The sequence below is a fragment of the Hibiscus syriacus genome, unplaced genomic scaffold (assembly GCF_006381635.1).
Source record: "Hibiscus syriacus cultivar Baekdansim isolate YM2019G1 unplaced genomic scaffold, ASM638163v2 tig00111069_pilon, whole genome shotgun sequence".
NCBI classification, from domain to species: domain Eukaryota; kingdom Viridiplantae; phylum Streptophyta; class Magnoliopsida; order Malvales; family Malvaceae; genus Hibiscus; species Hibiscus syriacus.
The window spans coordinates 52,081-117,719 of NW_024062970.1; the positions used below are offsets into that span (position 1 = coordinate 52,081).

Consider the following 65,639-nt stretch of genomic DNA (forward strand, 5'->3'; position numbering starts at 1 on the left):
TCCAGGGGTGGACCTCCATGGTGCCCGGGGTATCCCAAGCAACCCCTTCACAAGTGTCATCCTTAATCCAAGTGTCACCCCTCAAAAGTGCCCTGTAGCTCTTGTAACCTCTGACGAAGGCTCCTGGGTCCGTCTCTGGATTCAGAGTTATTATCAAATAGCATGTCACATTCAGAGCTAATTCATACAGAACCTCTGAATCATTCAATATTTAAATCATTCAACGCTTAATCATTCTGATATAAACAAACGTCCCCTAAGATTACAATAAATTGCTTGATCTACAATCATTAATAAACGGACATTAAAATTCTAACCGCAATTTTGAGATAGAAGAAAAAGGATCCGAGAATAGAAAGAACAAAACATCGACTTCAGCAAACAAACGATTGCAAGAAAAACAAATGGGGAATCTTTCTAATAAGTTCTCATCTTCTTCTCTAGAATTTTGCGGATTTGGGTTAGGGAGAGAGAAAACAGAATGATAATTCTTCTAAAAACAATTAACAATAAAGAATAGTGAAGGAAATGAGGAGAAAGGGAAAGCTAACAGATCATAAGATAGAAATAGATGAGCAAATGAAGGAAATAAATCAAATATTTTTGTATTGAGCTTAATTAATAATTTGGCTAAATTATAGTCATAATGCTCTTAGAAAAATTAGTGAAATTTGGTTGATTCATTTTCATTCAAGAATTTAATGTACTCTGTGTGATAAAATTTATGAGATTCCCGAGAAGTTTAGGGGCTGGATTGAGGCTTGTCTGACCACTTCCAGATTTTTTATTGTTATTAATTGCACTTTGGTTGGTTTTTTCAAAGGGGGTAGGGGATAAGGAAAGGGGAACCCTTGTCTCCTTACCTTTTTGTCTTGGCCATGAACGTTCTTTGTAAGCTTCTGGATTTAGATGATGCAAGGAACCTGTTTCAATTTCATCCCAAATATAAGAAAATTAGCTTAACTCATCTGAGTTTTGCTGATGATCTCCTTATCTCCTGTAAGGGTTCATTGGATTCGATTATGGGGTTAAGTGCATTTTGGAGAAGTTTTGTGTGGTCTAATTTGAAGCTTAATGCTGCTAAGAGTGAACTCTTTGCTTCTGGGGTCAATGTTAATTCTCTTGCTGCAATTCAGAGTCTCTCAAGGTTCAAGTTATATCATCTGTCTGTTCGTTACCTTGGGGTACATTTGGTAACTAGGAACTCTCTGAAAAGGATTGTTACCCTCTTATTGAACAAGTTAATGCCAAGCTGGGGCATTGAAGTAATCGCAATCTTAGTTATGCTGGTCGTTTACAACTAATTTGAGTTGTGTTTTTTGATGTTGTGAACTTTTGGTGTAGGCAGCTCATTCTAGCTCAGTCCATCATTAAGCACATTGAGCAGCTTTGTGCTAGGTACCTTTGGAAGGGTTCAGACTCTCCTGCAACAGGTGTTAAGGTTAGTTGGGAGAGGATTTGCTCCTCCAAATCTGAAGGGGAGACTTAGTTTGGAGGATCTTAAAACCTGGAACAAGGCATGTCTTTTCTCTTGTGAAGGACATTTTCGCTGGCTAAGGTTCTCTAAGTCACTTGGTTTCACGCTTATATGTTGAAAGGAGTTCGGTTCTGGCAGATTGTTCCCAAGCCCCATTTTAGTTGGTGCACAAAGAGGATGCTGAAAACTAGGGAAGAGTCTTTCATGGTGCTTGGAGTGATTGCTGATTGTAGTGTGGTTACCACCTCCTAGATCTGGTCTGAGGTCCGTATTAAGAATGTTGTTGTGTCTTGGCATAGACTAGTGTGGTGTCCTCTCCAAGTCCCGAAGCATGCTTCTATTGCGCAACTTACAATCCTGGGGAGGCTCTATACAAAGAATCACCTTTTTCGTTGGGATGTTGTTGTTGATTCACATTGTGTTTTCTAAGGTCATACTGAAACTCGAGACCATTTGTTCTTTGCTTGTTCTTTTCGGGTGAGGTTTGGAAAGGGGTGTTGCGGCTGTGCAATGTTTCTCGACATGTTATGGGACCAGTAGTTGGCTTGGGCGGTTTCCTGCCTGAAGGGTAAGTCATTGACTGCTGGTATCTTTAGGGTGGCTTGGAGTGCTCATATTTACTTGGTATGGTCTGAGCATAACTGCAGGATTTTCAATGGGTGAGTCCACCCGGTTGAGGTCATTGTTGATTCAATTAAGGAGGTTGTTTCTATTCAATTCAGTAGGAAGAATATAGATGGACTTGATAATTTAAACTCTCTGCTGTGTGAGGCTAGGGGTATTCTTCCTGAGGCTCTGTGAGCTTTGTGTTGTTTCTTATGATCTGTAGCAGCTTAGGTTTGCTCTCTTTGGGTAATAAATTCAAAATTATTCAAAAAAAAAAAATTACGAGATTTGGATCTATATTCAATAGCATGCACAGACTTAAGATTTTATGTTATGAGAGTAGAGTTTTTTTTAATAGAAGTCGTTAATATTATTAAAAATTAAAAATATTTAAAATTATAATAAAAGTTTATAACTATCATCATAAACTCAATATATAATTTAGAAATTTTCATATAACATTGAAACTAACCACTTTATATCATAAAATGACTATACATGGAAAGGTTAAAAATTCAACCGAAAGACTCGAATAAAAATAGATTCAAGCAAATCTGATTACATCGACAAACGAACCACAAAATAGAATTAAGCTATTGAAAGACTACCGAGAACCGTAAATCAGAGTTGAGCGTCATGAGTAGTTACCCACGAACGCAAAATCACGCATCCAAATTTAATCTGAATGTCTATAACAAGGAAGATCAACAAAATTTCAAATAAGCACAATCATGATCGGTCATGACATCGTCAAATCGAACAATGAGAAAACATAAATAAAAGAACAGTTAAACGATTGGAAAAAAATGAAAAACGTATCACAAAAGTTTCATAAAAGAAAAATTATTCTTATTTAAAAACTAAAAAGAAATAGAAAAGAGAATAATCAGTCGAAAACCAACATCAAAATCGATCTCGTTATAAATTTATATTATAAATTTAGAATATGTGAAATTATATTAATGGAGAATAGAAAAAAGATACTTAAATTATAGGGTAAAATACCCAATTTCTCACTAAATTTTTCTTTTTTTACTATTTCGCTCATTTTACTTTTAATTTTTTTTCAATTTACACACCGAATATTCACACTCCTTGTATTCTTGGTACTCGAACTTGGAATCTCAAAGAATATCAACAATTCATTTACCATCGATATCATTAGATTCATGCAAATATAATCTTTTAAATACATACAAGAGAACATCTATATATGTATACATTAATGTTGTTATCCCACCTAACTCGTACAGATACACGTCTTTAATTTTGCAAAAATTAATCTTTTTAGCTAATAAAGTTGAGGGTAAATAATGCTTTTAGTATCTAAATATTAGTTTTGATCCTTTTTAGCACCTAAACTTTTAATTTGTTAAAAATCAGACCTAAAGTTTAGTTTTTGTTTTATTTTAGTACCCATTTAATGTTAAGTTTTGAAAAAATTGAAAGTTTAGGTACTAAAATGGACCAAAACTGATAGTTTAGGTACTAAAACCGTTAAGTTTTTAACGACGGATACTAAAATGAAATGAAAACTAGATGTTAGGTATAATTTTGAAACAATCGAAAGTTTAAATACTAAAACAGATTAAAATTGATAGTTTAGGTATTAAAAATGTAATTTATTCTAATGATGGAAAGGATCAAAATAAAATGGTATTGATAATTTGAGGACTAATATATAATATTTTAAGATTTACGGATCAATTTAGAATAAGATCATAATTTGATTTGAAGTTCAATGACTAATTTAAAATAGAAAAATAGTTTAGGGGATCTATTTTGGAATTAACTCTCATATTAATTAAACTTTCTTTTGGCTTCCTTTGCACAAACGGAAATATCTGCGAGCTCTGCATTTTCATTTAGCAATCGGTTCTTCCTCGACGTAAGTTATCGATTTCTTCTCTCCATTTTGAAGAATATCCTTTAATCCGTGCTGTTTATGAATTATTTTTTTCATGATATTTCGGTGGCTTTTAGCAATTAGCGTTTGAATTTAATGCAATATCATAGGGAGCCATGGGAAAACTGCTGGAATTAGGTAATGCTGTTTCTTTTCACGGTGATTTCTGTGGTGATTTAGAAGAGATTAATGGGTGAAATTTTGGATAATTTTGCTTGCTTAGGGTTAGAATTCCTCTGTCTCTGACTGATTGATTTGAGAGTTATTAGATGCATGCTAGCAAGTTTCATTACGGGAAATTAGGATTTCTCTTTAATTTCTATATATATATATTGTTTCATTCCTAATTCCACATCCTATGAGCTTTGTTGTTTTTGATGTTTCCCCCCCTTCTATTTTGAATTTTGGTGTTTTGATCTCCTAGTAATTAGGTTTGGCGATATCCATTAAGTGGTTATCACCATCTTCGTCTCTTTCTCCTTTCATGTGGAATTAATAGCTTCGAGTTAAAACGCTTTGACTTTCAGAGTACATAGTGTTCGTTTTTAATAACTTGAAAGATCTAGGAAAGACGAAAAAATATGGTTATTTGAAGTAAAGTTTGTGTAGGTATTCCAAGGAAGATTTCATCTACACCAAAATTGCTTTGGGGACTATTATAATTATTACAATTATGTTAGTCAAGCACATGCTTATCTAAACAGGAATAACAAAGGTTTGATTTTCCAATGGAACAATTATTTGTATAGGGTTTGAATAAGGTAGGTAAATTGTAATTTGGGGTGCTAAAGAGAGAGAAAAATTGTTTCCTGGATTTGTTTTCCTCGATAAATTTGTCTTTCCCTCAAAAGTTTCATGTAACAGCTGAAGAGAAATATGGGAGAAGGAGAAATCTTAGAACAAACAAGATCTTTGGCAGCTCCTTTTGTCTTCTTCATTGTCTTCGTATTTCAATTTGCCACCAAACGTCTCCAAGATTTAAAGAGGGTACCAAATTCTGCTTGATGTCATATATGGTTGTTTAACTTGAATGTTCTAAATTATCCTGTTATTTTTTCACAATGTTGATTAGATTTGTGTTTTCATGGTTAGGGAGCATCGAAAACTGACAAGGAAATGCAGCTTCGTGGGGAGATTAAGCAGCTTCTGAAAGAGGCTGCCTCCTATTCACAGTAAGTAATTTAAATAGCGGTTAATTCCATTTAATCAACTTAGCAATCACATTTACAGGATAAAGAACATCTATTTTGCTTCATAGGCCATCTACCTTTGCACAAGCAGCCAAGCTTAGGAGGATGGCTGCTGCCAAGGAGAAGGAACTTGCAAATTGTGAGGCCACTTTTGTTTTTAGCCTTATGTTAATCACTTAATACTTTTTCCATTACATAATTATATGAATTTAATTTTCTCAACAATCAAATATATTTGATTCAAGTTACTCTGACTCGGGTGTAGTATCAGACAAGTATGCATCCAACATGGGTATGGTCAATTTTTTTTTTAAGTTTTTCCTTGTATTTGGATAGCCATTGGAGTTGGTGTCCCATATCTATTTGTTGGATACAAAAGTTGAACATGGATACTTTTAGGAAAATGGAGAGTCCGAGCAAACATATTTTTAATAGTGTCTAATTTGATGTAACACCTGGCTTGTAAACAATGTTAAGGGGAATCTGCTATATAAATACTGTTATGTTTAACAAGCGAGGAGAGTAAGGATTAATTTAATCCTGCGAGATGAATGGGATCAATTTAATTTTTGGTATGGAGTATACTAATTTTAAGTAGAGGAAAATTGTTGGCTTCAATTGAACTTTTATTAGATATTCTTTCTTGTTTTCATCTATATTTCTTTTCTATTTCAAGAAAGAAAGCTTCATCTACAAACAGTCACTATAATCTAGTTGTTTCCTTTTAACCCTTGAGTTGTTTAATCATATCACCTGTACTTACAGAAGCAACATTTGATTTTCAGATCAGGCACATCTTACCCAGGAGGTGAAACAGTCGTATGATTTGTATTTGAAAGTTTTGTTCATCGCAAAGGTCTATCTCTATGTAACGAAGCTATCTAGAAGTTTGTATATTTTTGTTGGTTTGATTGGTACCCTAAGAGATTTATGGTCTGCTCGTGCAGGTCTTTGTTCATATTGTGTTAGTCTTTTGGTTTTGGAGCTCTCCTGTTGCTTCTGTATCTCAGCATCTTGTGCAACCCTTTGGTAATGCACGATAATGATTTTTGTGAAATATTGTCTTAGGCCGTTAGCTTCTTTGACTGTTAATTACAATTTGCTTAAACATGCTTGCGTCGGTATACATGTTTCATAATGACAACTCCGAAAAATAGTTAAAAGCTTGTCCCTTGGATGTCGAATGAATAAAAATAAATTGGAGCAGAAAGCGTTTGCATGAAAGCAAATGGTGGGGAAATATTAATGAAACAAAATAGTGAAAAATGGGTTGTTTTCCTATTGAATTACAAACAACTTATTTTGCAGGGAGATTGTTGTCCTGGAAGATTTGGGGTTCTTCAAGCAACTATGTCCAGGTAAGAATTCTTTTCAATATTTAGCAACTCTAACCTATTCCATAATTTCAATTTCTTCCTTCTATGATAGCAATAGGATTCAAATTCCGTCTCTGGTTTTCTGTTTGCCTATTCCAATTGTTTATAACAAGGCATATCTAAAAACTAGAAATCCATATTGAGGTGTGTGGTGCTATGAGCTCAAGTACTTTGCCTGGGTAGGACTTGCCCGTTTCTTGCCCGAATTGAAACTATGTTGTTATAGGGATGTGACCCTCCAAGAACCACCAAATATATATGAAAAATGTTCGATAAACTGAACATACACATGCCTATATCTAACAATTATCTAAGTTCAAGTTACACAGGAAGTTGATTGGTTTTGTTGTTAATCTCCTAAATTACAGGTTGGGATCATACCCTGGTTGGTATTGTGTTCTAGGGTTTGCAAGTTTGCTTGTCGAATTGCTTGAGTAGCACAAAGGATTTGATTAGCACTTAACAGCATGCTTTCGATCGATGCTTTCCATGTTCATATTCATGGACATCTGCTTAATTTTGAGAAATTCATGTGTTTTATTTATCGATAAATAAAACTAAGCAATTTTGTTTTGTTTGTCTTTGTTCATCTCCTTTCTTCTACCATTTGCTTAATATTGTTTGCTTAATTTCTATCTTATAATATCAATTACATATAATTTTGATGTCTTTTCTTGAACCCCAAGTATGATACATTTGTTATATTTCTAAGCATGAAACTGGTACTTTTCTGCAATTATTCTTTATTATTGTTTATATTTAATTAAAGGTGATCTTTTCTTTGATCCATCTTCCATCGCTTCAACGCTCACCGAAAATATAGAACAAACCGGCCCATGATCGGAAAACCTTAATTCCTTCCTTTCATACGAAAGCTGACTCATGCAGCTTTCGCTTCCGCGCCATAGTATTCTATCACACCTGAAAACTCAAAACCATTAGAATCTGCTATGAGAAAATCCAATCGAAATGCTTGATCAAATCGGAACGTATATTTTCATTAAACTGACCGGCCCAATCAGTTTGATCGATTACCTAGTTAATCTAATAAATTGTGAATACATACCAGGCTGGAGTTCTCCTTTTGCTTTTGGTTTCAATTGTTTCTCCGGCATAAATGTCCGAGTTAAGAGAGTATTTGTAAGTTGGTGCAAAGTATATTTTTCCTTCTTTCCATCCGTTGAATACTCGACCCGCCTCCATTTCGTTCTTCAGCTGTGTATCCAAATGCAAAAATATTTCTCGTATTAGCATACACATCAATGACTTATATCTGCCCGAGTATCGATGTCTATGTTACTGTATTCTGATGACAATGCCGGGTACATGTACACTAACACCGGAGTCCAAGTAACCGGTAGGCGGTAACATAAGAAGTGACTCTACTAATCCTGGATTCAATTAGAAACAGATGATAAAACCTGTTTTACTTGGACTCGGATTGAGCATTGGATACGAATATGTATCTAGTTATTTAGAGGAAAGTACCCCTATAGTCTGTCTGAATGCATCTGATACGATACTTCAGAGAAAATAAAGAATCCATATATTGACATTTTCCACCATTTTCGGGTTTTATTTCTATGGTATAAGGGATTACCTGATCATTGTCATACAGTGCATCCCAGGCTTCCTCTTTTAGTAGCTTTCGGGTATCAGAGTAGCTTAAAGCTATCCTGTAGTTCAAATCCCCTAGCCATATGACCCGACTGCGGAATTTTATCGACGAAAAAAATGTTAAAAGGCCAAATTTTCTGAAAACCTAGTCTTTTAATAAGAGAACGTATATGTTGAAAACTGCAACCAGATTGGGATTTGACAAAATTAAAAAACATTGGTTCATAGCTTCGTAGATGCTTACTCGTGATCCACAATTTTTTCTGGCACCCTACTGTTCATCGTTTTGCAGATCCTCGGGAACTGCGTGTTCCGGAGTATCTCTGTGACATCTGAATTTCTCCGGCGTTCATCACCTTCTTTCTCTCCAGACGCCAAATGACTGCACAAGAAACAAAAGCTTGTCTTGTGGAAAAGCATACTCACCGAAATACAACCCTGCATTCGAAAATGTTCATTTGACATATGTATATATCCGATGCAAGTAAACAATGCACCTCTAGCTGTTTCGGTTCTCGACTTACTTTGTTTCCAAGGCATCCGAGGATTCCGCAACCTACACAGGAAATCCGCATGTGGCTTACATATTGTACAAGCTCTTTCCTCATCCAAACCGTGAGAAAAATTCCAACCATTTGCTTGCTTGCTACAAGGCTATACTTCATGGAGTTTGCACCAGGTGTAGGCATTAAGTTGCTAGAGCCGTCTTCATCATCTTCAGACGAAATATCATTTTCATTCGTTTGAGATTGTGGACACCGGAAACAGAATTCTTTGCTGTTCTTCCTTTCCAAGTCCGTAGGGCAGTTGCAACTCTTCAGCCTTCGCTTACTCTCAGTCCTCAAAGCCTTGCTGGCCTTTCTAAGCGAAGTTTTCGGAAAAACCAGAGAACCCCCTGGAGAAGAGATGGATTTCGATCCTCTCAAAGGTACATAGTTCACCTTGTTAAATGACTGGTTTATTAAGGCGAGCCATTTCACTGCGGGCTCGTTATCCTCGCTAACTAGCACATTTCCAGCATTCAACGGAACACTTTCCTGAAAACTAACAACCCGAAAGAACTATTCAGAAGAAAAGAATCTCATTTCCATGATAAAAGCATATCCAACAAAAAAAAATCTTGCAAGAAAAGCCTTCAAAATCGATCTTTTTCTTGTCAACTCAACCGGCTTATACGACCTTCAGCACAAAGCTGTGTTGCTCCGACCTTCAGCACAAAGCTGTGTTGCTCCGACTCTTATACATGTACCCAACACTCGTGCCTAGACCCAAAAATGACTATAGTACATATGTCTCTGGCACTCACCCGAATTCAAGCAATATAATCACAAATTTAAGAACTAGCACCCATTAGATTACGAGAAAGAAAGTTAACTTTCCTGCAGATCTCTCCGTTTTTTCTTTTGCAATCATGTTCACCAAGAAGAAAATTTTAGTTCGAGAACCCAAAACTGAACAACAATCCGGGAATCGCAAGGCAAAATACAAGAGAGATTGAGAAAATTTACCCCAACACATAAATGTCTGATTCTTTACGAAGAAGAATATCATCGAGGTTGAGTTTGCTGTCCGGAGATTTGCCTCCTACATTCCATGTTGCGACGAAGACACTGACCCTAAACCAAACAAAACATAGAAAAAAGTCTGGTTAAACAACTAAGCAAGCCTGTCATCCCCAAGAGCTGGAGCCTGGAGATAAAGGAAATAAAAAAGAAAAGAAGAGTCTCATCTAATGACTACCGGAAGGACTGATTCTCATTAGCAGCTTTTGTGCTCTCGCCCCTCGAAAGCAATCCTTCTGTAAAAACAAACAAAAACCAACAAACAATTCGGGTAAGATTCAAAGATTAGACACAAGTTTTCCAGAATTCTTTACGATTTATAATATAAAAAGAACAAGAACTTTCTTTTTCGACGAAACATTGTCTCCCTGAAATCAAACACTCGATTTCCCATCGGATTCGAACCAAGAACAAGACTATATAAGAGGCAAAGAACGAGGAAAAAAGAAGACATCAAGAAAAGTGGTGGTGAAAGCTAAGCTACCATTCTTACTCTTTGGATTAAAGTTTCAGACAAGAATATATTCTCAACAAATTGCCATTTTTTGTTTGTTCCCTGTGGAAATTGTCTGAGTTTATCTATACATATGACGACACCACTGATACGAATGCATGCTTTTGTCATCACAGCAACTTGGATTAACCTCATCCTCTAATCCCGAAAAATAGAAAGATGGAAAAGGAATTTCTGTTTGCACCAACTTGCATAACTCGTTCGTTCGTGCAGCAACTCTTAATAGGTAACATCCAGTAAAAATGAGCCTCGACTCCCGACATCCAAAACCCTCTCTAAGTCTCGAATCCGAATCTCTTTTGTACCAATAAATAAAATAGATAAATAAATCGACGCTAATTGTTTTTCCATGGGAAAAAAGAAAGTATCTTTGACAAAATAACAATGTACAAACATGGAATGGAATTTATCCTATGAAGAACAACATTTTTGGACCAAAAAATTATATAATGGTATTTACACATGAGATATGATAAGGACACTTTCTTTTCTTTTTCCTTTTATTTTGGTTCCAAATGCAAAGCTATCTTCTAAGAGAAGAAAATTAAGATAATTGGTAAATTCTATGTATTTGATACTATAAGCACTCACCCGAGGGACCAAATCAAACTTCAATCTCTTTATTTCATTGATTTCTTCCCTTCACACTCAATACTTTACCAATCAAAGAGTGAAAAATAAAATAAAATATATATTAACAAAATAAATTGGAAACATTTAACAAATAAAATAAGTAAAAGAGGGGAATTTTACTGAAGCTTGCTGGTTTGTTCTGTCTTGATTCATCAGTCATGCCACAAAATCCAACCCCAATCATCAGGAAAAAGAAAGAAACTTACCTGCAATAAATCAATACAAAAATAAGAAAGAACATAAAATTATGATTAAAAACATTAATTTAACAGGAAAATTATTGGCAATTTTGTGTGTGTGTGTGTGTTTGGGGGGGGGGTGTTCATTGATCAAATGAGAAAAACCCATACTTTCTTTTTAGAAACCAATCACAGAATGAAAGTTTAAAACTTTGGACTTCAAATTTATAAGAGGAAGGAAGAGGTCAGCCGATGCAAATATGAACACAAACACACACGGGGAGACATTGCTATATATTTATAATCATATGTAAATAATTGTTTTTCCCCTCATATTTTAAATGCTTATAGATGAAAATGAAAACTTAGTTAAAAGAAGGGGTTGAAGGAGACTAAGAGGGTCAAAGTCTCAGAGAAAAGATATGTAAGGGGGGGAAAAACTAGGAAAATGTAAGAAAGTTGGATGAATGTTTTTGTTTGGTTGAATTGAAAGCTGAAACCCAATGGCCAATTGAAAAACAAAAAGATGTCTGGCTTTATATTCATCGTTCAAACATACACAAACAAGATTAGGAATCCAAATTTGTTTTGTTTATTTGAAAGTTAATAAAATATAAACATAAGGGGTTCTCTTTTTGTAGTTTGTTTGATTAGATTTTCTCGAGAAAATTAATTGAAAAGAAATACCAAGGAAAGAAACTTTATTGTTCGGAGATAAGATTAAGAACCCAAATTTGTTTGTTTATTTGAATGTTAATAAATATAAACACAAGGGTTCTCTTCTTGTAGTTCGTTTGGTCGGATTTTCTCGAGAAAATAAAATGAATATAATACCCAGTAAAGAAGCTTTATTGTTCAGAGATGAGATTAAGAACCCAAATTTGTTTTGTTTCGTTGAATATCAATAGAATATAAACATTGGGTTTTTCGTAGTTTGGTTCGTCGGATTTTGAGAGACGATTTTCTCGAGAAAATTAAATTAAAAAATAGAAGGAAAAAATCCCAAAAATCTGCACGGTCAAGGTGGGGGATCGGAATCTTAAATATCTCTTACATAAAACTCTTCTAATTATTTATTTTATTTGGGGTAAAGAATTTAAAATATGCTTTCGTTTGATTGTTATTGTTTTTGCTTTGATTTGATTCTTTCTTGGAAAATAATGAAATCTGGCTTTATGCCTTCAGATTTGGTGTTTCTAAATAGCAAGTTCTGTAAAAAAAACATATGGAGTATTAGGTTGAATCTACACTCCGGTACAAAATCCGATTCAAAATAATCAATTTATAAATTAAATATATGTGATTAAACTAAAAAAATCAATTTTTATCATTAAAAATTGAATAATCAATCAATTTTTCTAATAATTGAAAAATTATTTTCAAAATAAAATCATTGAATCAATCAATTTATTTAAAAATGGATATATTATTTCAATTTAATAAGTTAATATAAAACAAACATTCTAATAAACATTCATTTTGATTATAAAAAGATATATAAATCAACCGATTAATCAAATTAATAAAAAACAGATAATTTAATAAACATTGGTTTTGATTATAAAATGATAGTTAATCGGAAATAATGAGCTATAATAATTGGATCGATCCATTTAATTAATCGAAGTAAAAATGATCATACTGACCAGCCCGAACTATATGGAATCACTAATCAGATAATCATACATTTCTTTTTTTCATAATATGAGGTAAGTATAAGGCAATATCCCTTCAAAGATAACTCTCAACCTTTCAACATTGAACGCTCGCACCCCTAGCATCTATGGTGCTCGAACCCGGATCCTCAGAATAACAATAATTTTTTACCACGGAATCCAACCAATAATACAATTACATATACAATTATACAAATATAGTACAACAGTATTTTTAAAAAAAACTCTCGAAACTTTGAAGAAACCTTTGTATCCAGTCCAACCAGCAAATAAATAGTCGGAGTTCGAATTCTAATATTGTAAATGCAGATAATCACTTCTATAATGGGTCTATGAAACGTACGATCCGACTAATGAGTCGGATTCCGGTGGTTATAAAAAAACAGCTATAACATTCAGCAACCCATTCATCCATAACTCATAAAAGCTTTGCATTATCCTTGCAAACTACTTGTATTCAGCTCGAACTCGGTGATTGTTGAGTTGATTTCAAACTCTAGCAGCTCGAGATATCGGGCAAGCTTAATTCAAGTATTCTAATAAATCGAGCTTTAGTTCAATGTCGTTTTGTTACTAGTAAATAAGGCTAATTAAGAGATCTTAAATAGTTTGATTTTCATCTTGAAAATCGACCTTGAACTTTAAAAGTGAATCAATCTAGCTTGAACTAGATTTTCATCTAGAATTTCGAATCGAGTTCAAGCTTCTTACATCTCCCTAGTAACATTTTCCAAACAAAAGTGTTAAAAGAGATGGAAAGAGCAAAACTAAACATGATACAAGACAAGAAATAGCACAAATATGATATAAATAATCGATGAGTCGAAATTTTTATAAATACACCACCCTTTAAACACGAGTGCGACATAGACTCTGGAATTTCGGACTATCACCTAGGAACGAAATTCTATTTTACTTTTCCTACCGAGAAACTAAAGTTCATCTAATTCTGGTTCATACAAATCAAATCATTACAACCTAACTGGAAAGTGGAAGCATAAAAATAGATTCATACCCATTTGCTACCCAGAAGAAATTTTAACAGGATAAGGAATTTGTATCTAGTTAGTAGAATGACCTAAGTACTATTTCATTCAATGAAGATTGAAAATCAAAATTACCGAGAAGCGTGCAGATCACGAGTATGATATGGATCACGACTCCGTTTTCTCCACTGAAACATAATCTGGCTCGTGGCCGTGTACCCTCAGACGGTAAATGCAGGTATGTGAAGTTGTTCCATGGTTTGAAGAGAAGTCCAGCCTCACTGTGTCAACAATACCGATACCTGCTGTATCCAATACATCAAAGGTCTGAGCATTACTCTTTTCGAGGTCATACGTGAACTCTGCCAAGAGAAACCTCTTATTGGAATCAACAGAGGAATCAGGGTCACGTCCTTGCAGCCAGCCAGAGACTCGGCAGTCCTTGGGTGCACTTGATCTGTCGTATGCCACACTCTGTACACGGTACATGAACAACAGAATAAGCAATTATGACAAAGTCAATTGAGAATAAAAATCAGAAAGAGCACTCTTAAATCAGCCCTTGATTTATTTTTGCTGGCCATAGATCAAATGGAAGTTATTCGAAATTTGCAAGGCAAGATCCATTCATAAATGATAATAAATCCTAGATGCTAGATGTTGTAGTATTAAGAAAACAAAAGCCAAAGAAATAATTGATGGCATAAGTTGCTTCCTCTGGTGCGCCAGCAGAATGAAGGCACTGTAAAGAGCATATGAGTTGGACCAATCAGAACGAAGAATTGGTGTATCATAGATGAAAAGAGAAAGGATATTCATATAGTCATTACCGTATGTTTACCCCCATAATTATTTTCATGCAACCGATCTCAAATAAAACTAAAAGTTCTCCATAAGTATTCTACATAATAAAGCCCAAGTACCAACTTACTCAAACTCGTGTGAAGTGTTGAATAAGGATGTGCCCAACATGGGCATGTTCAAGTTTTTGTAAGTTCTTCCACATATTTAAAGGGCTTTTCAAAGGTAATAACTACACACTCATGTTTGAATGTGTCGGATATTGGTGTTGGACATGGGTACTTCATGTAAAATTAAAAATTAGAGCAACATTTCTACTGCTGCTTTAACCGTGAACAATTGTAGGTTCAAGTCACCTGATGGAATTTTTCAGTGCACCAACTTGATTGCTTTCCAAAGAGTTTTTGGGTACAAAACTATTGTTCTCTCCATTTTGCTTCAATCATAGTAGAAATTTCTCATTGCCTCTAGGCGTCAAAATAAAACACATAACACCTAGTATTCTTCTGCTCTTATTTTTCACATATTATCTCTAGATACATAGTTGGTTGTTTTTTCTGTAAAATGTAATGGTTATATTTGCTTGTTTTGCTTGGTGTTTCCATATATACAAATATCTCATGGACTCTTTATCCAATGCAAATCAAGCAATAACTGAAAATTATATCTCCACTCACCTCTTCCAAAAGTATGCCTCCGCTAAAAGCAATTACAGATAGAAAAAAAACTCCTCATCGGAGCACAATTTCAAACAAGCCTCGGCACTTGTATTTCTACTCCATTTCTCCTTGCATGAAACCGGCATTGAAAGAATGGAAACGCTACTAAAATGTCATTATTCACATAGAATTGTCAAATATAAGACATGACTATTTACCTATTTAGTTTTGGAGGTAGGTTCCAGGGAAGGACAGTATCATAACAGAATAGAGCCAATCCTTATTAAAATGAGATCCTAATGCAATCCTTGCATATGTTTTCCCCTTTAATATCTAAAAGATCCAACTTATAAGAATTATTGCCTTCACCATATTGAAATAGATCTCCTAATCATAAGAAGTCTAGCAAAGTAATTAGATGTTAGAGGAAATAGGTTTCCTGAAAGAATGAGAGGCAGACTGGTTTTGCAAGATCAAGGGTTGAATCAAAGCTTAGATAGTTCATAGTGAAAATTATTTTGGCAAAATAGGATGGGTACGAGAGATCAAGTTGGAATATTCACATCTTACAGATCTTACGTTGGACCTCCAGAATCAGTATAAAAAAAATCTGAATTACTGTTAGATTTATCATCATAAAACAAAAATAAAGACAAATACATAAGTGAACCACGAACAACTTTATACAAACTGTAATAAAAATATTACCTTGGCAACATGCTCTAGGGTAATAGCCTCTGGGACAATAGCCGCGCGCAGCTTAATCTGAACAAACCCATTGCTTCCTTTCAATGGAAAGCACTGCCCAGGCTCTCCAAAACTTGGCTTCAACATCTTGTCTGCATCACTGTGAACCCCATTTGGACTTTTCAAAAACCAGTTGATTCCCTTCCCGGCAAGAAATGGCTCTGAATGCTGAACAACCTTTCCCCCACCTGAAGACAATGCATAATCAACCCGGCCGAGCCCATCCGAAGCATGCTTCTCAATCTCTTTCTTAACAATCTCTCTCGCATATGCTCCTAGATCACTTAAACTCACTGCATAATCAGACTCACCAGCACCCTTATCTTTTTGCATTTGTTCATACATCTTTCCAAACTCTTCCTTTGTCAACAAATCCGCACTCTTCAATTCACTCAAGGATTTATCTAATTCCTCACTCTTTTCCTCCAATTTTTTCAATGACTTCTCCAATACCGCAGTTTGACCCTGAATTCTCTCATCCAAATCCCTCCTTAAACCACCAATTTCGTTTTCAATTTTCTTATCAACAACATCTACCTGAACTTGAATCATATTAGCCGTGGTTTTCAAGAAACTCTCAACCTCAGCAACCTTACCCTCAAATTCAGTTAATCCCATTTGCGTCCCATCGATATTATCCTCCCCCGATTTCAAAGCCAGTCTCCTAATAATCTGAGCTAAGCCAACCAAAACAAGCAAAAGCGCTAAATTCTTAACAAAAATACTAACCACGGTCATCCATCGAGATTTATCGATCTTATTAACCGCTCCTTTCCGCGATCGCCGCAGCGTGCCGTTCGAATTTTGACCCACGACGACCTTTCTCGCTTGCAACAAGTCTTTTGACGGCTCGGCACGACCCGAATGGTGGCTCAGATCTCTGCTGAGACCGACATTGGCAGCGGTTTTGTCTTCCACAAGGTTGATTCCATCAGCGTTCGGATCAACGACCAATGCTTCGACGTTCGATCTCTTCTCGGCGAGAAGAGAACGCCGGCGAGGCGTCGCCGCCGGGCTGGCGGTGATCGAGACGGTAGATGCGGACATTATTGTTTTTGGAGTCAGTTCAAATCGCAAGAATCGCTATCTTAAATCCTGAAAATAGAATAAATAAGAAATTAATTATGCATTACGCCGAGTCACTGACGCGTTGATTTGGTTTCTTTGGCGAAAAAGAAGGGGGAAATCAACCGTCGCCAAAGCTATTTTCTAGCGGTTATTTTAGGTAAAACGACCTCTTAGATCCTTACAATTTTCAAATTGTGTAAATTTATCCTCTTATAAATGTTAAGCAATTTAGTCCCTGTTAATTTTAAAAATGAGTAATTAAGACAATTAATCAATGGTTTAACATTTTCCATAAATTTTAATTTATTTTGGTCGACATGATAGTAAATCTCCTTAAGATTTATAATTTGGTATCGATTCTAAAAAAAATTTAACACATAATTTAACCAAATTCAAATTTCTTTAGATTTTAAGGATCAATTTATCAATTTCAAAGAATAAAATTAAATCTTGAACAAATAGTTCGTTATTTTGAACTAGCCCTCAAACTTTAAAGATGTTCTCATTGTATTCTTAAAATACTAGTAATATATCACTTAGGTTCTTTCATTAGTTTAACCTAGGGATGGGCATGGGTAGAGTTGGGTCGGATTTTTGGTCTACCCGACCTGACCCGAGAACAATGACTCATTCGCCCGAAATACGACTCGACCCGAATAATATATACCCTCCACCCCGACCCGACCCGACTTTTTTGAGATAAAATCCGAACCTGACCCAACCCGACCTAAAATAATAAAAAATATTATTTTTATTCAATAAAAATAGTGATTTAATTGAAAGGGGTATTATTATAATTATTCTTAAATATATAAGGTAAAATTATATTTTTTTCGGGTTGGGTCGGGTATTTTTCACCCTAAACCCGAATTCGACCCAACCCGAATATGCCTTAAAAAACTCGACCCGACCTAAACCCGAATTTTAAAAAAAAAGTTGACCCGATCGGGTTTGGGTCGCATGCCCATCCCATGTTTAACCATTAACACTTTTAGCGTATAAATAAATAACATAAATTAAGATTAAAAGTAAATCGGTTAACAATTAAATAGTGCATAGTCACTTAGAGGTGAACGTTCGATTGAGTCGAGTAAAAAAATTCAAGTTATTGGAGTTGACGAGTCTTATTTTATAAATCGGAGTTGACTTGAATTTTTTTTAGTCGAGTCGTGTGTCAAATTTTTAAGTTTGTATTTAAATTTAATTATAAACATTTACAATATGATGACATTATTTGATTCCAATTTAAATGGTATTTTATAACTGTCGGAACCGTCTTTCGAGTGGGCCTAGAATTGGGCTTCGACTTGGATTAAACGAATTGGAGTCGCCACCGACCACTTTAAAATGAATTTAGGTGGGTCGGACACCATCTTACTTGATCTGCGCTGTACTAAAGATGTGTCAGATTCGGGAGTCGGTTACAGTCAAGGAAGGGTTAGCACTCTTGAACTACACTTATGGTACTACGTAGTTTCCAGTTGTCTTTAATTAAGAAAATTGAAAGTTTAAATTAGAAGGTAAAATAAAGATCCAAATTACTTACCTTTAACGAATTTACGAAAATACCCTTAAATGAGAAAATGTTAGATAAAAAGGCTAAACCAGAAAACAGAAAAGGGTTAAATTACATTGATTTAAAGAATGTATATGATGAGAAATTAATTGAAGTAAAGATAAAGTGCGCATATTCAAATTCCGAAAAATAATAATATTAAGGAGGAATAAAAATAAAATAATGCAAGAAAAACAAGTTTATTAACTAAAAAACTGCTAAATACAAGATTGAACAATAAAAGCAACACAAATAATGAAACAAATAAAACTCAAAAAATGGCTAAGAAATAAAATAAAACAATAAAAGAAAATAAGGTAAAATAAATAAAATAAAAAACAAAACAAAATAATAAAATATATAAAAATAACAAAACAAAATGAAGAGAAGAAAGAAAAAGAAAATATATACATACTGTAGTGTTTATAAATTAGATAAGTTATAACAAAATATCTATATCTATATATATATATAACGTGATGAAAAACAAAAGGAAAGAAAATAAGGAACAAAAATAAAATGAGAGGGCCCTATGCCATCAATTCATGGGGAAAATATGATGAAAGAGAGAAGGTAGGAAAAGAAATGGGGGCCTAGGAAGGAAAAGTTTAGAAAAAAAACAAATTAGTTAGGTAATATGTATATATATAATATAGTATTAATAATAAAAATAATAAATAAATAAATAAAAATGTTTGGTAAAACAAAAAATAATAATAGTAATAACGAAAAAAGGATGGATAATATATATATTAGAATATTTATAAACAAATATATACATAAAACTACCATTTATATAAATAATAAAATATAAAAAAGAGAATATATATATATAAGTGTAAAAAATATTTAATAAAGAATAAAAAAAAAATAATGCAAATAATAAAGGGAATATATATAAATAAATAAATAAATAAATAATAATAATTAGAACATGAATACAAGGGACTAAATTGAGAAGGAAACAAATCAAGTGACCAAATTACAAGAATTTCATTAGTTTAACCTAGGGATGGGCATGGGTAGAGTTGGGTCGGATTTTTGGTTTACCCGACCTGACCCGAGAACAATGACTCATTCGCCCGAAATACTACCCGACCCGCATAATATATACCCTCCACCCGACCCGACCCGACTTTTTGAGATAAAATCCGAACCTGACCCAACCCGACCTAAAATAATAAAAAAAATATTATTTTTATTCAATAAAAATGGTGATTTAATTGAAAAAATAATATATAGAGGGGTATTATTGTAATTATTCTTAAATATATAAGGTAAAAATATATTTTTTTCGGGTTGGGTAGGATATTTTCACCCTAAACCCGAATTCAACCCGACCCGAATACGACTTAAAAAACTCGACCCAACCTAAACCCGAATTTAAAAAAAAAGCTGATCCGATCGGGTTTGGGTCGCATGCCCATCCCAAGTTTAACCATTAACACTTTTAGCGTATAAATAAATAACATAAATTAAGATTAGAAGTAAATCGATTAACAATTAAATAGTGCATAGTCACTTAGAGGTGAACGTTCGATTGAGTCGAGTAAAAAAATTCAAGTTATTGGAGTTGACGAGTTTTATTTTATAAATCGGAGTTGACTTGATTTTTTTTAGTCGAGTCGAGTTAAATTTTTAAGTTTGTATTTAAATTTAATTATAAACATTTACAATATGATGGCATTATTTAATTCCAATTTAAATGGTATTTTATAACTGTCGGAACCGTCTTTTGAGTGGGCCCATAATTGGGCTTCAACTTGGATTAAATGAATTGGAGTCGCCACCGACCACTTTAAAACGAATTTAGGTGGGTCAGACACTATCTTACCTGATCTGCCTGGGGTTAAAGTTTCAAAAACCCTAACCGAGTCGAGTGTTCAGGCTGTGGGGTCTTGGGCTGCTGCCTGGGCGTGTAACAATTTTGGGCCACGTGTTCAGGCCTGCAAATGTAAAAAAACGAAATTAATAATATTATTATATATATATATATATATATGATGAAAATCATGTGTCTACAATAATCATATACAATACATATATATATATTTTTTAATATTTTCTTCATATGTGATTCACATAACCATACAAAATCGAGGGACTCGATTTAAACTTCGACTCAAACTTGAAAATCAATCTACTAATTACTAAAGATTTCAAGTTATTCAAATTGTGTTTTACAACTCGATTTGAACTTCAAATTATTTCGAGTCCAATCAAATTTATGAAATTACAACTCGAAGTCAATTCGAGCCGAGTTTTATCAAGTCGAGTCGAAAAAATCAATTTTTTGAGTCGAATCGAATTAATGCAGATAATGTACTGAGGAACTCAGTTAATAATAATATTCTTGTTGTCTGAAAAATCGTTAATTATATGAGAAATAAGATAGAGAAAAGGGAAATTTTGTGCAGATAATGTACTGGGGAACTCGGTTAATGCATCCCAAATATTATTTTCTCAAATGGGATTGGAAAAATGTTTGAATCAGTTTGTATTTTTGTAAAGATAATGCGATGACATTAGGATGTCAATTTAATTTGAATTCGATCCAATAGGTAGGGGTTTTTTTTTAAAAAAAAATTGGTGCTTGAACTTTTCTTATCTTAGAAAACAATTTCAAAATTCCAAATCCTAAGCTTAATTTGCCGCCGCCTTTTTCGGCCATGATCACCGCCACTGACATAATGCCTACTGTCCTCCTACTATACGTTGTCATGTTTTCCGTTATTGACCGTCAAAATCGCTTGTGTTCATGATTTTCATTCTAGGGTTCACATGATATAAAATATTGATTCGTTATCGATCGATCGTCGATTGGTCACGATTTCATGGGGGTTTTGGTTGTCAGGGAGAGGGAATGTCAGGTGGAGCTTCGTCGATGGCAAAAGGTGACAACTGGCATGGGTTTAGGGGTTAAAGTGAAGGTTTTCATAGTTTTGGGTTTATTTCAAAATTTGTGTTTTCTTTTTTTTAATTATATAATTTTATCTTTTAATTTTAAATATATTTTTTAAAATTACCAGTTATGGCACGTGTCACATAAAGGGAAAATTAACACCGTTGAAAGCCCGAGCACCTAAATAGGTAACATTTGTGACGTTAGGTAACATTTGTGACGTTAGGCACCGAGATGAGTCAAAAAAATAGTTTAAACACCTATTTGGGAAAAGAGATATAGTTTGGGTACTTATTTTGGTATCAAACCTAAGTAAAATCAAAATTTAAACTCTTAAAAATGAATCCAAAATAATTAGATTTTACTTATAATGCGACGAATTAATTAAAAGTAAAGTTATAATACTTGGATAGATGAATAATAAAAAATAAATATTTTTAAACAATTTGTCTGAAAGTAATTACAAAATAAAATAAAATATATAATTAAAACTCATAAAATCATTGAAAGATATAGTTAAAACACATAAATTTGTCACACTAATTGTCTTGTGTGTATCAATGTAAAATATAATATTTTAAGCTAAAAAAACGAATAACATTGAGAAATGTTAGCATGTCTCATCATAAAATATTGACATGTTTATTTTGCTTTATTATTACAAATAATAAAAGCCGATAAAGAGAAAAGAAAAAGTGTACTAGCTAAAATTAAATTGGATTCATCTCCAATTAACTACTTTAGTATGTTTAACTATTAAATTTATTTTAATTTATTAAAATTAGAACCAAATTGATAGCATATACAAGTAACAATGATTAAATGTGTAATTATTTTAAATATTTTAACCGCTACATCAACTTTTTCATTAAATATTAATGACAAGTGGTTTTAAATAGTACTTGATGACATGATTGATAAAATTTAAAAAATGATGGTCAAAATAAAAAAGGGATAATAGTTAGGTGGTCACTGGTATAATTTACCTTTTATGTTAAATAATTTACATTTAATTTTTCAACTAATTTATAATTATACTTTGAGTATTTTAAAATTTTAACGTTTTATAATTTTATTTATTAATGCTTATCATTAGTGGTGTTTAATCGCTACACGTCGAGCATAGAAGACTTATCTGGTTTCGTTTTGGTAAAAAGGTTTAATGTCCAAATAAGTGTCCAAATTATATATTTTGTGCCAAATAAGTGCATACATTTTTTTGATCTATATGGCTGCCTAACGTTACAAATGTTAGTACTTTAGGTGCCCGCGCCGTCAATGTTGTTAGTTTTTCATGTTAAGTGACATGTGTCACAACCTGATAATTTTGAAATTTATTTTTTAAAATATTAAAAATATTATTATATTTATAAGAAAAACCTAACTTTTATTGTATTATAAAACAACCCCAAAATCTCAAATCCTAATATTAATCTGCCGTCGTTGTCCTCTCTGGCGACAACAACCACCGTCAACGTAGTCCTTGCCATCATCTAGTTATATGTCACTGTAGTTGTTGCTGATTCAAAATCAGAATCGCGTGGGATCACGATTTTAATACCAGGGTTCACGGGATTTAAAATATCGATTTGTCGTTGATCGATCACGATTTCAAAGGGATTTTGGTCGTCGGGGGAGGTGAGGTCGAGTGGAGTTTTTTCGATTGTAAAAAGCAGCGGTAGACGTGGGTTTAGGAGTTAGACGTGGGTTTAAGAGTTAAAAGGAAAGTTTTCAAAGTTTATGAGTTATTTCGAAATTTATGTGTTTTCTTTTTTTAAAAGTATATATAATTTTTTTTTTAATTTTATAAATTTTTAAAAAATTATCAGGTTATGACATATGTCGCTTAAAGAAAAAATTAATGTCATTGATGACATTAACATATAAAGTACTAACGTCTATAATGTTAAATACTTAGATGAATCAAAAAAATGTAGATACTTATTTGATAAAAAAATATATAGTTTAAACAGTTATTTAGGGGTTAGAAAAAAATGTGAAATTAAAAAGGTAAACTTGCCCAAAGAACCCGCAAACGACCAACAAAGCACAACGCGCCCGAGCATCTAAGAACTCGCCACGTGTCTTTTATTCGACGTGTCCACTTCTTATAGGATATTTTGTATACTTTCCACGTCAAACAAACTCCCTCGTCAGCTCACTGTATAAATATAACCAATTAACCCATCTGCACCAAGCCCGTTGAGTCCCGACTCACTGTCACTGCGTCAAGAACCTTCGACTTCTCTCACCCCCCCAACTCTCAAAACTCAAAAAGCAATTTATTTCGAGGAAGAGTATGTTATTCCGATTAGGGGTATGCTTATCCCTGCTATCGTTATTCTTAATTAAGTCCGAATCGGCTGTTTCAAGTATAGATCTAGGGTCAGAATGGCTAAAAGTCGCCGTCGTGAATCTAAGACCCGGTCAAAGTCCGATCACCATAGCCATCAACGAGATGTCCAAGCGGAAATCTCCGGCCTTAGTCGCATTCCAATCGGAAGCTCGCTTGCTCGGTGAAGAAGCCGCCGGAATCGTCGCTCGTTACCCTGACAAAGTGTTCTCTAATCTTCGTGACATGATCGGGAAGCCTTATCAAGACGTCAAGCGTTTCGCCGATGCAATGTACCTTCCGTTCGATGTGATAGAAGATTCTAGGGGCGCCGCCAAGATTCGAGTTTCGAGCGATGTTAGTTACTCTGTTGAGGAGTTGATGGGGATGATTTTGAAGTATGCGTCGAATTTGGCGGAGTTTCATTCTAAAGTGACGGTTAAAGATGCGGTGATCTCTGTTCCGCCGTATTTTGGACAAGCGGAGAGGAAAGGGTTGTTGAGGGCGGCAGAATTGGCCGGAATAAACGTCATCTCGCTGATAAACGAGCATTCGGGGGCGGCATTACAGTATGGGATTGATAAAGATTTCTCGAATGAGTCGAGGCATGTGATTTTCTATGATATGGGTTCCAGTAGTACTTATGCCGCTCTCGTTTATTTTTCTGCCTACAATGCGAAGGAGTATGGGAAAACTATTTCTGTGAACCAGTTTCAGGTAAAAACCAAAAAACCTCACGACTTTAGAAAGTTTACTTTTGCTATTTTTCTTTAATCTGTCAAGCATCCAACTTGAATTCTTTTGGCGTTAGTGTTGATAATCCGCAAGTGAATCACTGAATTAGACTGATTGTTGATGCTTTATTCTGTTAATTAATAGAGGATAATCGGTAATCTACAATTAAATCAATGAATTAGATAGATCATTAGTGTTTTTTTTAAGAAATCTGTTAATTAATAGAGTATAATTGGTAATATTTAATTAAATCAGTGAATTAGATTGATCATTGATCTGTTTATTCTGATAACAATTCTATGATTAGAAATACCTAGAACCTTAAGTTGCTCTTAAGCTTCCATGTTTCTAACCGATCTAGTATTATATTCTAACCGCATCAATACCTTCCTTGCTGTAATTTCATCACTGTAATCCACATAGCTCTTCGTGCCTACTTATTTTTCTGCTTAACAAGAACCTTTTTCACTCTTCCTCCGGTCCTCCGACCCAAGGGAATTTTCTAAATGCATTTTGATTGGTAATTGTTCCAAAAGGAGGTATTGTCCTGCGCCTGCATTCTGCCTATGATATCAGTTGGGCTTTGCATTCACCCTCCTGATAATTCTGACAAACAGGCTGTTGCCTATTATTAAGATCTGGTTACACTTTAATATCTCATTATACCAAATCTTGCTGTTGTTTTGTTTCCATGTTTATTAACATTTGAACATCTTTTTCAGGTGAAGGATGTTAGATGGGACTCAGAACTAGGAGGTCAAAACATGGAACTACGTCTGGTGGAACATTTTGCAGATGAATTCAATAAACAAGTTGGAAATGGGGTTGATGTGAGGAAGCATCCCAAGGCAATGGCTAAGTTGAAGAAACAGGTTAAGCGTACAAAAGAAATATTAAGTGCAAATACAGCCGCTCCAATATCCGTTGAATCCCTCTATGATGATAGGGACTTCAGGTATGTAGCCTTTCAGTTAACTTATCTAATTTTCGGTGCATACTTCTTGCCATAAACTGGAAGTAGAGTATGACTACACATGAACCTGTGAAAGTATTTTCTGCAAAGTCTCATGAGTTCTTCTGGAATTTACATTTGATTTTCTTTCTTTCAATATCTTCTCCGTATTTCTATCACATTAATGCAAGGATATCATAGACAGTTTACAGTTGGCATTTCTCCTTTAAGACCTTAGATCATTCCTTAAGGAAATATCATAATTTCTATGAGTTTGCAAAAATTGATAACAAAAGAAAATTCTAGTAATTTTTCTTTACCCATTTTTCTAATCCTGTCCTTTGAAGTTATAATCGTTTTGCCTTTTCTTTTCAAATATATATAGTGGACAGCTAGCTGTCTATTGTTATGTAAACTTCATAATTTGAACATTATCTAACATGGAGAAAAGAAAACAACTCTAAGCTACAATGGGTGCCTAGGTGTTATGTAATGCTTTCATCAATCAATCATAGAAAATAAGCTGGAACATTATCTGGAATCTGTTGTAATATTTGGTTTTTGTACACATGCTTATCTGAAATTGCCTTTTGTTCTTTTTTAATTATCTTTCCTTCAGGAGCACAATAACTCGTGAGAAGTTTGAAGAGCTCTGTGCAGACCTTTGGGATAAATCTCTTTTACCTGTGAAAGAGGTGCTTAAGCATTCAGGTCTGCAAGCGGATGATATATATGCTGTGGAGTTGATTGGAGGTGCTACTAGAGTTCCGAAGTTGCAGGTTTGTTCTACGTTTTCTCCTACTCTTTCATATGTGCAGAAACAAATCATGTAAAAATGCATAAACAGGTTTCTTTTTATCATGTAAAATTGCCAAGTTGCTTTAGTTATTATTATTCAAAAGGTTCTCATTTCTATTCATTTGGAAGTGTGGTATAAAATCTATTTATCCTTGTCCATTTTCCTTAACAGGCTAAGCTCCAGGAATATTTTGGAAGGAAAGGCCTGGACAAACATCTGGATGCCGATGAAGCCATTGTTCTTGGTTCTGCTCTACATGCTGCAAATTTAAGTGATGGAATTAAGTTGAATCGTAAGCTGGGGATGGTAGACGGTTCCTCCTACAGTTTTGTCGTTGAAATAGACGGGTCTGATCTTTCAAAAGATGAGGCAAGCAGGCTTTTGGTTGTTCCAAGGATGAAAAAACTTCCCAGTAAGGTAAAATAGTGTGTTGCTTGAACCTGTGTAGAGGTGGGGATTAGAAAGAGTACTAATTTTTTTTAGTAGTTTTACTAATGGTATTGCCTAATTTCCCATTTACAGATGTTCAAGTCCCTTAATCATAGTAAAGATTTTGAAGTCTCACTTGCCTATGATCGAGAAGATCTTTTACCTCCAGGGATTTCCTCTCCTGTATTTACGCACTATGTGGTGTCTGGTTTAACGGATACAGCCGAGAAGTAAGGATCTATGCCATCTTTCTATGTTTGGGGTGTTAATGGTTTGGTTTAGTTTCTTTTGAAGGGATTTTTGAGACCATTAACAAAAATCTGGTATCGTAACATCTGAAACAAATAAAAATGATTTAGGGAAAGAAACCTTTTTATTTTATAGTTTGCTTTGGATTTATTATTTCGTACTTTTTTGGTCTGGAAGGGTGAGTGTCAAATTTTAAGTTATCGGGAGACACCTCCTTGATTCTTTATTACAATTTGACTATCTTTCTGCAATAAATAATCAAAGTTATTTTGTTATCTGCCATATGTAGGTACTCAGCTCAGAATCTGTCTGCTCCCATCAAAACAAATTTGCATTTCTATCTTAGTAGAAGTGGAATTCTTTCTTTAGATCAAGCAGATGCTGTTATTCAAATAACTGAATGGATAGAAGTTCCTAAAAAGAATTTGACCTTAGAGAATACAGTCAGTGCTTCCTCCAATGTTACAGACGACAAAGTTACTAACAGCACTACTGAACAAAGTAACAATAACTTGGAGTCAGATGGTGGGAGTAGTAATGTGTCTGATGATACTGTTGAAGAACCAAGTACAAAGAATCTTGGTACAGAAAGAAAACTAAAGAAGAGGACCATCAAAATTCCATTGAAGGTGCGAACAATGTTGTAACATTTAATTACATGTGATAATTTCTCTTGTTTTTTTCTAGAATATATTTTTATTTAGCTCATTATCGTTTCATTTTCATCTTATCCTTTTTCCCGTTTTCTTTTCATTGTAGATAGTGGATAAAACAACAGGGCCTGGAATGCCTCTTTCAAAAGAATCTTTGGCAGATGCTAAACGTAGATTGGAAGCATTGGATAAGAAGGATGCAGAGCGAAGAAGAACATCAGAGTTAAAAAATAACCTTGAAGAATATATATATGCTACGAAAGAGAAGGTGCAGTTTTTGTTTTCCTGTTAAATTTTATTTAGCTGTTATGTTTGATTTCCTTCATGATGATTTTTTTAATTAACCAGGAATTGTTGTTGTTTATGAACTTGTTTATTTAATTTTCCATGTCTGGTGTATGTACGAGTAGTCGGTTGTATATGGCATTCAGTCTTTCTTTGAGCGAACAAAATGTAACTTTAGTTAATCTGTATCGTATTAAAATTTTATTGTATTCTTCTTTTCTGTTGTCAGCTTGAAACATCTGAAGAAATTGAAAAAGTATCTTCAAACGATGAACGCCAGTCTGTTATCGAAAAGCTTGATGAGGTGAGTTCCAACTTTTTAAAGATTGTTTTAGTCAGTTCACTCTGATTAAAATTAAGCATAGAGCAATATTTTTTCAGGTTCAAGAATGGTTGTATACTGATGGTGAAGATGCGAGTGCCACGGAGTTTCAAGATCGTCTAAATTCATTGAAAGCAGCAGCTGACCCAATATGTTTCCGGTATCATCTTTTTTCTTCAGATTTTATAATCGTGCCAATATAGTCTGCACAAACATACATTAGAAGGGCTTAGGAATGGTGGACTGAAACAATTTTTTGTGGCTATTGTTTAGATTTAAAGAGTTGACTGCACGACCTGAAGCAGTAGAAGTTGCACGACGTTACCTCACTGACTTGCAACAGGTATGCCAGATTGTTTATCTATACATGCTTTCTAAAGGATATTTACAAGGTTTAGTTTAGTTGTTACTCTTGGGGGGTAGAGATCTCATGTTTTGCATAGACATGCCCTTCATTCCAAGGCACAATTCCATAGATGCCTTGATAATCCTCTAAGATCAAAGCATATTGTTGACTATGACATGGATATTTTACTTTTGTGGTTATCTGTGTAGACTATTCGCGGGTGGGAGACGGACAAACCTTGGCTGCCGAAAGACAGAATAGATGAGGTATTTTGTTCACCTTCAAAATTCTCTTTATGATATTTTCTAAATGAGATTTCTGCTTATCTTGCGGCAAAAATTTGAATACCCTTTTGCGTTTCAGTTGTCGAGCAGTATGGACAAGTTGAAGACTTGGTTGGATGAGAAGGAGGTGGAGCAAAAGAAGTAAGTTATTGCTGCTAGTTTTATGTTCAAAGTCATTGCATTCGTATAACATAGCGCGATGTTGGATCTTTATGTATGTGTAATATGTGTGTGTGTGTGTGTGTGTGTGTGTGTGTGCCCCTCTATTCATTTCTTGAAGTTCCTAGTACAAGTCCCAACATAGGTATAGGGTGGACCAAGGACCCTTGTTAATCTTGAAAGATAATCGGACATATCCATGTCCAACACAATGCCCGTATTTGATTCTCATACCGGAGTCCGAATAATATAGCCCTTAATGACACCCTATAACTCTCCTCTTCTCGTCCTAATATTTTAGTTGTATTCTCTAAGAAAGCATATGTTTTCCGCCTGCTATAGTGTGTCTCCCGTTTAATCTGCTTTCGAACCTTGTTCTTTGGTGCTCAACTTAACAAAGCTCATTCTAACCTTCTCTCCAGGATGCCGGGTTACAGCACGCCTGTTTTCACGTCTGAAGAAGTGTACGAGAAGGTATTCAATTTGCAAGACAAGGTATGGCTGCTTGTTCTATTTGATAATAAGGTCACCTTGTTGTCTGCTTAAACGCGTGTAACTCGTGGTTAACACGCCGCTTTTTGTTTAGGCTGATAGCGTTAAGAGAATTCCGAAGCCGAAACCTAAAGTTGAGAAGCCTCCAAAGAACGATACCGAGACCAAATCAGAGAACACAACCAGTTCCGACTCAACTCCTGAGAAGGATACCTCCGAAAACGACAAACCAGCTGGGGACTCGGATGGTTCAACCGATGAAGAAGTGGATGGAGAATCCGAGCCACACGATGAGTTATAGTCCATTTTAGCACAAGAAGCAAGACTCGTTTAACTAATTTATATAGCCTTTCAGTATCTTGAGATTGATGGTAGCATCCAAGGTGGTTGGAAGGCAGTTATGCCGATGGATTCTCGGTTCCCTCCATCGGAGCATTTCTTGGTAGTCTAGCTTTGCCCCGGTGACGACCTTAGAGAATTTTGTCATTGAAAAGGAACTACTGTTTCGGTTTTCGATATCCTTAAAAAATAGATAGATAGACAGATAGAAAGGATGCGGACCTTGAATCGTAAGGGACTGATCTTCTTGGGAATCAAGTTAAAGTTGTTAGGGTTTGTAACACCCTCTTTTGACATCAAATGTTTTGTTATGGAGTTGTGATCTCGAAATTCAAACTTAAAATCCATCGAATTATACTTCTAGTTGGATGCGTGGATTGCATGTTTTATTAGCCTCGAAAAATAAAAGATAATATTTATTCACGATATTCTTAATAATTTAACAGTTAATGTTTATTTATTCTTACAAATGTCGTGTTCAAATTCAATACATCAGAGGATGACAATAATTCTTTAACTATTGAGGTTATTTAGTTCGTATAATTATTTTATAACACATAGTTTATAACATGAATAAGTAGTAAAATTTACTTCTAGTTAAATATTGTAAGCACTTTTTTGAAGGTAAATATTGCAAGTGTTTTTCCCCACATATATACAACCAAATAATAACGCAATCGAAACTTAATTCTAATTCTCCATAATCTCAATAAATTAACAATAAATGCAAAGCATAGATCAAGGAATAAATTGGGAATATAAATTTATTTACATGAAAATAAAAATTAAAAAAATAAGTTGATAAAAGAAGGTAAGAATTTTCACCTAAAAGTTGACTTTTCCAGGCCAGTTATTGAAAATATAACCAAATATGTTTCACTATGATGTGATCATGAAAGATTGATGTATTAGGTTCATAAGATAATCTTTTTTGATATAAAAGGTGTATAACGTTTTTAAGAATATTTACAGAGTAAATTAATTAAATTGTTAAATAAAAAAATAAAATAAATTAATTTTTTGGCAAATTTTAATATATTTTTTAAATTTTTACACATTATTATCATGTTATATATCGTAATTATATAATATTCAATTACTGAAATTTAAAATAAATTTTAAAAAATATCATTTAACAACAATAGATTATAATATATAATATTAAATAATTAATATAAATTAAATAGTCAATTGATAAAATTTTAATGTATATAAGTTTAAGAGTAAAGTACACGAATAGTCCCCTGACTATAGGGTACTACTTTATTAAGTCTATTAACTATTAAAAGTTGTAAAATGGTCATCTAACTATATAGTGTTGTTTTGTTGAGCCCTTCAACTATCAAAAGTCACAAAATGATCACTAGACTATTTATTATGTTCTAAACTCGTCGTTTTTCGTAAAAAAATTGGCGGTTGTATAGGTTAGATGTTAACATGATTACTGAGAAGTAATGATCGTTTGAGATTTTAGGATCGGATTTTATCCTATCATATTCAACAAATTAACGTTCATCTCATAATATCATCAATTTTTTAACTGAAAAGGATGAATTTGGAACATAATGAATAGTTTGATGATCATTTTGTAATTTTTTATAGTTGAAAGACTGGACAAAACAATACTATAGTCAGAATACTAATAGTCGATAACTTAATAAAATAATACCCTATAATCTAGAGATCATTCGTGTACTTTATCCTAAATTAAATCGAATACAAAAAATCATAAAATTTAATTGACTTTTATTTTGAAATTTTACTTCTTCAGAAGTAACCTAAATTTCCCACATTTTTTAACCTTTTTGTTTTTATTTTTTAAATTTATTTCCATTTTTCACGTATATGTATAGGTGATATTTAGGGTAAATTACAAATTTGATAATTGAAATTTCAAATAATTCATATTTTACTTACTGTACTTTCAAAATTTCAATTTACTCACTTAACTTTATAAATTAAATTTTTTTTATCACTATGCTATTAAATAATTAAAGATATTACGACGTTAAAAATTATACCAAAATAAAATAGTTTTGAATATCTAGAAAAATTAAATTTTCACCAAAATAATATCATTTTGATCTAAATAAAAAACTATATTCCTTTTTCACCTTCATTTTCTTTTCATTTTCCTCTTTATTCTTCTTCTCATCCCTCTTATTTACATTTTATACTGTGGAAGCTGAAATCAAACAACCAGAAAATGATTGTTCAAATCTGAAAAAAACAATCATTGGAATCGTTCCCGTTCATCTTCTTCTCAATATTCACTTGGCGGAGTTCCTTGACCGGAGAGTCCCTGCTAATGTGAATCCAGTTGGTGGGGTTTTCTCATTCGATATCCTCATCGATCGAGCCGCTGGCCTCCTGATTCAGGTTTATAGACCAGCTATCGGTGAAGAGCCTCAGCCGATTATTGTTGATCTTGAGAGGCCTGTTACGGCTGAGGTTGTCCCTATTATAATTTTCTTTCACGGCGGAAGCTTCGCGCATTCCTCGGCAAATAGTGCTATATACCCCACCAACAGGGATTCTCCAAACAATCGTTTCGTTGCTGCCTTCGATGATTTGCTCATGAAACTCGCCTTGATTAATCGTTCCCATTCATCTTCTCCTTTATCTTTCTACACTTCAGCTTCCTCGTCTTCCTCTTGTTCATTGATAAAGTTGACTGAATATGATAAACATAGCCAAATTTCATGAATGAAACCCCATTTCCATTCCCATTTCCAAATTTCATGAATGAAACTCCATTTCCATTTCCATCTTTCAATTTTCATGTTTATCTGCTGGGATTTTGGGGTTAGGTATTTGTGGTTTTGCATAGGATTTGTTTTCTGATTAATTTTTGTTTTGTTTTGAGTTCACTCGATCTAAAAAGAGGAAGCGAGGAAGTCTAGTTCGATTAAGTCAAGGTTTTTGCTTTGTCCGACCACCGTGGGCGGTGGTCAAAATAATGAACGTCACAGATTTATGAAGACGGATGGGTTCTTGATGGGTTTTTTCGAAGAAAATGTGGGGGTTACGAAGTAAAAATCAAGGTTTTTGGTGTTATGGTTGCTTTACCGTCATGGTTAACGACGGTTGGAGGCGGGGATGGCCACCAAAGTGGTGGCCGATGAGATGTGCTAGGGTTTGGAGTCTTCTTTCGAGTTAAGTTTTAATATTATATGGCAAAAAAAATCAATGTCTAAAGTTAAGTGACAAATTAAAAATTTTAAAAGTACAGTGAATAAAATAAAAATAGTATAAAAGATCAATTGTCAAATTTATAATTTACCCGTATATTTATGATCTTATTAGTACAAAGCTTTAAGCCCTCCCAATTCCCATCTATTTCTCGAAGTCGATGCAGTCTTCTTCACGCCCATGCTCTTCTTCTTTAGGTAAACATCACTTTCTCATATTAATTTCATCATAAAATTTTAATAACAATTGCTTCCTTTTCAAGAGAGAACCCTAGATCTCTCTCTCTCTCTACAGTTTCTGTTTCTGTTTATGTATTTATTTGTTTGTTTGTTTCACTCTCGTTTTTTGTATTAAAAAAAATCATGGATTGTGAAAAAATGAAATGGGTATTTCTTGTTTTCAAGAACCCTTTTTTCCTCAAGGCTTTGATTCTTTGTTCGTAATTTTCGTTCACATAGGACTTTGATTCTGTGCACAAATCAGTCAAGAATTGAGAAAGCTTAAGTGGGTATTCAGTATTCACTGTTTTTGAAGGAAAAAACAACTAAAAGGGGATTTTTTTTGGGTTCAAAGTGTTGATCTCTGTGTGGTTTCAATTCAAAGGGCTGATCTTTTGTGTGATTTTGTTTCAGATAAGAGCTTGGTTAAGTGCATAAACGGTCAATAATGGAGAAAAATGAAGTGGGTGTTTAGTGGTTTTGAAGAAGAAAGGGAAAATTATTGGTTCTAAAGGGCTGATTTTGTGTATTTTTGTGATTTAGTACATACAAAAAGTGAAGAACTGAAGTGGGTGTTTTCCTGGTTCTGGAGAGGTAAGGTGATTTTTTTTGTTCAAAATGGTGATCTTTGTGTAATTTTGGTTCTCTCAGGAGCTAGGTTTAGTTCGTAAACCGGTCGAGGTTGAAATTTTCGGTTTGAAGGACTGATCTTTGTGTAATTTTGGTTCTCAGGAGCTAGGTTTAGTTCTTAAACCGGTTGAGGTTGAATTTTTCGGTTCGAAGGACTGATCTTTGTGTAATTTTGGTTCACATTGGTGCTTTGTTGAGAAGATTTTTGTTTTGGAATGGAAGGAGTGATGGGTGCAAACACTGCTCAAACAAGTTCAGTCAATAAATCCCAAGTTCTGGATGTAAAACCGGTACGCACTTTGGTTCCTATATTCCCAGGGCCGTCCGAGGGTGCTCCTTTTGTTTGTGTATCTCCTAACGGCCCTTTCCCATCCGGGTTTTCGCCCTTTTTCCCATTTAGCGGATCAAGCCCTAACCAAAATGGCGTCAATCCAACTGCTTCACCGATTCGACCGTTTACGGTCGAACCTTCTAATGGCCAGAACGAATCACCACCGATGGCTGCACGTGGTGATCAAGGACAGAAACCGGCTACAACAATGGCTGCACATGGTAATCAAGGACAGAAACCAGCTACACCAATGGCTGAACATGGTAATCAAGGACAGAAACCGGCTACACCGGTGGATGCACACGTTAATCCTATCAAGAAAAGGGGTAGGGGAAGACCGAGGACTCGGTTTCCTTAGTAGCCGCTGCTTGGTAATCTCAATGCTGGAGTTAGTGTATCTGAACAATAAGATGTTAACATGGGTGACTAGGCTGGAAAGCGTGGGTTTCTAGGTATGATGCATTTAGGAGGAAACATTAGCCGAAAGGAAGATGCGAACGAATCGAATATTCCGGCAGTGCTGGATACAGGGTTGCCGACTGATACGAGAGAGATAATCGGGGTCGTTTGATGACGGAATCGTAGACCATCGATTTCTTCCTAATGGTGATTTACAGGGAGAGCTGTTGGTATTCTTTGAGAAGGTAGATTTTCGTGTATTTCTTCTATATCGTATCCTTGTATCCGTTCTCGAATATCGTAGATCGCGAGTTTACACAAGTACTTTAAGAACAATGAAGAGTCGAAATCTTTCGATATCTATCGAGCTTATTCGGATTTGATTTGGTTTGACTATATTTTTTTGATATTTCGAAATCGATATAGCAACCCATGTTTAAGCATGAAAGTACAAATTCCAAAGTGATGTAAACCAGAAGTAACACATAGTAAAATACAACTCGCTAAGTCTGATGCCACAACCATCATCGTCGATCGTCTCTCAGTAGACCGACCATGATCGTCATATGCCATTCTATCCCGCACATCACCATTACTCCTTCGATCATCTTCGCTATACCTACTACGGCTTCCATGGTGCTCATCCACGTCCCTTCCACGAGATATCTGTATTTATGGTCCGTCTCATCTTGTTCCCTCTTCATCCCTGTCATGCCTTCGTCCACCTCTCCGATCTTCGTAACCCCGATCATCTCTCTTAGATTCACTATCTGGTTTGCTAATCTTACTATGAAGTCTGCCGTGTTGTCTGCCACTCTCGTCGTCTGGATCTCCTCCAGACCTGACTGGCCTAGAATAATCATCCCCCTCCCACCTAGAGTATTCATCCTTATCCCGGTCATTTTCCAAGCACCTATAATATCCATCCCCATTCGAATCATCTTTTTCCCCATAAGCTTTAGCCACTGATTCAGAGTCGAACTTGGTATCGTTAGGATTATGCCTTTTGTGCTCCGTGTCTCTTCCTAAGTTTCGACTTCTTGACTCTGGTTCTGATGAAAGTTCTTAGGTTTCGTGGAGTCCCCCCGGCAAAATTATGGGCGAAACTAAGCAGGGGCCAAGTTAGAGTCTTGGTCCTTGTTAATTAATTTTTTTAATATTAGTTAATATCAAAATATTATATTTCTTAAAAATAAATAAAATAAACTTTTTTGAGACCCTTAATTAAAAAAAATTATATTTTTGAGAAACAAAAATATTTTTTAAATTCCTTCCATAATTTTTTGGTTTGGTTATGTTTTTATTCGTATTGTCTGTCTGATTTCTTCATAGTTTTTTAGGTCGTGAGTTTTAAACTTACTAAGAATATTCTCTTTTCTTTCCATCACGTAGTGTTTTTTTTTTAAAGATCTTGAATTTGAGTAGTTGCGTTTGTAGAGTAGAGTATATGTGTGTGTCGTCAATAATCAAGATATATTTTTAATAGATATTATCTTGTAAATTATCTTTAATTATTCAAAAAATTAATTTATTATAGTTAAATACATATGATTCCCTACACTATTTATTTTAAATTACTATCATATTATTGAACTAGATTTATCTTATAAAATAATAGTTATTGGTTTAATTATTATAAATATAACAATATAATGACTATTTTATAATAATTTAATAAATCTAATGATTATTCTATAACTTTTGAAACTTTATTGATCAAAATATTATCTGAGCATAGTTTAATGACTTTTGGTGCATTTTATCATAATAAAATAAATCTAGAGATTAAAATGTAATCTATAGAATAATACAGGGACTTGCACAATACTTTTACCCTTTAATAAACACAATGAGCTGTTTGGGTCATCCACTGGCGGGCACCCAACTGCTTATGATATATCCATAATCCCTGAGAATGATCTAAAACCCTAGAACCCTCGAAACACTTCACCGCAAAATCCCAATCTCTCGTCAGCCTGCAAATCCCGACTGTTTCTTTAGCACTCGGTGATAACCCAATGAGACCTCGCTTCAATTCGTTTCACCATCAACCCCAGCAGGTAGCCTTCTTTGACTCTCTCTTACACTCTTTATTTCACGTCTTTTCGAATTTGGAATTTGATTTTCATTGATCAGAATGGATTTCAGTCAAGTTCGGGGGGAAACCAGGGCACTAGCAACATGAACATGCTTATGATGCAACCTCAAATGGGTATTTTTAATATTAATAGTAATCCCAGTGTTATGCCATTGTTGAATAATGTTGGATTCATGAATGGAGCTAACCAGCAGTTTTATACGCCAAGTAATAATTTGGGGTTTCCTCATTTCGGTCCAATTTTGCCGAACCCGAATAATCTTTCGATTATCCAACAACTTCCTGCTCAATTCAGTAACCCTTTGCACAATCCGAATCAGCCGAATTGGTTGAATTTCCCCCAACAAAGTAATATTGGTTTGACAAATGGGCAGCCGCCGCCGCCGCCGCCGCAGCAGCAACAGCAACAACAGCAGCTTTTTTTACAGAATCAGTTGCAGAATCTGAGTCGGCTTTTAAATGTTCAACTCCCTCATCTCTCACAGCTTGTTTCTGGTGGTCAAGCAATGGGATGTCTCAATCCTACTGCTGTTCAGAATCCGCATTTCGGGTTTATGCAGCCAAACCCGATGCAGCAGCAAACTTTATCCGATGTTAATGCATCCAATTTGTCTTCTGCAGCAGCTTCACAAGTACAAGGAGACCCTTCTTTGAGAAAGCCAATGGTATATGTTTTTACTCCTTTACTGTTTCAACATTGTGCTTAGAGGCTAGAGCTGAGTACATACTTCCATTTTTCTCAATTAATGTTAACTCTGAAATTTGTTTGAGAAAGTCTGATTGCCTTTGGTCGATTAAAGCATCTATTTTAGGGGATGCAATTCTTTCAAAGTTTCAATGACTTCTGAGAATTTGCATTATCTATTAATCAGTGACTTCTGAGAATTTTGAAGGATATACTTATTACTGAATATGCTCCTTCAGTTGGGAATCTTTTCTTAATGGCTTATGCTATCCCTTTTCCCTATACAGAACTTCTCAAGCAGTTTTGAAGTCATTTAATGAGAAAATTTACAAATTGTTAACCTGGAAATGGTTGATACATGGCATTAAATGTTCTTTCCATAATGTTTTGGGTCTATTTTATCTTTTTGTTTTGGCTTTTGAAATTAATATGCCTTTTCAATTCTTGAAGAGCGGTCCCGGTAAAAATGGTCAGAACGTGAACAAATTTTCCGGAAGAAATGCTAAAAGGGATGCAAAATTGGGGTTGGTATTTTTAAACATCTTTCGGTTTCTAGTTTCTCTTTGTAAAAAGACTTCGATTTTTTTGGCTTTTTATACAGCTGAAATTCAATTTTTGTAGATTTCAGAAGTCTAAGTTCCAGCAGCCTCGGTTCCATCAAGCAGATAATGCAAAGAGAACATTTGCATCTTCTAATGGACATAAGAAAAAAGGTTAACATTTTAGTGAATTTCAATTAACCTATAATTTTCTGCTTAATGAATTTCAAGTAACTTAAATATATTTATCTTTATTTTGTCTTAAAACATCCAACTAAAAAGATTAAAGAAAGAAGAGAAATAGAAGTTATTTGACATTTGCAATATCAATAAAATTGTCACATCATCTGCTTTGTAGCTCAAATGGAGTCAATTATAGATGAACTGGGACATGTAGGAGTTCAAATCTAAACTCTTGATTTCTTAATCTTGTGTTTGGTTATCTATTCTCTAATGAATATGATATCACAATTGTTTCCTAACTAGTAATTCCAATTATTTGATTGAAAATTAAACTGCAAGGTCTGGGTGCTACAATAATTTCTTTGGAATAGTCAAAAACAGGGTTTAAGTAGGAAATCCCAGCTAGTCATATGTTTCAAGATATAGAATAGGATATGCAAAGTGGATAGAGTGATCGATGGAATTTGCTTTTAGTGTTGATATTTATGTTTCAGACTGAGAAATATGTTTTATTCAAACATTTAATTTACAATTGCCAAAAAAAAAAATTATAGATGGAATGTTTCCTGTTTTATTCTTTCCTATTGGTTGGAAACTAAAAAACCGAGAATGGTTATTAAAAATATAGTTTGTTTGATTTATTTTAATTCACATGTGATTGCCAATGTATAGATATCTAATAATTTATGGTTGAGATGAAGTACCGATTTGTCACCATTTCTTTATTTTTTTTTTCTCTTTTAAAAATTAGCCAGACAATTTTTCCCATGCATAATTTTACGTTTTTGGTGACAACTTGAAAATAGATATTGGATTCCTTTCTACCTATCATTTTCTTTTATTTCTTTGGAAAAAAATTCTAATTTGTTCTCACTTCGGATAAAAATAACAGGACGGGATAATGAGAGGGCATCTTACTTTCCTCATCCTGATTCTGCAAATCCAGCTAAGGAAAAGAGAAGGTAATTTTTGTTTGCTCATACTCATCTATCAAAATTATAGGAGGTAACATGGGGCATTTTTTAGTTGAATATGCTTTTACAAATGATGTATGCTACATCCAGACTGTGGATATCATGATTAAATCATGGGTGTTTTAATGGTATCGATTGGGGACACTGGGTTCTGTTGAGCATTTACATGAATCACTTTAAATTGTAAGTTAAATGGTATAGGATTGGCGTGAGTTGAGAACTGAGGATGGATTGCATTAAGTTCAAATAAATGGGTTTTATACGGTTAATTTTATTAATTCCTTTAATATCGCCACGGTCGGAATCATTCTATGCAATCATGTTAAAAACATTAGTTGCCTAACCCTTAATTGATTCCATTTCAGTGAGGTGTTTAAGTTCTTACTCTTATAAGGTTGAATTATTGATGATCAGTCAATTTAACATCTGCAATTCAAGGCCCTAAATGTCCCAGGATGAAATTTCACTTTTTGAATGAAAATGGAACAATGAATGCTCATGCGCTATTGGTTTACTTGTTTTCATTTGCTAATATCAGAATTTTTAGAATTCCACAGCGTTTTGGTGTTTTAAGTTGTATGAGTGTAGCTGTTTAAATGTATGATAGCCTAGCATATATTTCAACACTTGCACAAAAGTGTTCGTGTAGTCTTTGATAATAATTCCCAACAGGGAGGCTAGTGGGACCGAACTAATTCTAGTTCACAGTTTAGTGAAACCATCCCCAACAGATCTTCTTTTCCTAAGCTTATGATTAACATTTTCCGTACTTTGTCATATATTTTCTCGCATGTTAGATTTATGTGTCAAAAATTCTTTTGTAAATGAGAAGATCGCTTGATTTGACTTATACGGAGCAAGAAATAAGACAATGGCGTGAAGAACGTAAGAAGTTCTATCCGACAAAAGCTAACATAAAGAAGGTTGAATTTAGCTGTTGAATGCCTTTCCATTTCACTTCATTTTTTTTTCATTTAAACATGTTCGATGATAATTGACTTTGTTGGCTGCAGAAACTGAGTAGAAAAGTAGCAAACACCGAGGTTGCCAAATTACGTAGTGAGGTACATTTCTTATTTCCTCCTGATCTATTACGAACTTGTTTGTATTGCATAAACCTGAGCATAGGATCAATTTCATCTTAAAGGGGATCTATCTAGTCTACAAACGTTTGATGCTTTCCTCTTATAAGCCTGTTGTGTGTCTCGTCCAAAGTATACATGTCTATTTTGCTCGTCTCTCCTCTCTCTATTTTTTCCTCAAGTATCCTTGTCCTGGTACATTTCGGACTCTGTCTAAATAACATAATGGGTGCCCCTTGTTCCCATATGTAATGGGGTAAGGGGGAGGTAAGATAGTAGGCTGCCCCCAACACCAGGTTGAGAGCAGCTTCCGTAGAAGACCTCCTAATTATGAAATGCCCTCCGTGTAGTAGTATCTAAGATTTGAGAAAATTGGCATTGTAAGCATGTTTAAAAATGATAAATATTGATGAAAAGATTACTAAAGTTTCCGGTATGGGTTTACAGAATCTAAAACAGGCAATTAGTGTGTCACGATTAGTGCACGGTGGTCGGATTGAGGCTTCATTGTCGCCAGTCTATATAACTGAAATTTTTTCTTGATATCTTTCTTCTTCTTCTTGTTATCTATTTATTTCCTTGTAATATATATCCAAACCTTTGTTGCAGCAACTTAAGGAGATTTTGGCAAAGCAAGCTGAGCTAGGAGTCGAAGTTGCAGAAATTCCGACACATTATCTGTTAGGTTCGGAGAAAAAGGTGGTAAGGGAAGAAAACCACAGGCTGTCAACCAAGAGGGGAAGATTTGGAACGAGGAATGATAAAAGAGGGAAACTGGATAAGAGGGACCGTTTTTCCAAGAAATGGCGACCAACAGAGGAGTCATTTGATGGCTCTTCCTTCAACAAGAGGAGTCCGACCCTTCTGCAGAAGCTTCTTAGTGCTGATATAAGGAAGGATAAAAGCCGGTTGTTGCAGGTTTTCCGATTCATGGCTATGAATTCTTTCTTTAAGGATTGGCCTGAGAAGCCGTTGAAATTTCCCGTCGTGATTGTTAAAGATGGTGCGTCCGAGGGTGAGATCATTGAAGAGAAACCCTTGCTTGGTGGGGAAGATAACATTGAAATATGCAACAACAAAATGACTCAATGTATCGTTGATGCCACTGGTGATGACGATTTCGAGAACAACAACGACAATGAAGATGACGACAAAAACCATGGCACAAAGGTTGCTTCGTACATTCAGGAGAAGCGAGAGAAAATTGCCAGGAATGCCGAGGAAGAGGAAGAAATCATCGACTAGGTAAATTTTCTCCCCCGCCTCATCTAGATGCTGCTCCCTTTAGTCATGTTTGTGCATAGCATATCATAGCTCAGCTTAGCATATTTTGAGTATAATTTTGAGACGACTTTAAACAACAAGGGACTGGACATTTTTGACATACTCTTGATGCTCAATGTCTTTTTTGTAATTTAGCTTTAACTAAAATGTTATTGTTTTTTCCAAAACTGTGGGTGAATAATACTTCTAGGTGGAGTGGTAAAAAAATTATATATCAATTTTATTAAGTGTAATTTTTTTGGGGGGATGTTTTAGCTATTTGTTATTGATGAATTGATGCTAGACTAACAGGTGATACTTGCGTTTTTCGGAAAATGGTTTCCTTATTTTTTTTTCTCTGTTTGATAGTTGAAAAATAATTCTTGGAAAATATTTTTCGGTGTTTGATAGCTGTAATTGGTCTTACGAAAAATATTTTCGAGTGTTTGATAGTTGGAATCCATTTTTCAATGTAATTCATTTTCTAGTTCCTTTGTATTTTTTATAATGTTTTATCATCTGATTTTTCGTAAAACATTTTTTTAACTTTTCTGTTGAACCATGTTTTGTATTTTGATATACCAAAAGTGAATATTATTTTAAAGAAATTTTAAGATTGTTTTACATTTGATTTTCAAATTAATATTCGATCAAATTGTTCGAATATTGAAATTCTTTTTAAGATTAAAAACCCCATTTTTACTACATATTCTTCTTGAAAATTGAAGTTATATATACTGGAATAATTTTAAAACAGTTTTACAAAGGGTTTCATATTTTAATCGAGTCAAAAATTGATTTTAAACTTTGCAGTACCGATACTGCAAGAACAATACCAATATTGTTCATATATTATTGATACCGGTATTGATACTATTGTGTAAAAATAGGTAGTAGTACTGATACTCGATATGGAAATACCGATACTCCATTAATGGTTTTGACAAAAAACGAATTTCAGTAGCTATTTTTGGTATTGATATTGTGCTAGATACTCTTACTAGAGTACCGATACTCCCATCTTTCGACCGTCAAAATTTTTGTAATTAATGCAGTCAATACCGATACTCTAAGCCTGAGTATCGATACTCAAGGAGTCTGAGCAACATTTAATGTGAGAAACTTCATCCCAACTACTCTATTAACTCCCACAATAACCTAAAGGTTAGAGTTGAATGAAGGATATAAAAACAAGATTTCAAGCCATATGTGAATACAAGAGATGAAAAAGAAAGCTAAAACAAACACATTGAGCCAAAATCAAGTCAACATTCTTCGATATTATTTTTGCTTTTAAAGAACACTATTATACTTATTTCTTGAGTAACACCACAATAGACAAAAAATTGTTCCGTAACACCGCAACGAATTTCCAAATTACCCGAAATATAAAATTACATTGATAAAATACTCAAATATTTTGACTGAACAATAAAATGATATTAAATATTAACAAACATTTAACTTAGGATACATCTCTATATAATAATTGAAGATTGACTATAAGAATATACCATTAAACGATAAATAATATTAGAATACTAAATTTTGGATGTAAAATGTATAAATATAATGTATTATAAATAATATGATTTTTTAGAAACAAATCACGGCCGCAACAACCTTTACGTATTATGTAACGTTCGTAGCATCCATAATCGTGACATCACAACCGCATCAACGACAGACACCGCAACCACAATTTAATACTATGGTATATGGGCTTATTAATAATCACCGGAATGAAGACTTTGGTGACCTTTTCGTGATAACTAAAACCCTCCCAGAGTGCTCCTCTTGAAACCCGCTTGCGGAGATTATCTACGAACGCCGTCCACTCCTCACCGTCACTATAAGACCCCGATTTCCTTGTGGCTGCAGCTTACTCTCTCTCTCTCTTCATCATATATTTATGAGAATCACACCCTTATTATTCTTTAATTTTTAAAAATTAATATAAACAAAATAATTAATATCATATGTTAAATATCCATTAGTTGATGAATTTTTTAACTATTGTTTACGAGATTAATTTAAGCTAAACGACTTTTTTATCAAAACATTAATTGACCCTTTATTGAATGAAGTTAACAAAAGAAACAAAACACAAGTCTCAAGAAGTCCAAACGAGAATACAACTAAGCAAAATACACAAAATAAAACAGACACCACTATCAAAAAAAAAAAAAGATGGATAATCGTCTTCTCCACAACCCAACTAAACCCATAAAAGCTTCAAGAGGCGAAGACCAACAGAGAAAAATAGAACCTTTCACATTCTAACAAGAAGGAGAGAGAGCCCCTTACGATGACTCCAACCTGCGCATATCCTCAGCAACTTGCTCTTCCACTGTTCGAGGAGCCTCCTCGATCCAGAACCGATCGTCTTCATCATGATTATGCATCATCGCCAACAAGTGTGCTGCTTTGTTACCCGACTGGTGGATATGCCGATAGGTATATGCATGTATTCCCCTCGCTTTGCCTTTTTCTTCCCATATTAGCGCATTGATCTCAGAGTAATCAGTATTCTCTGAGGATAACTTTGAGATCACAACTTTCGAATCCCCCTCGATCACCATATCCATGAAGCCCAAATCAACAACAATATCTACATCGTGAATGGTCGTCGTTACTTCAGCCGCAAACGCCTTGGTAATCCGACTCATCTTCCTCCTACTCGCCCCCATAATGTTACCTGCAACATCACAGATTAAAATGCCTGACCATGCTGTATTCCTTGCTTATTTGAAACATGCATCGAAGTTTATTTTGACAGACGGGGAGACGGTGGACTCCACTAAGCCATAAAGCCTGATTGTAACGGTTGGATCCTCACATTTGCCATGACAAAGTCTTGACATTGAGCACAAATAAAAGTAATAATCTCATATACCCCCATCTTTTTCCCTTCATGGTACTGTAAATTATGTGCATGTCACAGTGCCCAAATACCAACAAAAATAATCGATCTCATACTAACTGAAAGATGAGTTAAAAGCCATCCAAACCACTGTTGAAAATCAATCGAGTTATGTTGAGAATGCCAATGAATTGCTAACCCCTCCCACGCTGCACTAGCTAATAAACAATCTTTGCTTATATGTACATTCGATTCAATTACATTCAAACAATTCGGGCAATAAGGATCTGCAACTAATCTTTTAATAAAAAAGATTTTGTTTTGAAGGTATGAACTTATTAAAAAATTATCACACATGAATCCTGATTTTTCATTGACATGCGCACTCCCAAAAACACTTGAAGAACTCCGCAGATAATTGTGAAACTTCATCCTACCTCGACTGCAACTGGTAACCACTACACACACTGTACAAACCAGACTTTCCCCCACACCATACACGGCAATCTGCCTGCAAAAAACATGAGATAGGCATAGCCATAATTTTGTCTCTATACTTCTCCAAAAAAATGGTCGAGATAAGCTCCACGTTTCATTATCTTGACTCCTTCAACATAAGATCTAAAACATGTGAAACCGAATCAACATGAGGAGTTAGAACTTTTTGTGGAGAGCACCCCGGAGCTAGAAGTTGTTTCAGATAGAGATCGTTTCTCATGACCCCACTTTCCATCGTAAACCTTTCTCAAGCAAGCCTTTCGAGCTCCAGATACTTCGTCAAATGTAAGACGGGTGAGACACGAGTCTTGAACCAAGGAACACCCCATTCGGGTAATATTTCGCTCTGATGAGGCGACTAACAAGAGAATTAAGATTTGTTAACAACCGCCAATGAATACCACATTTTTTTCTCCGACTTCTGCCACCAAAACCGAGCTATAATAACCTCTAGCTCTTTGTACTAGCTCTTCGGGAGCAAAAAACAGGACATAGCATAAAGCGGGATAGCTTGGAGAACGAACTTGATGAAAATCTCTTTCCCCCTGTGAAAGTAAGCAAATGCACCAATTATGGATCCATGATTGAAATTTGTCATTCAGATTCAAAAACGCCCCTCTTTTATTCCTTCCTATAATTGTGGGGAGACCCAAGTACTTTTCAAGATTGGAAATACTCTCCACCTCAAAAATTCGGCAAACATCACTTCGGTTCATATCAACCACATTCGAACTGAGAAAGAGGCCCAACTTCTAAAAATTAATAAGTTGACTCGAACTCTCTCCATAGAAACGCAACAAGACCTTCAACCTAGCTGTACATCCTGCTGTTGCCTAACCTAAATGAAATTTTAAACATTTTAAATAATAACATAATAAATGTTAAATACATTTGATTGAAAAAAAAATACTTAAAACAAATAAAAGACATAATTTAAACATTTAATTTTCAATTAAGTTTTAATTATATAAATATTTTGATAATTTTTAGTCGATATATTAACATATGATAATATTAAAATATTATTTTTTTGAACAAACTAAATTATCTCAGTGATTAAATGAATTATTGTTATTGCTAGAGGTCTCATGTTCGAGCTCTAGAAAGTATAAAATATTTGAGTATTTATTGTCAGATTGAGCGTCTTTCGAACAAATATTATTATTTTTAAGTACATTAGATTAATAAAAATTCATTTTTTTCCGAATGCAAAGAATAAATAAAATAAATTCAAAAACTCTTGTTCGTTACAAACTACCTAAATCGTACTGTAAAACGTGCATCACTTCATATGGAGAAGAAATAAACATGCGTAAATCTGTTTAGGGTAAATTAAAAATTTGGTAACTGAACTTTATTATCTTTTCTATTTCATTCATTGTACTTTAAATCTTTTCAATTTTCTAACTAAACTTAATATATTGAATTTTTTTGGTCACTCGGCCGTTAAACAATTATCAGTGTTAAAATGAGCTGTTATATAGATTTTTTTAAATGGCACCATTTTAACACCGTTAACTATTTAACTACATGGTGACCAAAATAAGATAGAGAGATTAAAGTTCAGTTACCCTGTAGTTAAATAGTTAACGGTGTTAAAAATGGTATCATTTTTTTTATAGAAAAACATCTATATAACAACCCATTTTTAACACTGGTAATTGTTTAACGGCCGAATGACAAAAAATTCAATATATTAAGTACATTAGATTAATAAAAATTCATTTTTTTTCCGAATGCAAAGAATAAATAAAATAAATTCAAAAACTCTTGTCCGTTACAACTACCTAAATCGTAATGTAAAACGTGCATCACTTCATATGGAGAAGATATAAACATGTGTAAATCTGTTTAGGGTAAATTACAAATTTGGTAACTAAAATTTATTATCTTTTCTATTTCATTCATTGTACTTTAAATATTTTCAATTTCCTCACTAAACTTAATATATTGATTTTTTTTTCTCTCGGCTGTTAGACAATTATCAGTATTAAAATGGGCTGTTATATATATTTTTTTAATGGCACCATTTTTAACACCGTTAACTATTTAACTACAGGGTGACCAAAATAGGAGAGAGAGTAAAGTTCAGTGACTAAAAAAACCTAATGTATTAGGTTCATTGAAAAAGTTGAATTTTTTTAAAGTTCAGTGAATAAAATAAGAGAAAAAATAACATTCAGTGATGAAATTTGCAATTTACCCAAAAACAACCATAGTGTATTTTATGTTTTTCTCCAATAGGAGATGTGGATGCAACTGAATATTTTAAATTTTGAATTTTTTCTTCGTATTAATTATTTAATTTTCTGATAGTATCGTCTTAAAATTTTATTTGTGTCTATTATATGTGTATACATGTCCAAGGAATAACAGATTTATCTGGCAAAATAAGTAAAGCAACTGAAACGGGAGTCAAGGTATCGAAGAGGTATTTTGAAAAGCAAACATGTTTAGAAGCACCCGAGTCAAAGATCCAGCAACCTGACTTCTCAAATGAAAGGTTATTAATGTGGCACAAGATCTCACCCTGCATGGTTGTGTTGATCGAAGTGGAAGAAATATCAGAAGAAGATGCCGTGTGCAACTGAGAAGTGAGCATAGATCTCAACTGCTGACACTGCTAAGGGGTCAAAGCATCATTTAAAGAGGATGACAAAGAACTCTGCTCAAGATCCTCACCTGAAACTTTCATTGAATTAGCATGAGCAGACTGACTATTCTTAGCACCAGTAGAAGACCAATTCTTGGAACCATAACCTAGAGGGTAGCCATGTAGCTTGTAGCATTTTTCTTTGGTGTGGCCAAGAATGTGGCAGTAACTACATTGTGGATGATTCTTGCGATTACCATGATTGGTCTTGACAGTAAAGGTAGATTCAGAAACATAATTAACACATTTTGCAGACCTTTGATTATTTTCTTGGATAACTATAGAAAAAACTTTAGAAATCGAGGGCAAAGGATCCACAAGAAGAATCTGCCCTCTTATGTGAGCATAGGATTCATTCAATCCCATCAAGAACTGTATAACTTGATCCTTCTGTTGTTCTTCAAGCATACGTCTTACACCCCCATAACTGCAATTCAAGCAACTATACAGTTGTTTAATCGAGAAAAGTTCATCCCAAATGATCATAATATTTTAGATAGTAGATCGTCCAGTTTTGTTGTTCATACTTAACCTTTTGAGCTCTCCGTTCTTCTTGCTCTTTATTTTTTGATTCAATTTGTCTCAAAATTTGTTTAATTTAGGGTAAATTATTTTAATAGTCATTTAATTGTTGTTTATTGATTTTAGTGCTAAATATTTAAATATTTTAATTTACGTCTTAATTTGGTTATTGAATTGTTAAATTTGAAACAACGTGATGATATAGACGAGACTTTCTGATATTGTGAATGAATGGATAGTGAAATAATATTATTTATAATTAATACCTTACTATGAAATCTAAAAATGTCATTTATAATTGAATAACATCATAATCCGAGTTGGCCATCTTATGATAATAATAATTGTTATGTTTTTTTTACTTTTAAAAAAATTTGAAAGAAATTTATTATTATTAGAGCAAAATAGTTTTTTAACGGTATTTTTAAGCCATATAACAACATTTTTAAGCTATGTTAAACACACTCCTGGCACTGATAAAAACGTCAAAAGAAACGAAGTTAAATCAAATGTCTCAAAAATTAGTGGCGTTTGTGAACAAAAAATACCGCAAGGGGTCAAGATATTTAGCAGTATTTGGTTTCCAAAACGCCACAAATTGCAGTGATATATAGCGACATTTGTTGTCTAATGAAGCGAATTACCTTGTCTTTAACGGCGCTTGTTATTAAAGCGTTGTTATATGTTTTGATATCTAATGACTTTTTTTTTACTAAAAACACTGCTATTAATTATGTATATAGTGACACTTTTCTTAACAAATGCCGCAAATGTGCATACATGCATTCACTATAGTAGCGTGTTTTTATAAACGCCGCTAAAATTAACTAATTTGACAAATGTCATTTTTGGTTCTATATTTCTCAAATTTAATATCCTATGCCATTATCCAATAACGAAAAAATTGAAATTTAATTTCGACACTAATTAAGTTAAAACACCTAACAATAAAAGTAAATCAAAGCATTATCCAATAACAACAAATACTAAAGTGAAATGTAAATGTAATTCAACATGGTTCATTAGAAGAAACATAGTATGAACCTAAGTAATCGCCTGAAACGGAGGATTCTGCGCTTGATTTTGTTGTATCATCTTTTTCATGTCTTGAAGTTGATTTTTGAAGTCTTTATTTTTTTTGACATGTTCTTTCCTCGTTTCTGCAATTTATTCAACCGTATTCGAAACTTTCAAAATACAACATCAATCAATTCCTGATTATTTGTTTTTACTTCCGCTTGAGGAACTCGAACAATTCTTATATCACTTGATTTTTTCCTAGGCATAGTATATGTAATTTTAATATACAAGTTACTGATAAGTTAGAATTTATATAAGTATTTAGTATTTTGAATCTGATTTTAATATATAAGTTATTGATAAGTTAGAATTTATATAATTTTTAAATGTGGGAATATTACAACATAGACGGCGCTAGCCTAACCTGAAATCTTAAGATAGACATTTCAAGTTGGATCTTAGATATGATGCATAATTGAGTTGCAACTTATATATAAATTATGTACAAGAAATTGGATCCAAATGGAATATATCTCTTAAGTCAAATTGCTTTATTTTCCAAGAAAATGGTCGAAGAATTAAAGCGGAGGCTTGATTACATTATAGAGATTTCACCTTCCCACCATGGTCGTTGTTATAGGAAAACAAAAGAGTGCGACGAAGAAGAGAGACGTATCTGGTGGTTGACAGTTGATGATCGAAAGAGTTCAACGACAGCGTGATGTTACGCTAGTGGTGGTATGGGACGGACACAAGATTTTATGTTGGTGGCGAACTTAAACTTAAGGGGTCAAACTAAAATTACAGGAGGATGAAAACATGTTTTCAATAGAAAATACATAGAAAAATCTAAAATATATGACAATTTTAAATTTTCAGGGAGCGATTGCCTTCACACTCCTCCCTAAAAATTTAAAATTATCATATATTTTAAATTTTTTCTATTTATTTCCTATTGAAAATTTGTTTCGCCCCCTAAAATTTTAGTTCGCCCCTAACATAAAATCTTTCGTCCGTTCTTACGGGTGGTATGATTGTGTTTCTTTTCAATGTTGAAATAATTGAAAGCTGGGAATTATCGAGAGGCAGAGTTTTGGGTTTTTTTAATTAAATTTTATGGCTTTTACAAACGCCATTAAAGTACCGAACAATTATGACATTTAAAAAAACAAAATATACCGATAAAAGGTGGTGTTTTTGGAGAAATGCCGATAAAAATTGTAGTTAGCTGCTTTTTTTTTTTATAAAAAAATACTGCTAAATATGAAAAACGCTGCAAACTAAGAGTCTTTACGGGCATTTCTCCAAAAATGTTTTACAAAAACATCACTAAAGTTCTAATATTAGTGGCGTTTGAAAGAAAAATGCCGCTAAAAGTGTCACCATATACCAAGTTTGGCATTGTTATTGATACTGTTCATGAAATTATATTTTTCTATTGATAGTATACTAAATAACAACTCATAAGTATAGAACTCATCGATTGATTTGTTTTAGGCTCAAACAACGATATTTATAGGATATGTGTGTATTATCAATATGTTAAAATAATTTTGAACAAATATTACCTAGTTATATTAAAATGGTTTTGAACATATATATCAAACATATTAATCGGTCAATTTTCATCCATTTGCCACTAATAATTTTCATTGTTATATTAAAAAAATCATTTATTAGTCCCAATGGCCCTAGTTGGAGAACTTATTGAAACAAGTTCCCTCATAAATGATTGTGCTGAAATTTGAATTTGCTTAATTACCTTTCTTCCATGGCATGCCTAACTGTTCACTAAAGAAGTAAAGATTAGGAACAATGTAAATACTACATTGACTACTTTTATTTCCACTAAAAGATATATATCAAATTAATGTAATTCAAATATAAAGGTTCGAGGTTCGAGTCCTGACGTTTGCGAATGGAGCAAATTGGGTTGGGAGGGTCGCCCTCGCCTCTGTAGTACCTGAACTAGATTAGTCGGTCAATAGATCAGATACCAGTGATTAATTCAAAAAAAATATTAATTATAAAGGAGTCATGATTCAAATTAATTATCAGATAGTTTATCAAGATAAGATAACTTATGAATAGAACAAATATTTTTTTTAAAAAACTACTTTTATAATATATCTTTATAATATTAAATATAAATTAATGCTAATTAATAAATTAAATACAAATAATTATAAAAAATTTGCGCTTTAATTTAGTTGGCACACCTTGATGACACATGGATGATGTGGTCATCCCTAGAATATGGTTCTTCGTCGTAGAATATCTTTCAATATAAAATGTCTCATTTGTACGTAATGTTATCTATTAAGTGTTTCAGTAGTTCAAGAATGTCTTGTTCTCTTTTAAAAAAAATTGAATTCAAGTAGTTGCTTTTACGGATATATATACGCTTTCAATGGTTAATAAAAAATTGAACCGATACTATTTTATAATCATTCTACACTAATAATTTCTTTTTACAATAATAACTTTGTGTTAGTTGGTAATTTCATTGATCCCCTTTTAAACCTTCAGGCTGGTTCTCTTTAACTAATGCATATTAATATCGCGTTTGGGGGTAATTATAAGATAATTTCAGGTTTAATTTTTTTAACTTATTAACAATGTATACATACATTGTAAAAGCAATTGCTCGAATTCAGGATTTTAAAAAAAATCATTTTTTTATCATTGAATCGATTGATGTATTCACCGATACGATTAATTTGATTTAGCTGAACAAAGTCCAAATTTTGGGGGACATGTTGTAATTGGTTTGATGACACAATTGGCTCTATTGTGGCCAAATTAATTGTGATAATAACCCCCAGATATTAGGATTAAATTTTGTTTGGTTTTGTAATTGTACTAATTTTGGTTGTTTAGTGTATTACACGTTAATACCAAAATAGTTATAAAATCAGACATTGATTTATGCGCATTCTAATTTATTTAAATCAAATAATGAATTATTAATGAGTTAATTGCATCATATGTCCCTAATCTATGACCCTCATTTCAAATTAATCCCTAAACTTTTAAAAAATTCAGTTTCATCCTTAAACTACAATTATTATTCTAGATTAGTCCTCAAACTTTTGAACATTTCATTTTCATCCCTAAGCTATGATCTTCATCCTAATATGGTCCCTAAACTCTTTGAATATTTCAATTTAGAATGAGATTCATAGTTTAGGGATGGAATTTGAATGTTCAAAAGTTTAAGGACAAATTTAGAATGACAATTGATTTGAAATGAAATTGAACACAAATTATATTTTTTAAATAATTTGGGGTAAGTACATAGCAATATCGGTTCAAAGATACCTCTCAATCTTTCGACATTTATCGCTCACACCTCTGGTATCTATGGTGCTTGAACCCGGGTTCTCAAGGAATAACATTAATTTTTTTACCACGGAGGCTACTTTGATTTGTGCTGAACAGAAATGATAAGATTTAAAGAAAATACACATTTTTTACAAAAATATATATCAATAATTCTATATATACTTGATTTGACTTAACTCAACTTGAATTGACCAGAAGATCCAAAGTTGACCCGAACCGAAAATAATTAATTGGATATTGATCTGACCCGAAATCAAACAATCTGATTTGATTCGACCCGAAATTAACTAATCTGATATTGACCCAACCCAATACTCGAACCTAAATGACTTATTATTGACCCGAATAAAACTGAAACCCAAAATGACCCGAACCTGACCCGACTTACTATAGACCCGAATAAAACTGAAACCCAAAAATGACCCGACATGAACTGATCCGAATTAAGTTTAAACCGAAATGACCTGAACCAAACCCAACCCAATGACCCGTTTGCCACCTCTATCCGCCACTGATACAATTTTTCTCCTCTAAGGCTGCATACATCCGCCCTTACCTAGCTGATATTCATAAATTATATTAATAATGGAATTTATTGTAGAATTCCAGTTGATAATCTAATGCAATTAAATTCAAGCCTAATTGTTAGTTTTAATTGAAATTCATTCAAGGTACGTTGACAAATTGATTTATATATAGTATATATATAAATACATTAAGAAAATAAAAAATAAAATCAATTACTGTAACCAAAATTGTGGTTAGTTCAACATTAATAAGGTAGAAAGGTTGAATAACCTTTTGGCCCTCTAACTTTATCATTTTTTATTTACTGTGTCAATGATAATGCTGGAACTTTTATCTTTTTATCCTCGTTGAAATTGGCCCCCCAATTATAGGGTGCTGCTTTATTGAGTCCCTCGACTATTAAAAGTTACAAAATGATCCTCTGACTATAGAGTGTTGCTTCGTTGAGTCCCTCGGCTATCAAAAGTTTGAAAATGGTCACCCACTATTCATTATGTTCCAAACTAGTTCTTTTTCGTTAAAAAATTGATGGTATTCTAAGCTGAACATTAACTTGTTGATTGTGATATGAAAAAATATGATCTCAGAATTTTAAACAAGTATCACATCTCAGTCATCATGTTAACGTTTAGCTTAGATAACTTTTAATTTTTAACGAAAAATGACGAGTTTAGAACATAATAAATAGTCGGGAGACCATTTTCTAACTTTTGATAATCGATGGACTCAACAAAGAAATACTTTATAGTCGGAAGACCATTTTTGTTACTTTTAATGGTCGAGGGATTTAATAAAGAAGAATCCCATAGTCATTGAACCATTTGTGTACTTTACCCATATTTTATTATTTTTATTATCATATCATCAAAAAAATTCATATTTCCTACGATCATATATGATTTAAATTAAATTTGAAGTTCATATTTTGAATTGGATTGAATTTAAACAATTCGTATATGATAATTATATAGACCATAGTACATAAACCCAGTTGAAATGCTATTAATGAACGCCTATTAGATACATAAGTTCATATTTCGAATTAGACTGCACTTGCACCTATGATTTCCTTATAAATACCTTTGATTATCAAGTTCAAGTACATAAACAATCGCCAAACCATGAAGTTCTTTAGCAATACAGAATTTACCGTTGTTTTTCTCCTATACTCTTTTCACTTTCTCTCGGCTTGCTCAGGTATATATGCCCTATCTCTCGACTCCACTGCTTACTTTCTTTTAGAAATGAAGAGAATCAGAAGTAAAATTTGTATTATTTGTGACAGATCATCATGAATTTAACTACGACGAAGGAACCGAGAGGGGGCCGTCGCGTTGGGGCATGCTCAAATCGAAATGGGAAACGTGCAGCACCGGACGAGAACAATCTCCTATCGATATCGGAACTGTCCAAGTCAGTTCTCGGCCACGAGATTTACAAAGGAACTATAGACCAGCCGAAGCAGTTTTGAGAAACCGGACCGAAGACGTCGCGGTAACTTATCGACTCTATACGTTGTACGTTACAAAATGTTTTATTTTCCTATGAATAACAGAACACGAATTTCGGTGGTGATCGTCATCAGGTGGTGTTTCTAGGGGATGCCGGAAATATTACCATTAACGGAATGGTATATAAAGCGGCTAACTGTCATTGGCATTCACCTTCAGAGCACACTTTTAATGGAACTAGGTATCAAATTTGTCTACTATGAACGTTTATTTATTTTATTTAAACCAGTTTTCGGAAAATGATTTTCGTAAAATGAATCACAGGTATCCCTTAGAGATTCACGTTGTTCATCATAGCGACGAAAATAAGACTGCAGTTGTGGGGATCCTTTACCGTTATAGCCTTCTACCTGATCTTTTCATTGCTAGCGTATGCAAAAGTTTTGGTTCAATTTCTCCAATTTTATATTCTAAATACCATATTATATATACGTGTGTCTATATATAAGGTTTTCCTTTGTATAATTTTTCCCAACAGATTTTGCCCGCCATATTATTTCTTGGAAGGGAAGACATACCTCTAGGGTTTATTAATCCGGAAACCGTTGGATTTCCGAACTCGGATTATTATCGATACAACGGTTCACTTACAACTCCTCCGTGTACCGAGAATGTAACTTGGACAGTTTTCAAGGAGGTAATTTTCCAAGCTCGACTCGAACTTGTATGTAGGTGTTACTAACTTGAATATTTTGGTATTACCCTAATTAAGGTCAAGACGGTCACCAGGTTTGAAGTTGAAGCATTAAGGAGAGTACTTCCTCCTGTGAGTGTTTCCAAATTTATTGATAATCGTGGGGATTAATATTAAACTTTTCTGAAAATTCAGTAACATTTTTGTTAATTTTTTCTACAGCAAAACAGGAACAATTCAAGGCCAACTCAACCTCTGAATGATAGAACTGTGTTACTCTATCCAAGGAGGAGCTTCACTTGAAAACATATGGACCATGTCTAACACTTGAAACTCGATGGCATAAGGGTGTAGATTTTATGCTTAAAATAAATTATTGTACCAAATAATTGTTGTCCCACTTTTTATATGTAAAAGCTAAAATTTCCCCAACTATCAATTTTTATCTGCTTTAGTTTACAATGCCATGAATCTAAAACTTCACATGAAATCTTATTACATGAAAAACTAGGTTTGCAAGCAGGTAATTGCTGTAGATAAAGGCCCTGGAGCAATTCACCCTTCCCAATCACTCGACATAGATCCTGGAGAATGCAGCCCGATTTGTAAAACAGCACACTAATGTCAGATCGACCGATTAAAGCACTAATAGACAAAAGATTAACCGAAAATCTGGCACAAATAACTCATCATGCATGTAGAACAAAATCATGAGAAAATATGAGTCCTAGTCCACTTAACAGGAATAACAGATTTATCTGGCAAAATAAGTAAAGCACCTGAAACGAGAGTCAAGGTATCGAAGAGGGATTTTGAAAAGCAAACATGTTTAGAAGCACCCGAGTCAAAGATCCAGCAATCTGACTTCTCAAATGAAAGGTTATTAATGTGACACAAGATCTCACCCTGCATGGTTGTGTTGATCGAAGTGGAAGAAATATCAGAAGAAGATGCCGTGTGCAACTGAGAAGTGAGCATAGCAATCAACTGCTGACACTAATCGTCATTTGATCTTGAACCAAATCACTTAATCTTTTCTTTAGTTGGAATAACCTTAGACCATTAAACTGCTGAAAGCGATCAATAAGATCCTTCCAAATCTCTGCAGCCGTAGTACGAAAAAGCAAGCCTGCAGCGATATCCTTTGGAATTGAATTCAATATCCATGAATTCACAAGGTTATTAGCTCGCGTTCACGCATTGAATCTTACTGGAGAAGAAGAGTCTGAAGCTCGGATTAAACCATCAACAAACCCCAGTTTGTTCTTGGCATAGAGAGCGAGGATCATGGATCTTTTATAGCTATGAAAATTGTCATTTGATAATGGTTGGGAAACTAGAATCACACTGGGATTATCCGACTGATACAGGTAATACGGATTGCTGCCATTGTCGAAACTATCACTCAGTGAATCAGGCATGATGAAGCGTGAAAAGAAGAAACTACTGATACCATATAACAACAGGAAAACGAGATGAAGAATATAGAAGATACTCAGTTTACTTCTTGATAATCAATAATACAAAGTCTCATGAACATATAGCAGCTACCACTAACATAACAACCTGTTCTAACTAGCCAAACTGCCTAACTACCGGAATGTATCATACTTAACCTTTTGAGCTCTCCGTTCTTCTTGCTCTTAATTTTTTTGATTCAGTTTGTCTCAAAATTTGTTTAATTTAGGGTAAATTATTTTAATAGTCACTTAATTTTAAGTTGTTTATTGATTTTAGTGCTAAATATTAAAATATTTTAATTTACGTCTTAATTTGGTTATTGAATTGTTAAATTTGAAACAACGTGATGATATAGACGAGACTTTCTGATTTTGTAATATCTGTGATTACGGATAGTGAAATAATATTATTTATGAAATCTAAAATTTCATTTATAATTGAATAACATCATAATCCGAGTTGGCCATCTTATGATAATAATAAGTGTTATGTGTTTTTACTTTTTAAAAAATTTAAAAGAAATTTATTATTATTATTATTAGAGCAAAATAGTTTTTTAACGGTATTTTTTAAGCCATATAACAACATTTTTAAGCGACGTTAAACACACTCTAGGCGCTAATAAAAGCGCCAAAAGAAGTGACGTTAAATCAAACGTCTCAAAAATTAGTGGCTTTTGTGAACAAAAGAAATACCGCAAGGGGTCAAGACATTTAGCGGTATTTGGTTTCCAAAACGCCACAAATTGCAGTGATATATAGCGGCATTTGTTGTCTAATGAGGCGAATTACCTTGTCTATAGCGGCTTTTGTTCTTCAAAGCGTTGTTATATGTTTTGATATCTAGTGGCATTTTTTTACTAAAACCACTGCTATTATCTATGTATATAGTGGCATTTTTCTTGACAAATTCCGCAAATGTGCATACATGCATTCCCTGTAGTAGCGTGTTTTTACAAACGCCACTAAAATTAACCGATTTGACAAATGTCGTTTTTGGTTCTATATTTCTCAAATTTAATATCCTATGCCATTATCCAACAACGAAAAAGTTGAAATTTAATTTCGACACTAATTAAGTTAAAACACCTAACAATAAAAGTAAATCAAAGCATTATCCAATAACAACAAATACTAAAGTGAAATGTAAATGTAATTCAACATGGTTCATTAGAAGAAACATAATATGAACCTAAGTAATCGCCTGAAACGGTAGATTATGTGCTTGATTCCATGGTATCATCTTTTTCATGTCTTGAAGTTGATTTTTGAAGTCTTTATTCTTTTGCCGATATGTTCCTCCCTCGCTTCTGCAATTTCTTCAACCGTATCTGAAACTTTCGAAGATACAACATCAATCAATTCCTGATTATTCGTTTCTACCTCCACTTGAGGAACTCGAACAACCCTTATATCACTTAATTTTCTATAGTACATGTAGTTTTAATATATAAGATATTGATAAGTTAGAATTTATATAAGGATTTAGTATTTTGAATCTGATTTTAATATACAAGTAATTGATGAGTTAGAATTTATATAATTTTTAAATGTGGGTGAATTCTTAAGATAGACATGTCAAGTTGGATCTTAGATATGATGCATAATTGAGTGCAACTTATATATAAATTATGTACAAACAATTTATGTAACTTGTCATGCTGCACATAGATAAAAATTTATATATATTATAAATTTCTCTTGATGATTTATCTTAACAACGAACCATCAATCAAAATCCTCAAGCAACATCTCATTAGATATTCTCACAACCCCCACGTCTGAGGTCAAGTTTTCCGTTCTGTCAATATCTCCGCTTGGAAACGTGATTCAGCAACAGGAAGATCCTGACGAGATAAAGCAGAATATCAGAAAGTTTTCTCACCCACACCAAGGGTTTGCATTTTTGTCGTAGAGAAAAGATGGAGTAACTTTAGCATAGAAGAAACTGTTATGGAGGAGAAGGAAGGCGAAACATTAACTTTGTTTGTTCATAATATTCCTCCGACATACCATTGGAGAGGATTGAGACAACTTTTGGTAGGCACGGAGATGTGGTGAGCTCGTTCATAGCGAGGAAGGATGATAGAGCAGGGAAGCGTTTTGGTTTTGTCAGCTTCTCCAACAGAAACGATGCAGATAGAGCAACTCTTAGGTTAAATGGTTTATGGATTCTTGGATACAGGTTAACAGTCAAAGAAGCTAGGTACAGAGCTAAGAGCCATAGCAGGAAATTGTATAAGTCATCAGCTTCCAGAGTTGTATCTTCGGCAGAACAAGAAAAAAATAGTATATCTGGAGCTAGCACGGAGGAGTTAGCAATGAGGAGAAGTAAAATTGTGCAGGGGGAGGTAGATGAGAACGCGGTACGAAGGCTTCAAAAATGCTTGGTAGGGACAATGGCGACGGTTTGTTCTTCGAGTCAAGTGGATGATAGATTACGGGCTGGAGGTCTAGGAGAATTAAGAACTAAATTTCTGGGAGGGAGAGATTTCTTAATAGAGATTGAGGACGATGAGCTACACAGGTTTCTGAAGGAGCATAGATGGTCGTATCTTAAGGAAGTTTTCTTGGATGTACAACCTTGGACAAAATCGTATAGACCGCATCAAAGAGTAACTTGGATCAAATTATTCGGAGTGCCGCTACATTGTTGGAACCATGTCACGTTTAAGAGGATAGCGGAACAATGGGGTGATTTCTTAGTGATGGGAGAAAATGCTTTGCAAGAAATGGGCTGCGATGAGGTGACCATTCTTATTGCTACAAACAGGAAAGAAACCATTGATGATGTGCTAGATTTGGAAGTTGGTCGAGATTTATTTAAAGTTATAATTCTTGAACAGGTTATAGGTAACAGAGTTACAATGGTTCGAAAGCGAGATGAAAAAGAGTGTGTGATGGCCGGCGTTTCTCAGTCTTCGTCAGGAAAAAACAGGACTTTATCGGAAGAAGATACCACAGAAAGGGTGCTTGAGGAAGGCGAAATCCAATTAAGATGTATGGGAAATATATCCGGAGGCGATTGCTTGTCGGGTAAGGACGTGGGGGAAAGGAATATCGGAGAAGAAGCAATTTCGGGGCTGAGAACAAATGATGATAGTAGTGGGAATGCGCAGAAGAAAATTCATGTTGAGGTGGAAAACATTGAGAGAGTCGAAGTTAATGACACGAAGTATTTAAATGATCAATTATGTATCAATGAGGCAGAAGATGCCAGCAAGAAATTCTTAAAGACTGCTCGTGTTAATAAGGAAATGAAGGATAGTTTAACAGATTTGAATATATGGGAAGGTCGATTAGAGTCAAAGGCGATGGAGGATGTGGTAAATATGGGCTTCATAAACAATTGTGCTATCAAACGTTTCAATGGAGAGGAAGTCCAACATGACTGGGTTGTGGCAGACCGGGTGGATGGAAAGACCTTATCGGGGATAGATAGGGAGGATATGGATCACAGACTTTGCTTGTCAACTCAACTGAGGGAGGATATTTTAATGCACAATTCCAGGCAGAACCAGAGAGCTAAGGAGAGAAAAAACAAAAAAATATAGTTCTCTTCAAAGAATCCAAGAGAAATTCAAAGATAACCAAAGGAAGAGTAGAATCTGTCGAATTAAGAGAAATCAAAAGAAAGTGCAATGCGAGGAAGAATTGACTGAACTTGAGGGCATATCCCTATCTGACTCAGACTTACAAACAAGATGGCAAAGACAAAAGAGGGAAGCGAAAGAAACATTATAGATCGGCAGAGAATTGGGGATAGAGTTTAAAGGATCAGAAGAGGTTTTGGTTCGGGAGATTATAGCAATGGAAGAATTGGAAGCTGAGTCTCACTCTCTATCTATTGAATTTTAGTTGGGATCAGAGGAGGTAGTTCGAGATTAGGATCTTATCCTGGAACATAAGAGGTATGGTCTCAAATGTTAAACTTCTGAACTAAGGAGGATTATTAGGACGTATAGGATTGATATTGTGTTAATTCAAGTAACAAGAGGTTTTTAGTGAAACTATTATAGTGAGATTTTGGTGTGATGATGTTTTTGACTTTAGATTATTGTAAGCAGTGGCTAAAGCTGAGGGTCTACTGTCTGAGTGGGATTATAGTCGTTTTTAGTGGGAGGGTTCTGCTAGTTCCCCTTGTTGGTTAGATTCGAGATTTGAAGTCTTAGAGATCTTAGTTTTCAGGGGTTATTGTTTTGGTTGCTTTCTAGTTTTATCTTCCCATTCTTGGGGCTTTGAGTGGAAGCTCCTGTTTGCTTCAGGGGAATCTATGTATGGTTTTTCAGTTCAATCTCTGATAAGCTGTGATGTGGTGGTTTTGATCAATAGCAGCAGCTCTTCGAGCGTTTGGTTGGCTTCAATTATTTGGATGTTCCAATGGTGAAATCATATTTAACTTGTAGTGTTTGTTGGAAAGTTCTTGTTCGTTCTTTAAGCTCGGATTTTTAAAGTATAAGCTTGACTTGGGGTTGAGAAGTAGTTGATCTGGTTGGTTAATTCCGTTTTTGTCCCATAAGGTTTTGAAGATTGAGTTGCTGGGTGAGTGAGTATTAATATTATTACTCTCAAAGTAGTATTGAGTGTGGTTGGCTGCTGGTTGTACAGGGTTATGTTTGTTCTGCAATTAGATTGTCTGGTGTTGTTTCTGAGTTGTCTTGGTCTGTTCCTTTGAGCTGTTTATGAGTTTTCTTATGGCTGGTTGTTTGTTTGATTGGGTAGTGAGGAGCTTTGTTTGTGAAGTGTTTGTAGCAATAGCGGGCATGTATCGAAAATCCCGTTTCAAACTTTAGGGTTGATGGTAATTGAGAGCTGGTTTAAATCAGGTGCTGCTATATTCAAGCTGGATGTTTGATGGTTGCGGTGGAAAACTTCTTTATTGTTCATTACTATCTTTTTGTTTCTATGGTAGGCATTTACATGGACGCTCAATGTTGGGAGCAGGCAGCCGGTTTAGATGGTTGTTGTTGGGGTGATTTCTGTTATTTGTCGTTCTTTCTTTCGAGTGATAGTTGGTCTATGTGTGTGGTTTTGGTCCTAATCGTCAGTACTCTTTTCCTCCACCTAGTTTAGGGAGGTTTTTAACGAGACTTACGATTTAGGCGAAAAATATATTCGTTAATAAAAATTTCTTGCTGAGCAAAAAAAAAACAAACAATTTATATATATAAATTATGTACAAGAAATTGGATCCAAATGGAATATATCTCTTAAGTCAAATTCCTTTATTTTCCAAGAAAGTGGTCGAAGAATTCAAGCGGAGCCTTGACGTCAGTATAGAGATTTCACCTTCCCACCATGGTCGATTGTTATAGAAAAAGAAAAGAGTGCGACGAAGAAGAGAGACATATCTGGTGGTTGATAGTTGATGACCGAAAGAGTTCAACGGCATCGTGATGCTACGCTGGTGGTGGTCTGGGACGGACAAAAGATTTTATGTATGTTGGGGGCGAACTTAAACTTAAGGGGTCGAACTAAAATTCCAGGGGAAGAAAACAGATTTTCAATAGAAAATACATAAAAAAAATATAAAATATATGACAATTTTAATTTTCATGGAGCAATTGCCTTCACAAGCCTCCCTAAAAATTTAAAATTATCATATATTTTAAAATTTTCTATTTATTTCCTATTGAAATTTTATTTCGCTCCCTATAATTTTAGTTCGCCCCTAACATAACAAAAAATCATGCGTCCATCCCTGCAGGTGGTATGCTTGTGTTTCATTTCAATGTTGAAATAACTGAAAGCTGGGAATTATCGAGAGACAGAGTTTTGGGGTTTTTTATTAAATTTTATGGCTTTTACAAACGCCACTAAAGTACAGTACAATTATGCCATTTAAAAAAAACAAAATATACTGATAAAAGGTGGTGTTTTTAGAGAAATGCCGATAAAAATTGTAGTTAGCAGTTTTTTTTAAATACTGCTAAATATGAAAAACGCCGCAAACTACGAGTCTTACCGGCGTTTCTCCAAAAATATTTTACAAAAACATCACTAAAGGTCTAATATTTGTGACGTTTACAAGAAAAATGCCGCAAAAAGTGTCGCTATATACAAAATTTGGTGTTGTTATTGATGTTGTTTATGAAATTATATTTTTCTATCGATAGTATACTAAATAACAACTCATATAAGTATAGAACTCATCGAGTGATTTGTTTTAGGTTCAAACAACGATATTTATAGGATCTGTATGTCTTATCAATATGTTAAAATAATTTTGAACATATATTACCTTATTATATTAAAAAGGTTTTGAACATATATATCGAACATATTATTCGGTCAATTTTGCTCCATTTGCCACCAATAATTTTCATTGTTATATTAAAAAAATCATTTATTGGTTCCAATGGCCCTATTTGGAGATATTATTGAAACGAGTTCCCTCATAAATGATTGTGCTGAAATTTGAATTTGCTTAATTACCTTTCTTCCATGGCATGGTTATACATGCCTAACTGTTCACTAAAGATTAGGAACAATGTAAATACTACATCGACTAACTTTTATTTCCACTAAAAGATATATATCAAATTAATGTACTTAAAATATATTTATTATAAAGGTGTCATGTTCCAAATTAATTATCAGATAGTCTATCAAGATAATATATTTTATTTTTTTGAATAAAATAAAAAATATCGAAATTTAACTTATGAATTGAACAAATAAACTTAAAAAAACTACTTTTATAATATATCTTTATAATATTAAATATAAATTAATGTTAATTAGTAAATTAAATACAAATAATTATAAAAAAATATGCGTTTTAATTTAGTTGGTCATCCCTAGAATATGGTTCTTCGTCGTAGAATATCTTTTATTATAAAATGTCTCAATTGTACGTAATGTTATCTATTTAGTGATTTCAGTAGTTTAAGAATGTCTTGTTATCTTTAAAATTTTGAATTCAAATAGTTGCTTTTATGGATATATGTACGATTTCGATGGTTAATAAAGATTTTGAACCGATACTATTTTATAATAAATGATTAATAAAGATCAAACATGTAACTATAAAAACTATCATTTTTAACTAAAATTATGGATTTTTTTTTGTTTTTATACTATTTTTTTATCTTTGAGTTGAATTTATTCATCTTCTTTTTTTTTTAATTAATCATTGGTATCCGATATATTGTTTGACTAATACAGATCGGATACTGTAGAGGAGATGGCGACCCTCCAAGCCCATTTTGCTCCATTCGCAAATGCAGGATTTGAACCCCTGACCTTGCTTAAGGGACCTAGTGTCTCATCCCACTAGTGTATCTTTAATTGGTGATTATTTAGTAATTTTGTTGATCTATCCCCTTTTTAAACCCTCAGGCTGGTTCTCTGTAACTAATGCATATCAATGTCGTGTTTGGGGTAATTATAAGATAATTTAAAGTTTAACTTTTTTAATATATTAACAACGTACACATAAATTGTAAATGCAATTACTAAAATTCAAGATTTTTAAAGAAAACAATTCTTTTTTTATCATTGAGATCGATTGATGTATTCACCGACACGATTAATTTGATTCAACTGAACAAAATCCAAATTTTGGGGGACATGTTGTAATTGGTTTGATGACACAATTGGCTCTATTGTGGCCAAATTAATTGTGATAATAACCCCCAGATATTAGGATTAAATTTTGTTTGGTTTTGTAATTGTACTAATTTTGGTTGTTTAGTGTATTACACGTTAATACCAAAATAGTTATAAAATCAGACATTGATTTATGCGCATTCTAATTTATTTAAATCAAATAATGAATTATTAATGAGTTAATTGCATCATATGTCCCTAATCTATGACCCTCATTTCAAATTAATCCCTAAACTTTTAAAAAATTCAGTTTCATCCTTAAACTACAATTATTATTCTAGATTAGTCCTCAAACTTTTGAACATTTCATTTTCATCCCTAAGCTATGATCTTCATTCTAACTTGGTCCCTAAACTCTTTGAATATTTCAATTTTATCCTAAATTATTCGTATATACTGATCACATCTCTTGTTAATAAAATCATTAGGAAAGTTATATTATTATATGTTTGAAAAAAAACTAGGTTAAACTATGGTTGAAATGGATTACACATTTGGATGAATTTAGGGATGAAATTGAAAGGTCTAAAAGTTTAGGGACCAATTTAGAATTAGATTCATAGTTTAGGGATGAAATTTGAATGTTCAAATGAGATTCATAGTTTAGGGATAAAATTTGAATGTTCAAAAGTTTAAGGACTAATTTAGAATGATAATTGAATTTGAATGAAATTGAACACAAATGATATTTTTTAAAATAATATGGGGTAAGTACATAGCAGTATCTGTTAAAAAATAACTCTCAATCTTTTGACATTGACCGCTCACACCCCTGGTATCTATGGTGCTCGAACTCAGCTCCTCAAAGAATAACAATAATTCCTTTACCACGGTGACTACTTTGATTTGTGTTGAACACAAATGATAAGATTTAAAGAAAAGACACATTTTTTACAAAAAATATATCAATAATTCTATATATACTTGATTTGACTTAACACAATAACTCAATTCGAATTGACCTGAAGATCCAAAGTTGACCCAAAACGAAAACAATTAATTGGATATTGATCTGACTCGAAATCAACCGATCTGATTTTATTCGACCCGAAATCAGTTAATATGATATTGACCCAATCCATTACTCGAACCTAACTGACTTATTATAGACCCGAATAAAACTGAAATCCGAAATGACCCGAACTCGACTCGATTTACTATAGACCCGAATAAAACTGAAACCCGAAATGACCTAATCTGAACCTGATTCGAATGAACCGAACCTGACCCAAATGACCCGTTTACCACCTCTATCCGCTCCTGATACAATTTTCTCCTCTAAGGCTGCTGCATACATCCCCCCTTACCTAGCCGATATTCATAAATTATATTAATAATGAAATTTATAGTAGATTTCCAGTTGATAATCTAATGCAATTAAATTCAAGCCTAATTGTTAGTTTTAATTTAAATTCATTCAAGGTACGTTGACTAATTGATTTATAAATAGTATAGAAATAAATACATTAAGAAAATAAAAAATAAAATCAATTACCCTAACGAAAATTGTGGTTATTTCAACATTAATAAGGTAGAAAGGTAGAATAACCTTTTGGCCCTCCAACTTTAT

The 65,639-nt window shown here is 33.8% G+C and overlaps 8 protein-coding genes across 11 annotated transcripts; 6 read left to right on the forward strand and 2 right to left on the reverse strand.

The window, feature by feature from the left end:
- The first annotated feature begins 878 nt into the window (after positions 1–878).
- Positions 879–1,729, forward strand: LOC120151799. Its single transcript, XM_039164152.1, has 3 exons — positions 879–1,240; positions 1,345–1,441; positions 1,616–1,729. The coding sequence occupies exons 1-3, from the start codon at positions 879–881 to the stop codon at positions 1,727–1,729; spliced, it is 573 nt and encodes a 190-aa protein (XP_039020083.1).
- A 2,159-nt stretch (positions 1,730–3,888) lies between these two features.
- LOC120151732 lies at positions 3,889–7,031 on the forward strand. The gene is made up of 8 exons (XM_039164105.1): positions 3,889–3,971; positions 4,854–4,976; positions 5,082–5,161; positions 5,248–5,318; positions 5,965–6,035; positions 6,127–6,208; positions 6,488–6,537; positions 6,924–7,031. Exons 2-8 carry the CDS (start codon positions 4,866–4,868, stop codon positions 6,987–6,989), a joined length of 531 nt encoding a protein of 176 aa, XP_039020036.1. The 5' UTR covers positions 3,889–3,971; positions 4,854–4,865; the 3' UTR covers positions 6,990–7,031.
- Positions 7,032–7,286: 255 nt separating this feature from the next.
- LOC120151800 (type I inositol polyphosphate 5-phosphatase 10-like) lies at positions 7,287–9,992 on the reverse strand (the record flags this gene model as incomplete). The annotated part of the gene is made up of 7 exons (XM_039164153.1): positions 7,287–7,476; positions 7,622–7,770; positions 8,156–8,264; positions 8,417–8,610; positions 8,697–9,216; positions 9,681–9,788; positions 9,913–9,992. Coding segments are annotated over 7 exons (1,335 nt in total), but the record flags the coding sequence as incomplete, so codon positions are not given.
- Positions 9,993–13,664: 3,672 nt separating this feature from the next.
- LOC120151744 (SUN domain-containing protein 2-like) lies at positions 13,665–16,989 on the reverse strand. Its single transcript, XM_039164111.1, has 2 exons — positions 15,891–16,989; positions 13,665–14,196 (listed from the first exon to the last, which is right to left on the reverse strand). The coding sequence occupies exons 1-2, from the start codon at positions 16,974–16,976 to the stop codon at positions 13,891–13,893; spliced, it is 1,392 nt and encodes a 463-aa protein (XP_039020042.1). The 5' UTR covers positions 16,977–16,989; the 3' UTR covers positions 13,665–13,890.
- A 4,397-nt stretch (positions 16,990–21,386) lies between these two features.
- LOC120151801 (heat shock 70 kDa protein 17-like) lies at positions 21,387–30,160 on the forward strand. Its single transcript, XM_039164154.1, has 15 exons — positions 21,387–21,482; positions 23,688–24,503; positions 25,244–25,476; positions 26,093–26,252; positions 26,444–26,689; positions 26,795–26,931; positions 27,240–27,579; positions 27,710–27,871; positions 28,118–28,192; positions 28,270–28,370; positions 28,484–28,553; positions 28,766–28,822; positions 28,920–28,981; positions 29,422–29,494; positions 29,586–30,160. The coding sequence occupies exons 1-15, from the start codon at positions 21,387–21,389 to the stop codon at positions 29,790–29,792; spliced, it is 2,835 nt and encodes a 944-aa protein (XP_039020085.1). The 3' UTR covers positions 29,793–30,160.
- A 2,911-nt stretch (positions 30,161–33,071) lies between these two features.
- LOC120151711 (histone-lysine N-methyltransferase, H3 lysine-9 specific SUVH1-like) lies at positions 33,072–34,859 on the forward strand. 3 transcript variants are annotated; one of them, XM_039164091.1, is made up of 3 exons: positions 33,119–33,219; positions 33,655–33,921; positions 34,003–34,859. In XM_039164091.1, the coding sequence occupies exon 3, from the start codon at positions 34,086–34,088 to the stop codon at positions 34,557–34,559; it is 474 nt and encodes a 157-aa protein (XP_039020022.1). In that variant the 5' UTR covers positions 33,119–33,219; positions 33,655–33,921; positions 34,003–34,085; the 3' UTR covers positions 34,560–34,859. The 3 variants fall into 3 exon arrangements, 2 of the variants coding, with proteins under 2 accessions (XP_039020022.1, XP_039020021.1); XM_039164090.1 differs by lacking the exon at positions 33,119–33,219 and having other exon boundaries at positions 33,498–33,834; positions 33,892–33,898; XR_005518638.1 differs by lacking the exon at positions 34,003–34,859 and having other exon boundaries at positions 33,072–33,219; positions 33,481–33,979.
- Positions 34,860–36,476: 1,617 nt separating this feature from the next.
- On the forward strand, positions 36,477–41,608 carry LOC120151757. Of its 2 annotated transcripts, none has more exons than XM_039164121.1 (8): positions 36,477–36,660; positions 36,737–37,363; positions 37,834–37,907; positions 38,005–38,096; positions 38,998–39,067; positions 39,912–40,002; positions 40,093–40,143; positions 40,771–41,608. In XM_039164121.1, the coding sequence occupies exons 1-8, from the start codon at positions 36,619–36,621 to the stop codon at positions 41,404–41,406; spliced, it is 1,683 nt and encodes a 560-aa protein (XP_039020052.1). In that variant the 5' UTR covers positions 36,477–36,618; the 3' UTR covers positions 41,407–41,608. The 2 variants fall into 2 exon arrangements, with proteins under 2 accessions (XP_039020052.1, XP_039020053.1); XM_039164122.1 differs by having other exon boundaries at positions 36,749–37,363.
- Positions 41,609–53,972: 12,364 nt separating this feature from the next.
- On the forward strand, positions 53,973–55,389 carry LOC120151756 (alpha carbonic anhydrase 4-like). Its single transcript, XM_039164119.1, has 7 exons — positions 53,973–54,050; positions 54,139–54,347; positions 54,439–54,545; positions 54,629–54,734; positions 54,843–55,001; positions 55,077–55,130; positions 55,221–55,389. Exons 1-7 carry the CDS (start codon positions 53,975–53,977, stop codon positions 55,299–55,301), a joined length of 792 nt encoding a protein of 263 aa, XP_039020050.1. The 5' UTR covers positions 53,973–53,974; the 3' UTR covers positions 55,302–55,389.
- The last annotated feature ends 10,250 nt before the right edge of the window (positions 55,390–65,639 follow it).

Bases quoted from the DNA above. Each gene is read 5' to 3' on its own strand.
- LOC120151799 (XM_039164152.1), top strand. From the start codon at position 879: ATGAACGTTCTTTGTAAGCTTCTGGATTTAGATGATGCAAGGAACCTG. The intron at 1,241-1,344 runs GTTAATGCCAAG...CTTTTGGTGTAG, and splicing joins GTTACCCTCTTATTGAACAA to GCAGCTCATTCTAGCTCAGT. The intron at 1,442-1,615 runs GTTAGTTGGGAG...CGGTTCTGGCAG, and splicing joins CTCCTGCAACAGGTGTTAAG to ATTGTTCCCAAGCCCCATTT.
- LOC120151732 (XM_039164105.1), top strand. From the start codon at position 4,866: ATGGGAGAAGGAGAAATCTTAGAACAAACAAGATCTTTGGCAGCTCCT. The intron at 4,977-5,081 runs GTACCAAATTCT...TTTCATGGTTAG, and splicing joins GTCTCCAAGATTTAAAGAGG to GGAGCATCGAAAACTGACAA. The intron at 5,162-5,247 runs GTAAGTAATTTA...TTTGCTTCATAG, and splicing joins GAGGCTGCCTCCTATTCACA to GCCATCTACCTTTGCACAAG.
- LOC120151744 (XM_039164111.1), bottom strand. From the start codon at position 16,976: ATGTCCGCATCTACCGTCTCGATCACCGCCAGCCCGGCGGCGACGCCT. The intron at 14,197-15,890 runs GTAATATTTTTA...TACCGTGTACAG, and splicing joins CCCTAGAGCATGTTGCCAAG to AGTGTGGCATACGACAGATC.
- LOC120151801 (XM_039164154.1), top strand. From the start codon at position 21,387: ATGGGGGTTTTGGTTGTCAGGGAGAGGGAATGTCAGGTGGAGCTTCGT. The intron at 21,483-23,687 runs GTTTTCATAGTT...CACTGCGTCAAG, and splicing joins GTTTAGGGGTTAAAGTGAAG to AACCTTCGACTTCTCTCACC. The intron at 24,504-25,243 runs GTAAAAACCAAA...CATCTTTTTCAG, and splicing joins TTTCTGTGAACCAGTTTCAG to GTGAAGGATGTTAGATGGGA.
- LOC120151711 (XM_039164091.1), top strand. From the start codon at position 34,086: ATGGAAGGAGTGATGGGTGCAAACACTGCTCAAACAAGTTCAGTCAAT.
- LOC120151757 (XM_039164121.1), top strand. From the start codon at position 36,619: ATGAGACCTCGCTTCAATTCGTTTCACCATCAACCCCAGCAG. The intron at 37,364-37,833 runs GTATATGTTTTT...CAATTCTTGAAG, and splicing joins CTTCTTTGAGAAAGCCAATG to AGCGGTCCCGGTAAAAATGG. The intron at 39,068-39,911 runs GTAATTTTTGTT...GTAAATGAGAAG, and splicing joins CCAGCTAAGGAAAAGAGAAG to ATCGCTTGATTTGACTTATA.
- LOC120151756 (XM_039164119.1), top strand. From the start codon at position 53,975: ATGAAGTTCTTTAGCAATACAGAATTTACCGTTGTTTTTCTCCTATAC. The intron at 54,546-54,628 runs GTATCAAATTTG...AATGAATCACAG, and splicing joins CACACTTTTAATGGAACTAG to GTATCCCTTAGAGATTCACG. The intron at 54,735-54,842 runs GTATGCAAAAGT...TTTTCCCAACAG, and splicing joins CTGATCTTTTCATTGCTAGC to ATTTTGCCCGCCATATTATT.